The sequence below is a fragment of the Typopeltis vanoorti genome, chromosome 24, assembly GCF_054136105.1.
Source record: "Typopeltis vanoorti isolate ZY-2024b chromosome 24, IOZ_Tvanoo_1.0, whole genome shotgun sequence".
Lineage (NCBI taxonomy): Eukaryota > Metazoa > Arthropoda > Arachnida > Uropygi > Thelyphonidae > Typopeltis > Typopeltis vanoorti.
Genome location: NC_143572.1, coordinates 90,037,447 through 90,104,622, shown reverse-complemented (window position 1 = coordinate 90,104,622; position 67,176 = coordinate 90,037,447). Strand labels below are relative to the sequence as shown.

General features: G+C 39.6%; 2 non-coding genes across 2 annotated transcripts; both read right to left on the bottom strand.

The window, feature by feature from the left end:
- Positions 1-18,156: 18,156 nt before the first annotated feature.
- On the bottom strand, positions 18,157-18,339 carry LOC150093539 (U2 spliceosomal RNA). The gene has a single exon (XR_016550485.1). It is a non-coding gene; the product is annotated as a U2 spliceosomal RNA (small nuclear RNA).
- An 11,571-nt stretch (positions 18,340-29,910) lies between these two features.
- On the bottom strand, positions 29,911-30,111 carry LOC150093538 (U2 spliceosomal RNA). The gene has a single exon (XR_016550462.1). It is a non-coding gene; the product is annotated as a U2 spliceosomal RNA (small nuclear RNA).
- Between the last annotated feature and the right edge of the window lie 37,065 nt (positions 30,112-67,176).

Below are 67,176 nucleotides of genomic sequence, written 5' to 3'. Positions count from 1 at the left end.
GCTGCAAATATATAATTGATTCACTTATATTTTCTCGTTAATAATCAGGTTGCTTTCAGCCAACTGTGGGGGGGTGGGGGGGGGGGGGGGTGGGGGGGGGGGGGGGTGGGGGGGGGGGGGGGTGGGGGGGGGGGGGGGTGGGGGGGGGGGGGGGTGGGGGGGGGGGGGGGTGGGGGGGGGGGGGGGTGGGGGGGGGGGGGGGTGGGGGGGGGGGGGGGTGGGGGGGGGGGGGGGTGGGGGGGGGGGGGGGTGGGGGGGGGGGGGGGTGGGGGGGGGGGGGGGTGGGGGGGGGGGGGGGTGGGGGGGGGGGGGGGTGGGGGGGGGGGGGGGTGGGGGGGGGGGGGGGTGGGGGGGGGGGGGGGTGGGGGGGGGGGGGGGTGGGGGGGGGGGGGGGTGGGGGGGGGGGGGGGTGGGGGGGGGGGGGGGTGGGGGGGGGGGGGGGTGGGGGGGGGGGGGGGTGGGGGGGGGGGGGGGTGGGGGGGGGGGGGGGTGGGGGGGGGGGGGGGTGGGGGGGGGGGGGGGTGGGGGGGGGGGGGGGTGGGGGGGGGGGGGGGTGGGGGGGGGGGAATTGTGATTGGTTGACCACGTCTTGTACTAAGTTTACCCTTGTACTTAGAGCTCTTTAGCTCTATAACAGAAATGATGACTGGGTAACGCCACATTAAAGTGATCGGTACTAGTCTGCTCTGTTCTTTTCACTGCTTAATATCTATCACGGGTCCCATTGGGATCCAAGATATTAAGCTTTTCAGCTAGGTTATGGTGTAGTATTTGTTAATTCAGATCTACTCAGGTCGTGCTAGACCTAAACCCTGGACTGGGGTAACATCAAACACTATTTCTCTTACAGAGGTGATAGCGAGTTTTGCATTGCACTGGTTCATCCTAGAGTGTATATATCTTTTGCTCCTCCTCTGTACGAAAAGTACACGAGGTACATAGAGCCGGCAGGCTCCATCCGGTATGAGAACCAGTGGTAGTTTTTCTTGGTATAATCATTAGGAGAAAAGATAACACCCTGAAACCAAGTAAAATCGCTACACAGTCCCCCCGTTACAGCTACCAGTTCTACTGCCTTTTATTTTATAAAGTAATTCTGCCCAACACAGTTTAATAAATTACATTATGTCTAAGATCTCACGAGACCGCACTGTAAGGTACACATTGAAAAAGGCTGTCAAGCCTATAGACCTGACCTGGCCGAAGCCATAGTTAAAGTAGTAGATCCCAACAAATTATGTGATATAATATATAATATATATAAACTGCTGGGATTACCCAAAAGGTTTATATGAAGTAACCACAAAAGATCTCTATACAAAAGATATTTTATTGTCAAAAGGAGTTCTGATATTCTCATAGAAGGAGACAATTTCCTCCCCATCTCTATAGATGGCAATGTGAAAGTTGTTTACTTTAGAAAACTCCCCGCTGAAATCACAGATGACATGATAAAAGAGTTCTAAAGTATTTGGATCAGTCCTAAAGATTACTAGAGCTCATTTTCAAGAATGCCCAAACATCGAGTAGGGAGAAAAAATCAGCCTGAAATTAGTTATGGAAAAAACAGTTCCAAATTTTCTTTCTATAAAGGGCCATTTCGGTATGGTAAACTGTAACGGAATAACCAGATTATGTAGTAAATGCAAAAAGGAAGGCCACACAGCAAAAGATTGTCCATCTAATCGCTGTGGAAACTGTGACATATACGGCCACTCCCAAATTTCCTCTACTGCAGCATGTAAAATATGTCAGAATTCATCACACAGGCGATATCAATGCGGATCATTAAAACCTCCAGTCAACGTTGAAGACATTGTAAACTCTACTCTTGAAACAAAACCCACTAATCTTCAAGTTAACTCTCTTTCAAATAAAACGAAAATATCTCCAAATCCACCAATAACAGCTGGTGAAGCTACTTCCTTCTCAGCCGAGGAACAAAGTCTCCCATCTTGTGCTAACGCTATAACAGACATATCATCTCCTGACATAAGTGAGAAAGGTGACAACTTACATGAAAATATGGAAGTGGAACCACCCCACACACACACACAAATAGTCCCTGAACAAGTACAATTTGACCAGAAATTTCATCTTTGTGGAGATTTTGTAGAACAAACCATGCATGAACACGAAAAAGACAAAGCTTTAGACCATATAACAAGTATAAATGATCAACTAATGGAAATATCTCAATTGGAAGAGAAAAAAAGTTCGTACAATATTATGAATAATAAGAAAGAAGAAACAGAAGACAAACCTCCTCTCGAGTATGATCTTCCTAAGTTGCTGTTGTAGATTGCAATGCAGCTGGAAATCAAGGCCTTAAAAGGCCAAAACCAAGCTCTGAAAGTCTAGTTTCCTCTGTGTCACCAGAAAGGGAGCGTAAAAACAATAAAAAATCTAAAACCCAAGCTCCAGTAACAGAGCGACCAACTTCTTTAAAAATAGCCACAATCAATATTCAAGGATTCAACAACATTAAAAAACAACATTGGTTAAAAAATAATATGATCGACCATAAGTGGGACATAATCGTCCTACAGGAGACTTACATCAGCCAACTAAAAATCGTTAAAAACTTTGAAAACACATTTAATCTTAAATCCTTCTGGAGTTTTGGAACAAAGAGAAGCAAGGGTGTAACTATCATATTCAATCCTAATTTTAAAGGGAAACTCCTATTCTCAAAACGAGATCAGGAAGGAAGAATTATTGTAGTCAACATCAAAATAAATAATAACAGTCTCAAATTGGTTAATATTTATGCTCCTCCTTTCAAATCTGAAAGAAAAAAACTTCTTAAAAAACCTTCCTCCTTACCTAGATGGTCCTTTTGAAATTATCATAGTTGGCGATTTTAATTTCGTCAGGAATATATCTCAAGACAAAGTAGGAGGTGATCCTAATCAAGGAGTTTTTTGGAAAACTACAATTAGCAGAATTATGTTATGAATACAACCTCATTGACACTTGGAATTTTCTATACCAAGAAAAAACCTGCACCACTTGGAGTTCTAGCAGAGAAGTCAACACAAGACTTAATCGCCTCTATATCTCTAAAAACCTAACAGTTTCCTTAACACAAAACGTAGTAGACAATACAAGTAATACGATGAAGATACCTGACCACTCAGCCGTAGTCATTACCTTATTCTTCCCCTTCGAATCGTTCTTCGGTTCAGGATACTGGCGATGCAATCCTCAACTCCTAGAAGAAGAAGATATAAAGAAAGAAATTAACTATCTAATTTCACAACAAATGGAAAAAAGTACCATTGTAGACAAAGCTGAATGGTGGGAGAACTTAAAAGTATCCTGTAAATGCAAATTAGAAGAAATTTCTAAAAAAATAAAGCCAAATACTAGATCCAAAATAAAACAACTATATAGATTTATATACCTATTTCAACCTGGTAGCAATCACGTTAACATCCCTCAAATTCAACAGCCCATCCACGACTACAGAAAACAGATAATTTCATCGGAAAAAGAAGATATCAAAACCCAACTCCTGAAGTCAAGAATCAAAAAGTATCAGCTGAATATCAATTCACCAAGTCTTTCTGTGCTCAAATCAAAGAGGATAGGAAAAATATAAATATACAGGAAATTAATTATAACATCACTTCAAGTAAAAAAGAACACATTATTGAGGCCTTTAAATCTTACTACACTCAAATATACACTGCCAAAACGGTCGATGAATCCTTATGGCCCAAATTATTACATCAGAACCTTACAGTGTCCAATCAGCAAAAAGAATTCCTGGAAAGACCATTTTCACTACCTGAGCTTACGACTGCTATAAGATCTTTCAAAAACCACTCTGTTCCTGGATCTGACGGTCTCCCTATTGAATTTTACAAAATATTCGGGTAAAATCTTGGTCCAGCTCTCCTACACGTTATTGAATTTTGCATCAACAAATGGAATCTCACTAATTCCCAAAAATCTGCTATAATCACCCTAATCCCCGAAAAAGGAAATTTAAAATATATCCAAAATTGGAGACTAATAACACTACTAAATACTGATTACAAAACTTTAAAAAAATGCCTGTCTCTCCGTCATTCACAAGTACTCCCAACCATCCTAAACAGTAGCCAAGCGTGCGCTGTCCCTGGGAGAGCAAGCACCCATAATGTTTTCTTTCTTCATGATGTCATATCCTATCTAATACACAAAAAAGCTCCAGCTTTATTAATCTCCCTAGACCAAAGCAAAGCCTTCGACAAAGTGTGTCATAATCTGTTGTTTCAAACTCTCACAAAACATGAGGTAGGCACTTCCTTTCTTCATATAGTAAAGAATATTTACAGCGATATCAATAGTAGAATACTCATAAATGAAACCTTTACAGACCCAGTTAAAATCACAAGAAGAGTACGGCAATGGTGTCCGCTATCTCCGGTCCTTTATGTGATTTACATCAAAATTCTGGTAAATCAAATTAGAAGAAATCCAGAAATTAAAGGCGTTGAATTACCACAACCAGCTGTTCCACCTCTAAGGTGTTAATGTACGCCGATGATATTAACATACTTATAAGAAATGAAAAATCCAAAGAAGGTCTCGCACATTCTATCAAAACCTTTGAACAAGCATCAGGATCAATAATGAAAAAACAGCCACACTTCCTATAGGCTACTGGCCCGAAATTAAATCTCCTCTTCCCTCAGTTAAAATTCTAGCAATTTCTTTCAATAATGAAAATACTCTGGACAACCATGAAGAAATCCTTGACAAGCTTACAAAAAGTAAACTCAAATGGGATTCACGTATCTTAGACTTCACAGGAAGAGCACAAATTATAAAACAACTAATGATCCCGATCATCACGTATTATGTCACTCCTTTTTCAACCACAAAGAAATTTATAAATCAATGCGAAAAAATAATTTACAGCTTCCTATGGAAAAACAAGAAAGACAAAATCAAAAGAATAAAAATGACATAGAACTATAGATAAAAGGTGGATTCAACTTACCACTATTAACTGAATACATCACTGCAATTCGTTTAGAAGAACTCTTTAAAACTTTAAAAAATCCACTTCACATTGCCCACGGCCTGATAAAATACTGGCTAGGTACAATATATTGTAATACATTCAACATTATGTATACCGGTCCACAAGCAAATTTTCCACCTAAAGAATACCTGGACATCATCAGTTCCTTCAGCACAATCTCACCTTACCTGCCAGATCCAAACATTATCTCTAATAAAAGATCAACAGTGTACTACATCTTAAGAAATTTAAAGGACACAAATATCATCAAATGAAGGTATAACCACGTGGAAAAACAACACCCTCAACTTCTTGTATGCTACTCGGAAATCGCTCAACTTCAAAATCACTCATAACATCCTGCCTGTGAATTATCTAGTATCCAAATGGAACAGAAGGGTAGTAGACCAGTGTTTCTTCTGCCTAGAAAGCGAAACCCTCTCTGCCATCTATTTTATACCTGTTTCACAGCTCAAGCTGTCTGGTGGAGGACAGATTTAACACCACAATCTCTTATAACCAGGCGCTCAGATTAATTGAAATTACCTCAGAACATGCCCCAAAACCAATGCAAATTACTCCTCTACACCATTATAGAATTTAGATACCATATATGGAAAATCCGTAACATGGAATATTTTAATAGTGTAAAAAGGACTTGCCGACATTCTCAGAAGTTGCAGAACTAGCATTAGGAATGTCTTAACTTTCAGACTTGAAGAGATATGTCCGACGGAATTTTGTAGATAATGGTTTGTGTGCCACCAAGCCTGACCTACCTATGGAATGATCAGGTAAGAATTAAAATTTAATTACTTTCTTTTAACACTACCAAAACCCTTTTACCTTCGCTCTTAGTCATTTAGTTACGAAAATCTTATTTTCGCACTAACATAGCCAAGGAAGTAACACACTGAGGCTAACCGTTTACAACCAAATCTAACAATTAATGCAGAAGTATGCAGATGTATGCAGATGATATAAATACACTGATACGCAGTGAGCAATCAAAGGAAGAACTTTCCCATTCAATCTATATTTTTGAAAAAGCAGCAGGATCAAAAATTAACCAAGCAAAGACAGCTATGCTTCCTATCGGATACTGGACTGAACTTAGGACCTCTGTTTCCCCAGTTAAAATCCTTGGAGTTTATTTTAATAAATGAAAACACTTGCCAACCAAAACGAAATCCTGGACAAAATTAATAAAATAAAATCTAAATGGGATTCCTGTATCATAGACTTCACAGGATGAGTCCAAATTATTAAACAACTCATGATTCCACTCATTGTATACAAGTCACTCTTCTCAATTTTACGAAACAGTTCATTAAACAATGTGAAAAAATAATTTATAGCTTCCTCTGGAAATACCAGAAAGACAAAATAAATAGAATAAAAATGACAAGATCAATTGAAAATGGCCGCTTCATCGTACAACTAATAACAGAAAATATTGAGACAATTCGCATAGTTGAACTCATTAAAGCCTTAAAGAATCCTCTTCATATTGGCCATGGTCTGATAAAATACTGGTTAGTTACAATATATTGCAAAATATTCAAGATTAAGTATGCAGAACCACAAGCGCCCTTTCACTCTAGAGTAACTTGACATCATAAAAACCATCAGCACAATCTCACCATATCTCCAAGAACCAAACATCAGCCTCCATAATAGAACAACAATCTACCCCATCCTAAGGTCAGTAAAGGATACAGTTTTCTTAACACAAGATGAAAAAATCACTTGGAAAAATAACACTCTTAACTTTCTATACGCCACCAGGAAAATGCTCAACCTTAAAATAACCTATAAAATTCTTCCGGTGAACTTCCTAGTTTCCAAATGGAACAAGAGAGCAATAGACCAATGTGTATTCTGCCTAGAGAGCGAGACTATTGCCCACCTCTTCTATGATTGTTTAACTGCACAAGCCGTTTGGCGTCTGCTTGGATCAAGATTCAATACCACAATCTCTTCCAACCTAGCCATTAGTCTATTTGAATTACCTCCAACCATGCCTAAAAACCAGCGTAATCTTCTTCTATATACCATAATTGAGTTTCGAAACCATATTTGGAAAATTCGCAATATGGCATATTTCAACAAATGTAAAAAAGGTTTGCTTGATATTGTTAGAAGTTGTAGAGCTAGTATTAAGAATTATTTGACAAAGAAACTGGAAGAGATGGGTTCAGCTGAATTTAGTGGTCAATGGTGCACTCCCCCCAGCTTAGCCTACCTTTGGAATGATAAATTAAGTATTAAAATTTGACATGTTAACTAAACCTCCCAAATCTTTCTTTATTAAAACTTACTTAACAATTTCTTCTCCCTGTTGGAAACAACCCAGAAAATAACCCCTCCCCCCGACAAGCCAGAGAGAATAATACCTTAATAATACAAATCGTCAATGAGGTAATTAACCGAGACTAACTAACAACTAGTAACCAAACAATAAACTAAACTGACCGCATAAATTAACTATAAATTTCTACGTAGTTTTTAACCACACTGAAGTCGGAATAGTCTCCTCACCTTCCCATTATAGCATAGATTAGTATAAAGTTTGTAACAGAAAGTAGAAATTGTCTGCTTGCCTTCCTTTTTTTAAAGTTTACCCTTGTATGTAGAGCTCTTTCGCTCTTTAACAGAAATGATGACTGGGTAACACCACACCAACGTGATCCGTACTAGTCTGATCTGTTCTTACCAGCTTAATATCTGATACGGCTTCCATCGGAGCCCTAGATATTAACTGGGTAGACTAAGGTTGAAAGTACCATCTGTTGTTTCACAGTGCTAATAAGGTCTCGAATGACCTAAACCCCGGACTGGGGAAAAGTCAAACACTAGTTTTATTTCAGAAGAGCTTGTAGCTCTCACATTGCACTGGTTCATTCCCAATTTGTAACCTTTACGTCCTCTGCACGATACGTGCTAGAGGATATATAGCCGGCAGGCTCCACCCGCAACGAAGACCAGTGGTGACTGTATGATGTATGATACATATATATATATACAGTTAGGGATAAAGGTTAATTAAGCTGAGACCAAGTGAGAACTCTTCACAACCCTCCGTAAGAGTTGCAGTTCTACTGTCTCCTATAAGTTCGAACTGTCCAACATTACTAAGACTGTAGTAACAGAAGATGATAAGAACATATATCATCTTCTTTTACTACTGCCTTACTATATAAAGTAATGACTTCCTTTTCAGTCTAACATAGCCAATAGCAAACTGTCCAGAGACTTGGCTGTCAGATATTCATTCAAAAAATCCTTTCAACCAGAAGAAATCGCAGATGCGCTGGTGGATTTAATTAGTGTAGATAACATTAAAAATATCAACCTTTGGGATTTACAAAAAGGTCTCTTTGAAGTCACCACCAACAATCTCTGTTCAAGAGACAAATTAATGGATACAACACTTGTACTAGGAAAGGAAACCTTTTTCCCCACCACAATTGGTGACGGTGGTGTTAAGTTTGTGTATCTACGAAAGCTACCATCTGAAATTGAAGACCAAACATTGAAGTTGACATTTCTAGAGTATGGTTCGGTCCTAGCAATAGTCCGCATCCATTTTGACAAATATCCCACCATAGAACAAGGAGATAAAATCTATATCAAAATAAATGTCAAGAAAACTATCCCAAACTTCATCACCATCAAAGGACACACAATAATGACAAACTATCAGGGTATGTTTGTCATTATAGTTTGATAGTTTGGCATGACAAGACTTTGCTGAAGATGGACACCCTGCAAAAGACTGTCCCCTAAATAGATGCGTCAACTGTTATATAATAGGCCATTCACAAGCAAGCTGCACTGCACCGTGTAATCAATGTGGAAATTCTTCTCATAAAAAATTCCAACGTCCAAAACATCTATAGTGTCTTTAGAGGAGTTCCCCCTCTATCTTCTGCAAGAAATCATATTTCTAATCACACTAAACAAAAAGGTACTCCCACTACAACAGATATGAAGTCTATTGATGTTGAAGAGGAAGGGAAAGTTTTATTATTTACTATAGAAGAAGATTTTCATTCTACGTCTGTGCCCATTGTTAAAAATTCTGCGGAAACTTCTATAATAAAAAAGCCAAACTGTTACAGATCCAAACCCATTTAAAAATGATTCTGCATTAATGTTGGAAGAAATGTTTAATAACCCCAAGCCTGATGACGATATTGAAGTAACTAACCGTCAGTATGAGATGTTTGATGAAATATTAAAGTCAGATGAATATTTTAACATGTCAACAGACCAAGATATTCCAAAAGTAAATAATAGGACCGTCAACATAATTAAACAGTGTACAGTCATCGCTGACGACATGGCTGTTCAAAATCCTGAAAATGGTGGTCTTAAGAGACCTAGATCAATCAGTGGGGACACTGATATTTCCCAAATCTCTGACCAGGATAAGAAAAACTATAAAAAGAAAACAAATCAATAACCGTTTTTCTTAAAGTAATTTTTCATTTCAAGTTTTTTTTTTCTTTTAAAAGTCGTCAAACTTTAATTATGTAACAATCTAAACGTTAACTTCACTTTATTAAACTCCTTGCTATCTTTCAATTTTAACTTTCTGTCCCTGTTCTCTCGAGTGGCTGCAATGCGTGCTCCTGCAGACAACAGGGTCAAATCTTTGCTTTTTTTTTAGCTAATAGCAGGGACAGCCAATGAAGTGATATACTAAGACTGTTGATTGCTAAAGTAGTTATTGATTCCTTTAAGTATAGCTCATTGTTAATTTAAGGTTAAACTGCAACCTCGTGGATGTGGTTTTCTCACTCTCCACGAAATGCAGGAATAGGCTGAAAGTTAGGTTAATGAATTATCAATGTTTTTTCAAAGTATACCCACATTTCTAGAGCTAATTAGCTCTAAAACAGAAATGATGACTGGGTAAATACATCAAAGTGATCGGTACTAGTCTGATCTGTGCACTAAAATCACACAATGCTTTCTTCTTACGAGATGTCAACTCATATCTAAAATATAAAATCCAGCTACATTAATCACCTTAGATCAAAGCAAAGCTTTTGACAGAGTACGTCACAAGCTTTTATTTCAAACACTCAAAACAAGGTATAGGACCAAACCTTCCGCATCTGTTAAAAGCTATTTACCATGATATCTAAAGTAAAATTTTAATAAATGGAAACATTCTCAGACCCAATGAAGTTCACAAGAGGAGTACGACAAGGATGTCCATTATCCACAGTTCTTTATGTGATATATATCGAAATCTTGGCTAACCACATTACAGAAAACTCAGACATTAAGGGTGTAGAGCTGCCGCAACACGCTGACCCACCTCTCAAAATCCCAATGTATGTAGACGACATAAATATACTGATACGCAGAGAGAATTCAAAAGATGGACCTGCCCATTCAATTAATATTTTGGAACACGCACCAGGATCTAAAATTAACCAAGAAAAGGCAACCACACTTCCTATTGGGTTCTGGCCTGAAATTAAAAAATCAGTTTCCGCAGTTAAAATCCTTAGAGTTTCTTTTAACAACGAAAACATTCTTTCCAACCAAAACGAAATCCTTGACAAACTTAATAAAATCAAATCTAAATATGGTTCATGTATCATAGACTTCACAGGAAGAGCACATATTATTAAACATCTCATGATTCCAGTCATCACATATTATATCACTCCTCTTAATACCACGAAACATTTCATAGACCAATGTGAAAAAATAATCTATTGCTTCCTCTGGAAAAAGCAGAAACACAAAATAAAAAGAATAAAAATGAAAAGAATAATTGACAATGGAGGCTTCAACATCCCACTGATAACAGAAAATATTGTTACAATCCGCCTAGTTGTACTCATTAAAGCCTTTTACTCATTAAATACCTAACCAGTATTTTATCAGACCATGGCCAATGTGAAGAATCCTCTTCACATTGGCCATGGTCTGATAAAATACTGGTTAGGTATAACATTTTGCAAAATTTTCAAGATTATGTATGCAACACCACAAGCGATCTTTCACTCTAAAGAGTACCTAGACATCATATAAACCATCAGCACAATTTCACCACATTTACAAGAACCAAACAACAATCTCATAATACAGCAATAATCTACCCGATCCTCGGGTCCTTAAAGGATACAGAAATTTTGAGAGAAGAGGAAAAAATTACATGGAAAAATAACACTGTTAATTTTCTGTATGTCACCAGGAAAGTGCTGAACTTCAAAATCACTTATAAAATTCTTCCGGTGAACTACCTGGTCTCTAAATGAAACAAGAGAGCAATAGACCAATGTGTTTTCTGCCTAGAGAGCAGAAAACACATTCGTTGTTGGCGATAGAAACTATCGCCCACCTCTTCTATGATTGTTTCATTGCACAAGCCGTTTGGCGTATGGTTGGAATAAGATTTAACACCACAATCTCTTCCAAACTAGCAATTAGTCTATTTGAATTACCTGCAACCATGCCTAAAAAGCAGTGCAATCTACTTCTATACACCACAATTGAATTTTGATAACATATTTGGAAAATTTGCAACATAGCATATTTTAAAATTGTAAAATGTTTGCCTGATATAGTCATAAGCTATAGAGCTAGTATTAAGAATTATTTGACAATGAAATTGGAAGAGGTGGGTTCAGCTGAATTTAGTCGTCAATGGTGCACTCCCCCCAGCTTAGCCTACCTTTGGAATGATAAATTAAGAATTAAAATTTGATATGTTAACTAAAACTCTCCAATCAAATCCTACTGTATTAATCCTTATTTAACAAATACTTCTCCCTGTTGGAATTTGCCCAACAGGTCAGAAAACTAATCTTCTCTCCCTCCACGAGCCGGAGAGAATAATAGCTTAATATTACAAATAGTCAATGAGGTAACAAACCCAGACTAACTAACAACTAGCAACCAACCAACAAACAAAACTGACCGCATAAGTTAACTATAAATTTCTACCTAGTTTTAACCATACTCATGGGGAGTAGTCCCCTCTCCCACCCATTAAAACATTGATATGGTAGAATTTTTGTAACAGACAGTAGAAATTGCCTTTATGTCTTTTTGTTTTTAAAGTTTACCCTTGTAAGTAGAGCTCTTTAGCTCTATAGCAGAAATGATGACTGGGTAACACCACACCAAAGTGATCGGTACTAGTCTAATCTGCGCACTAAAATCTTAGTATCTATTCTTATCAGCTTGATATCTGTTATCTGTTACGGGTCCCATTGGCGCCCAAGATATTAAGCTGATCTGCTAATAATACACAAACCGTAGTAACTGTTAATTACAGTACTATTGAAGTCTCGATTGACCTAAACCCCTGACTGGGGAAAAGACAAACACTAATTTTTTTCAGAGGTGCTAGTTTTTTCTCACGTTGCACTGGTTCCTACCCAGCTTGTAATTTTTCCTCCCCTCTGCACAAAACGTGCAAGAGGAAAAATATAGCCGGCAGGCTCCACCCGCAAATAGGAAAAGTGGTGGTTACATGGTATTATACATGGTATAGAGATAAGGAGGAAGGAAACACAATTCGAGGCCAAGTGAGAACTCCACACATTCGCTCCGTAACAGTTCTCAGTTCTACTGCCCACTATAAAGTGGAACTGAGTTTATATGTGGTGATGATGCATGCCATCTTTTTTAACACAATTTTGAGACTTCTTGCAAGGAATTGCAGAATATTCCATATAATTATTATGTGTTTTTTTAAGATGTCAGATCTTTTCAGTAATTCATTCTCTCCTAAGTCCCGATCCTCCTTGCACGAGGTTTTCAAAAAAAAAAAAAAAAAAAACCATCTCAAATTGCGCAGTCCTGAGTTCTTTATTTCTTGCTCAAATGCACCGTTTTTATTTTTGGTGGTGTCAGCAATTGGACTTTCATTTTTCACTAATTGTATTAAAACCGAGCCCAAAGTAACATCTTTCCAACACAAAATACAATAGCACTTAATTTATGCACTGTACTAATTTACGTTTATCCTAAAAATCTCCCAATCAGTTATGTTTTTAAATTATTATATTCTCTCCATTCTTTCGCATCCTCCAACGAACTCTGCTCGTATTGTTATTTATTTGATCTTCCCTCAGAGTCAACATTCGACACTTTCGAAATCTTTCTGTTCGCTTTAATCGTTAGTTTACATACCGCTTCTTTCGCTACCACCTGTTGTTTCAGAAATTGTTCCCCCCACACCAAGATTGTTTATAAATTCCAAAAAGAAACAAAAATTCCAACTCCTGCACTTCAATGAAATTATAGCATATACTAGATATTGAGAATAAAAAAGCAACTATTTTGTATCTTCAAAATAATTTAAAAAATGATGAATATCTGAAACTGTAGCTATAAGAGTCAAGAATAAGGCGATGAATACTTGACTGTCGCCCCTACGTGTTCTCAGACAATTGGCCGTTATGCAATATTAAAAATAAGCGAAGTCCCAACCAATAGCAAAGCAGCGAGAAGTTCGATTTCGTCTATTTAATGCACTCCCCTGCGTATGTTTTATTTTTCAGTAACAGGTAAGTGGCTGCAAACGACATCACCACCTACGGTTTTCGTAAGTTTTTTTTTTTCAAATGACAACAAAAGAACAAAGATTAATGACATCATATTCTCAATATAGTTCTAAGGTATGCGTTTTTCTTCTAGTTTTTACTTTTACCTTTGGAAAAAAGTAGAAATAAACTCTCGCACATCCATTTCAATGGAAGAAGCTTGATTTGATAATTGCAATGCATAAATCCGATTACAATAAAACTTGCCGAAAACATAGATGAAAACCTTCATAAATAGATTTAGGTGTATGTGTATATATATCCACTTAGCTCTTCCATTAAGGGGAGTGGGACCACATCCGCCATGAAATTATCTTTCTCTTAAGACATCTACTTCTTTGGAAATAGAGTATGCCAACCTACAGTTGCTGACAGTCCCCTTGTTCATGCTCGTAATTCGTTGTTTCTAGTTGTTTTTTTTCTTCAAAAAATAATTTTTAAAGGCATAGGTAGCATTATATTTTACGATTGCCATTCGCATGCACTCGTGTATTGCGAAGCTCTTATTCCTTTGTTTATTTTTGACAGTAATATTCCAAATTCTGTTGTATTTGACTACCCACGATAATATTCTAACGTTTAGTGGATAGAATTACAGTAAAAATAATGATAAATTATTCTGTGAATTGCTTTATGAAATTACTTGGAAAATTATTTCCTTTATGGAATAAAAAAAAAAAAACGTTGGAATGCAGTCTATCATTTGTTTGAAATGCAGGTCGCGATTCATTAATACCCTTTCCCTCTGCCTGAGTTCCCCCACAATTCACGTATAACTTTACAAGATATAGCAACTTCATTTATTTTGTAATTAAATTGACTAATTATTTCGAGAAGAGTTAGTTTACTTCATTATTTGTAATACGTATCGTGTGGTTTCTGCTTAATTTTATCAGTTCCCTGATACCGTTCTTTTCTAATAATTTTTTTTCACGAATATTTACATTGTTGTCGAAACAGACCTTTTCAGAGCACGGAACCCTACGTCCAAATCTTTCTAAGTACTGTTGATGCAGAATTTCTTTTCAAGATAAGGGGGAGAGAATCCAAAGAACCCCTTTGAAATATTGTCCTTATGTGAGTTATTCCTCTCTACTCATGTTAGGCCATGTTGACGAGCCTCTTTAATTAGGTCCACAGTCCTAATCGACCGTCGGGGAAACAGCTTAAGCCAAACCTGCTGGTCAGACTATCTACCAGTATTATTATTCAGCTACACTTAAAGCCAGCGTCCCGCTCATAGTTGGATTAACTGCTAAAGCAACGGCTTTCCCCCCGCCACCGCTGCCAGTCTGATTCAATGGAAGTGACAATTAGATGTCATCTTCCATATGAAGATATACTAAATGTTTGATTAACACGAGGATGAATACTCGTCGAACACCGTCAAAGGGTTAAAGAAAGACAGATAATACGCAATTCTTTTCTGCTGTGTTGCTTTCTCTTCTGCATTCTATAAAACCAATCTCTAACCAAGGATCTATACTTAAGAATTTGAAAGCTAAAAAATTGTTCTTGTTAACTTACGTACATTGTCAAAGCTACTATACACTGGAAAAGTAGCACAAACGTATTAATCGTTATTTTAACTTGCAATATAATCAAATAGTCCATTGATTATTATCTGCTTAACTGTCTTATTTACATCTACTAGTGATTAAAAATTTTTTTTATCATCAGTCCTCATCGTACTCTTTGCGTTGTTGCAGGCTCGGAATGTTCGTTCATATACGATGCTGATCCGATGATTCACGAGTGATCGTGAATTGGAAAACTGTTCAAATGAAGCAGTTTTCACAATTGCAGTAGGACAATTCATGCATAATACTGCATGCAATTTATTGAGAAATATATACGTTATTGATAATGATTTCATCCGTTATAATATAATTTAGCCTCGCATAAATTATGAAAATCACAACAAGCATGCCAAATTGACTGCAAACTAAGCAAAGACTGCCCGACATACAACTACTTATGGATAAGTCAAAATTTAACATATATTATGGAGAACAATAAAGTTAGCTGAAACAGCACTACTTTCCTGCCATGCCTTCAAAATAATCAAGGATCTAAATAACTTTAACGAAACTCTTAATTAGAAAAAAATAAATAAATACATAATACAAGAACCCAACAACGAAATGTGGCTTTCCTTTCCAACGAAGTATGGAATATTTTCCAAAGGATGAGTAAAGAGCTGCAATACTCTTGTTAAACCCTGAAGTCGAGGATATATATTAATTACAGGACAGCAATCAGGACTCGGTAGTTATAGAGTACAAAGGAATTAACCTCCAACCGGCCAGGACGTCTATATATATATATATATATATATATATATATATATATATATATACACACACACACGGCCAGCAAGACCTGCATAAATTTGACCACCTGTTTATAGAAACTATATAGGTGCATTTGACCATCCTGTCCATTAGAAAGTGCGATAAACCCTTCACAGGATTACCTCGTATGTATCAGCTTTCAGTCACTTATCGCAAGAAATGCAGTTGCTTTGCCGTTTTCTGGGTGAGTGCAATCTAAGTTACATTATTAGACTTCCCTACACTTTACATTTATTTTTGCTGCTACTTTTATGGAATAATCAGTGCCGTCCCTATGAATTTGAACCCCCTGTGCAATTGCATATTTTGCCTCCCGTCATCCCCTATTTCTTTTTTTGTAAAGAGGTATTTATTAAAAGCATTGATAAGAGCTACGCTTTAACATGTCTGGTCATGAATTCTAAATAGTACCATTGGCTAACGAAATGATCAACTAAATTTTTTTTACAGAAAGAGGCAATTAACCCTTTAACAGTCCATTCGTCAAACGAAGCTGTTAATTTTAATTCAATTATAACAAAGGCAATTAATAATTTATTTGAAAAATCGATTTTATTGCTGCAAAATTCATTAATATCACAACCAAAAAATAATTTCTATAAATGGAGATAGCCACATGGTGTGTAGCGTTTTCAGATTGCTCCCGAAATCTATGTATTATTTTTAGTGAAAGTTGGAATATTAAATCTTAGCGTAGCATTGTTTATTTTTGGTACCTTGATGTGTATGGATTTGGAGAAACACTGTGCTACTCCATAAAACTTACATTTAAAATACTAAGTTAAATAAAGCGGAATTCACACCAAAGTGTGGTACGCGGCAATTTTCGGCTATGCATAATTAAAGCAATCATTACATTTTTCAACAAACAGTGCAATTACAGACAACCGGGATGTAACGCCACTAACTAATGAATCGCATCCCCTCACCAACAAACTGCCGTATAGACAAAGCAAAACCATACCTCACCGGTGGGGTTTTCGCGTGATACCACCAAATATATAGTGAATGTGTTTCAGATGTTATGGAATTCGGTTAAAGGGAATTAGCATTTCAACTCAATTGCTGAAATGCTAATTTGTCTTTGGTTCGCGCGATCTTTTGTTAGTGCCACACTAATATGCAGTTCTTCGCTGCTCTAAGCATCTCCAGTCTTGTAAATTACTGCTAATTTTGGCTTGTAATGGGAAAGATGACGCTGTTTGGGTAGATGACTCTGACGTTGCACACACTGTTCTTGATGTCAAAGTAGTGATAGCGACTTCTTGGTCAGTCGCACCATTTTGATTTTTTTCCTGAAAATTCGGCACAACTCGATTTTTTAGCTTTAATTTTGGGGAACAGTTAGTTATATTCGAGTAAATACCGTATTCTTTATTTTTTTATTTTAACTTTCCAATTCCTACGTATGGATCGTTGGATTTATAAATAAAATCCCCAAAAGAGAGCAATATAGCAAATACAAGTAGGTGTAAGCAACACCGGATCAAATGGAACACTGATAACAGTGTAGCCTGTGATCTCTAGAGAACCAAGTAAGAGGATGAAAACTCTTCGTGAGTATGAATTACTTGAATTGTGGATTTTCATGGTGGGAAGAGAGGAACGTTTTCCAAATTTTGTTCTTTTAAAATTCATGATTTGTGTTTACATGGAGAAATAAAGTCAAATAAAATCAGATCTGCGTACCCCTCTCTTAAATTTTCCTTATTACCAAGTACCCTCTAATAATTAAAATAAATTAATGTAAAAATAAATCTAAACTTTCAGGAACACTGTTCTAGAGCGATGGGAAAGCAAGTTCAGCCCTGGTGAACGCGCATACTCGGTCGGGTAGCAGGAAATGAGAGAGCTGATCGCCGTTTTACAGAAGCGGCAAGGAACCAGTGACGAAAAGTAGTCAAAATCTACAATGAGGCGTAAATTTGTGGGAAGATTTACCAATGTCAGCTACTCGACTCCATCCGGATGCTGCTAACAAACAAATCGCCTAATGCACTGGAGACAAGTGGCCACTGCCAGAACAGACGTATCCAAAAGTATTACTCAGAATTAATTAAATTTGCCAATAACATCACTTTACATTCATCTTATTGTAAAATGAATTACACAAGCCATTTTAGTCCAGAATAAATTGGGAGAGAAAGGAAAATCTCGAATCCTGGTTTCCTTTCCAAACTATTTTTGGATTAATTATTCTCAACAAAGGGAGTGCACTGACCCTAGAGGCAGTGCAAAAACAGGGCAACTCGTGGCAAAGGTGGAGCAAGGTCCAAGCATTTCGCTGCCTTCCAAAAATCAGTTTAATATTTTGGGCTCTGATCGAACCCGTACTAGATATTAAGCTGATAAGAACAAATTAGACTGGTACTGATCACTTTGAATGTATTTACCCAGTCGTTTCTGTTCAAGAGCTAAAAAGCTCTTGAAATGTGGGTAAACTTTGAAAAAGAAATTGAATTCTGTAATTCATTGACATAACTTTTAGCCTATTCCTGCATTTCGTGGAGTAGTGAGAAAGCCACATCCACGAGGTTGTAGTTAAACCTTAAATTAACAATGACCTAAACTTAAAGGAGACAAATTTAGCAACCAACAACAGTCAATATATCAGTTCATTGGCTGTCTCTGCTATTAGTTAAAAGAAAGTTAACCATGTTTTTTTTAAGGAGCATGCACTGCAGCCACACGAGAGAACAGGGACATGCTAAATTAAAATTTAGCAAGGAAGTTTAAGTGAATTTAACTTTAAGATTGTTATGAATTTAAAGTTTGACTTTGAAATGAAAAGAGACTTAACCGTTTTTTAAGTAATTTTTCATTTTATTGTTTTATTTTCTTTTTATATTTTTTCTCAACTTGGTCAGAGCTTTTGGAAAAATCAGTGTCGCGCCACTGATTGATCTAGTTCTCTTAGGACCAACATTTTCTGATTTTTGAACAGCCATGTCGTCGACAATGACTGTACACTGTTTAAGTTCACTTTTCTATTTACTTTTTTGGATTTCTTTTTCTGTTGAAGTCACAACATTCATCTGACTAACTCCTCAAGCAACTCATTCCGACGGTTAAGAACTTCATTGTTATCAATCTTCCAACATTGATGCACAATCTTGGCTAAATAGGTTTGGATCTAACTTTACTGAACTCTTGTCTTTCTTGTATTATAGTAGCTTTTGGAGAGTCTGAAACAATGGGAATAGAAATAGATCTATAGTATTCAACGTTTTACATTCCTCTTCAACCGCAAAAAACTTCATCACTGTAGCGGGAGTACAGTTTTGTTTGATTGGGAAGTATCTTTTTTTGCGGTAGGTAGAGGGGAATTTATCTAAAGACATTATAGATGTTTTAGACTTTGAACATTGGTATCGTCTGTGGGAAGAATTTCCACATTGGTTACACGGTGCAGTACAACTTGGTAGTGAATGGCTTATGTAACAATTGCCACATTTGTTTAATGGACAATCCTTTGCAGAGTGGCCATCTTTTTGGCACCTTGCAAAGTCTTGTCATTCCTGAATAGTTAACCATTACAGAGAAACCTTTCGATGTTAACAAAATTGCGAATTGTTTTCATAAATTTTATCTCCTTGTTCGATTGTAGGGTACTTATTAAAGTTGCTTCGGACCACTGCTAGGACCGAGCCAAATTCTTCAAATGTTGACAAAGCTTGATCATCAATTTCGGAAGGAAGTTTCCTCAAATAAACGAATTTGACACCACCACTATCTATCATGATAGGAAAAAACTTCTTTATCTAGGACAGTTGAGTTTTCCATTAACTTTTCTTTTGCATTATGATTACTGGTAACTTCGTAAAGACCCTTCTGGTAATCCCAGCAATTTATATTTTTTAGATTATCAACACTGACAATATCAACTAGAGCTTCAGCTATGACTTCTGGCTGAAAAGCTTTCTTTAAGGTATATCTAACTGTTAAAATTCTGGAAACTTTATTGTTCGTCATTTTTGTGACTACAAATGATCAACAGAACTGGTGGTAGAAGTAGATACTAAACAGTCATGTCTTTATAATAGACAGCAATACTGAAAAGATTGACACTCTAAATATAAATCTACAGCTCTGATGGTAGGAGCAGATACTATACTCTTGCTTTATAATAGGCAGCAGTACTGAAAGATAGAATTAACAGATACTACCTAAAGTCTTAGCAGTGTTGGACAGTTCACTTTGAGGCAGTGAACTGAGACTGTTTCGGGGGACTGTGCTGTGTTTCCACTTAGTCTCAACTTTTCTCCCTATAACTAAAACCATACAAACCACCTCTGGTCTTCGTAGCGGGTGGAGCATGCTGGCGGTATGTACCTCTGAACGTTTCGTACAGAGGGGAAGAATAGGTTTCAGTTGGGCTGGTACCAGTGCTATGTAGAAACTACAAGACACTTCTGTAAAAATATAAGTGTTTAACTTTACCCCAGTCCGGGGTTTAGGTCATAAAACACCTTGTTAATACTTTAGATTTAACAGATACTACTTTAACTATTAGCTCATCAAGTTAATATCCTGGGACCCGTATCAGACAAAACTTAACAGATTTTGTTTGAGTACCTTGACTGTTCAAACCTAACTTTCATTAGACGTCCTCCGTGACCAGGGCATGACTTCGCCAAGGCCGTTGGAGGACATTCTCACTGAAGTACAGTTCTCGATGTTGTTAGCCTCCGTTTCCACTTCACAAACTATAATTTATACCTTTTGTAACTTACCACTTTGAATCTATGAAATTCTTTTTCGTCGTTGCCCGCTCTGGCCACTGAGTAAGAGGGGTTTTTACTTTGCAGGCCTGGGAATCCTGGTGAAACTTATGGTCTTGGAGGCAGATAGGAAAGATAATAAACTGGTCTTGAACAGGGTGGGAGAGGAGTGTTTCAATGAAAACACTTCTTTCCGGGATCTAACTAGTAAAGGTGCCAGTCCTTTGTCTAGTTTCTGTTCACCGTGCAATCTACCCCACTTGTGTGGGTTCGCCCGTAGAGGGCACGTTGAGCAGAAGTTAATAAAACTATTACTTTTCAAATACTATTAAGCTCGATTTTATTATAACTAGGTTACTAAATTAATGTATATACATATACTTACATATTAGCTATAAATTCGTCATGGTTAGTATTCTTTTCCACTGTTACTTCTGGTTAAGGGTAGTAGAATACTTACACTAATGCACAAATTTTTTTAGTAATTTTATATTAATTTTTATTTATTTATTAATTTATAAGCTAATAACTACGGTTAGTAAAGGATCAAATCATACCTTCAGAGCACTTGGTGGATTCGTAGTTCATCCATACCAGAGGCCATTTTCATGGCCGCCTGAAGTTGGTCTTTCCTGCTGCGATGTAGGGTCCTGAAGTCTCACATATTCTAAATTGCCTGTAACGAGAGACTTTTGACATTCCATTAGTTCCTTAGTCTATTGTATTATGTGCTTTTGTATCAAAAGTGACATGAGTTATCCTTTGTATTTGCGCTAAAATGGGAGGGTTCACCATTTTTTGGTGAAATTTTACTCTCCCATTAGTGTCAGGTTCGTGTGCATGTAGTTTCTGATTGAACACCTCGCCGAAGCCAGGATGTCTAGCAGACCGACGTGGTGGATCGAGTGTGCGCTGGATTTTCTGATTTTCCATGTGGAAACGGAGTTCTTTATTGGTTTTGTGCCTATGTTTAAGTAAACTATCCCCTCTTTTGAGGGGAGAGGGATGTTAAACTTATTTCCCACAAGTCCGTACTCCTTGCGCAACTGGGCAATCGTACAATACGTGTTCGACTGTCTCATGTGGGATTTCACTCTTTTATATAGTTCGTGCCAAGTTGGGAAGAAGGCATGAGCCATTCTCCAAGCGAGCCCACTTCTGGATGGGTATATGACGTCGTGTTTATGTATGTTTTCCCAAGTTTTTTCCGTGGTCCGTCGCGGATGTTTTTGTAGGCTGTATGGTGTTATTTTGCTGGATAGCTGACAGAGGCTATCAGATGAGAGATTGATTTTCCCTCTTGATTTTAGGTTTTGTAGCTCCGTTATTATATTTGAGTAATATTTTGTTGAATTTAATGTTATGGGTCCCGGAATTCTAGTTTCGCCAAATAGTGGTATTTTTATTTCGAGCTAATGAAGGGCCAACCATTTAGGTTGGTGTTGTTCGTGTTGTAGCGCTTTTCTGTTTTCATTGACGCCGCCGTGATTTTTTATTTAAAATGTGGGAAGTCAAACCCTCCCTGTGCTGTTGGTCCATACATTTCGTCTCTGGCTGTCTCTTCTCCTTTAGGATTTCTTCCTGTTCTGTGTCTTTCATGCCATTGTTTTGTATTCGGTTTTTATATCCAAGTTCTAGAGGAGGCTGGTGTTAATTTTCCAGTAACCTGATCCTGTTTCCATTCCCCCTACCAAAGGTATTTTGGCTTCGACCATCTTGTGGTCAGATACGTGTTCAGTGATGTTGATGTGTTGTATGTTTCCGTCTCTCGTTGCTAGGGCTGTAGTTATGTCAATTCGGTCTATTCTCGTGTTTTTGCAGGTATTACTCCAGGTTGCAGAGAAAGTGTTACTTTTTTGCCACCCAGTGGTCTATTATGTTTGTTTCCCGACATGTTCTGACGATTTCGGCAGCTCCCTGTTTCCTCCCCATTTACTAGACAGGGACCTTGTCGCAGTTCCAGTCTCCTCCGATGAGAGGAAGTCGTGGCCTGCGAGGTAATTGTGTAGTCGCGATAAGGTGTCGTTCTGCTTCCCTGTTTGGTGCGTATATATTTACAACTTTGTATGTAATGTTTTCAATTGTGATGTGTATCTGCGTATGTTTCTGATGTGTCCTGTTATAGGAGTTTTGACCATAATACCAACCCCTCTTCCTCTATCCGTGCCGAAGCTCCAGAAGCTTTACAGGTGGTATGTATGTTCAATTTTCTGTACTTACGGTGTTTATGTGGATTTCCCGTATGAGCAGAGCAGGAATTGTATGTTTCTTTGCATTGTTATTATGAATTGCTGCTTGTTAGTGTTTTTGTAACCCTGAACGTTCAGGGTTGCTATGTTGATTGTTGCTGCCATGTTGGTTTAGTGAAATCGTACATGTCTACTGAATTTTCCCAAGCCTTGAGGACTGCTGTTGCCATGTTTGGGTGTAAGTTTACTCCTAAAGTTTGGCATGCCTTGTAGATGTCATCTTTTAAGGAATGGCTTTCCACTGGGAAGTTTAGTTTGCCCCATTCAAGAAAGGGTCGAGTTGGAACCTCATTTTCGATCGGGTATACTAAGTGTGGTACACCAACTTTTGCTTTTGCACCATTAAAGGTCTCATCACTAATTGCAAACATAAGTTGTTTTTCTGGTGTATTTTGTTTTCGTGAGCGTGTAGTTCGTGCATCTGTGTCCAATTGTATGGCAATTGGGATTTTAGTCCTCTTTTGTTGTGGTTTTTGTGTTTTCCTTTGCTACTTCCGGAGTTTCCTTTTCAGGTGGATTTTCCTCCGTTTCTACAGCTTCTATGGTTACTAGTAGTTTGTCATTAATCTTTTTTGCCATTTTCCTTCGTGGATATGCTGCACTAAGATGGTCTCTTGAACTACACCGTGTGCACTGCAATGCTACCCCAGCATAGCTCAAGGCCAGTTTCCAGCCAGCCACTATTAATATATTAGGGACTGGTTTTTCCATGGTCATGGAGATAATCTTATTCCCAGTTAATGTTTCGGAAGACTTTGACTGTTTGTCTACTTATGCTGATCTCTTTTACATAAAAAATAAGTGCTTAATCCACAGTATTCTTTGGACACGGATGATTTTCCGTGGAAGTCCCACTGTGTTGGGTTGAGTTTTTGCCCATTGAAATCAAATCCTTCGAGAAGGGTATCTCTTGATTTGGGACTTTGTGTTATTCGGATCTTATTTCTTGGAAGTAGTTTATCCAAATCACTTCTTCATCCCATAATATTTTTGAGTTCTCTTAGAATTTATTTCATCAACTGATTCGTCCTGAAGAATTGGATTGTTAGGGCAGGTAAACGATGGTGGGGGCCATATTTCGTTATGGGTGTCCTACACTTAAAATAGTGGGTGTTCCTGTGCTGTGTTGGGGAGGAATGTAGTGTTCCCCACCAAAAAATTACCAATAAGTCTCGCCATAGGTTCCTCTTTTTACTGGAACAGGGTCAGGAAATATCCTCAAGCAGGGCCGATGCTACCCTCTAACTAGGATCAGGCAGTCTGGACTGGTGCCCTGGAGCTGGAACACGGCAACTGCCAAACTCTTCAAAAACAGATTTTGTTTGAGTACTTTGAGTTGTTCAAAACCTAACTCCTCGTTAGACGTCCTCCATGACCAGGGCACTGCTTAGCCAAGGCCGTTTGGAGGACATACTCATTGATAAAGCACAGTTAGTCGAAGTTTTTGGCCTCCGCCTCAACTTCTCAAACTATACTTTATACATTTTGTAACTTAACATCTTGGATCTATAAAACTCCCATTGGCCCGCTTTCTTCCCTGCCCGCTCTGCTCACTGTATGAGCCAGAGGGGTTTTTAGACTTGGCAGTCCTGGTGAAACTTATGGTCTTGAAGATAAGAGACAAAGGAAAGAGAAGGAAAACTGGTCTTGAAGAGGATGGAGTGGTGGGTTACAATTAAAACAGTTGGGTGGGAATCTAACTAGCGAAGGTGCCAGTCCCTTTTCTAGTTTCTATTCACCGTGCAATCGCCCCCACTTACGTGGGTTGCCTGCAAACTGCCCAGTGAACAGGAGTTGGATCAAATCAAACTTTTAAATCTTAATTCTAATGTTAATAAATTTAAAATCAATATATATCCTCACTTATTAGCTTCAGATTACACACTAAATCAATATAAATTTTTCGTTTCACGTTATTCCGCAGTTACTTCTGGGTAAGGTACGCATACAATTTATTGGTATTTCTTATATTTTTTCTATTTTTAATTTTAAACTTTTTTGGTAGTTTTTACACTCTATCATATACATATATACACGCATATAAACATACATATACATAACAGTGTTTTTTTATTAATATATATATATATATATATATATATATATTCTATAGAAGGCTAATAAGTAAGGTTAGTAATAGTCCAAAATCATACCTTCAGACCACTTGGCCTTACCGTTCTTTCATCTCAGGTGGGCCATTTTCATGGCCGCCAAAAGGTGGTACCTTCCGCCGCGATGTAGGGTCCCAAGGTCCTCCATACTCTAAAGTCGCTGCAAGAGAAGCTTTTCGGGAACTGTTAGTTCGAGTGTATGTGAAATGTTTTTTCATTAAATATGACATCGAATTTGTCCCTCGTGTACGTTTGCTAAAATGGGAGGTGTACACCATTTTTTGGTGAAGTTGTACTCTCCCATTAGCGTGAAGTTTGTGTGCAAGTAATTTCTGATCGAGCTTTCCTTACTTTCCATATGTGGTAGCGTAATTCTTTGGTTGTGAAGAGGAGTGAGTTTTTTATTGGTTTAGTGTCTATGTTCAAGTATACTATGTCCTCCTTTGAGGGAAGAGGAATATTGAACTTGTTTCCCACATAATTCCACACTCCTTGCGCAACTGGGCAATCGTACAGTACATGTTAGACTGTTTCTTCCCCAAGGCAAAAGACACATGGTTCTTGTGGGGCTTTTCCTCTTCTGTGTAGGTAGTGCCGCGTTGGGAAGGCATGGGCCATTCTCCACGCAAGAGCACACTTTGATGGGTAAGTGTCGCCGTGTTTGTGTATGTTTTCCCAGGTTTTTCCGTGGTTTCTCGCGGGTGTTGTAGTTTGTACGGTGTTATTTTGTTTGTGATTTGGAGAAGGCTATCTGATGATAGATTAATGTCTTTTCCTTTGTTCTTTTTGTTTTCTAGTATTTCTTTATAGAATCGTGTGGTGTTTAGTGTTATCGGTCCCGGTGTTTTGGTTTCGCCGAATAGTGGGATTTTTATCCCCAACCAATATCTGGCGAACCATTTTGCTTGGTGTTCGTGTTGCAGTACTTTTTTTATTGTTTTCATTGTTTCCCCTAGTATTTTTGATTTGAAATGTGGGAAGTCGTACCCTCCCTGTGATTTTGGGCTGTACATCTCATCTCTGGCTACCTCTTCCGCTTGGTAGTTCCAAAAATAGCGGAACGCCATCGACTACCATTTTCTAATTGTTTTCGTTGTGATTTGTTGTATTTTTACAGTGCATACTGTCGGTAGGAATATCGTATTGATTATCCGAGCTCGCGCTTGTAGCGAAAACATGCCCTGACGCCAATTGTGCATTTTTGTTTGCGTTGTCGTTTGCCAGTATTTTTCTTTCTTCCTGTGTGAATGGGACTCCTAGAATTTTAAGAGGTCCCGTAATAATGTTCCATCCCTGTGGTGGCATTTCGTTCGTGTTTGTGTTCCAACGCGGTTTTCCTTTGATTTAATTTTAATCCCGATATGTTACTAAATTGTTCTGTGGTTTTAATGAGTGCATGTAATGATTCCTTTTGTGTTGTGATGTCTGCGTGGCAGATCGCTTTGCATTCTTCATACGCTCTGCCAGGTAAACCCATCCCGGCAATGCTTTTGTTTGTTTGTACGACTTGCAATAACGGTTCCATGCTTAACGTGAAGATGGTTGGGCTACTGGGGCAGCCCTGTCTCACCCCTCTCTATATTGTAATAGGATCCGCGATTTGGCCATTTATCTGTAATTGTGTGGTGCTGTCTTTGAAGATTTCCCTTATACATTGTATTAATTTCGGGCTAATCCCGAATTTTGTGTCGAACATATATTCGTGTTTGACGGAATCGAAGGCTTTAGCCAGATCGAGGTTTACCAGATAAAGATTCGATTCTTTCTTGTTTGCCTAATTGATCACGTCACGGATTAAATTTAAGTTTAAATGTATACTTCTATTGGGTATGTCGCTTGTTTGATTGGACTTTATTAAATATGTCATTGTCGTTTTGATTCTGTTTTCTATTATTTTAGTGAATAATTTGTAGTCCGTACTCGTTAATGTAATAGGTCGCCAATTAGTGATTTCGTTTGTGTTTGTTTTTGGGATAAAAATTGTCAATCCTCTTTTAAAATCCGCGCATATTTCATTGGTGTTTAGGAATGTGTTGTATAAATCTGTTAATTCAGGTCCTACTAAGTGAATAAATGTCTTGTAATATTAGATTGGTATGCCATCTATGCCTGGTGTTTTTTGTTGCTGAAGGATTTAATTCCTTCAGTAACTTCGTGTAGTTTTAATTCTTTCTCTTGGTAGGCTCGATGGTGTTCTAGTGTTTGAGGTAGTTAGTGTTTTTCCATTGGGTTGTTCCCTGCGTTTCTGTTTGTGTATATAGTGTCGGTGAAAAGCCTGGGCTATTTCAGGGGTAGCGTTAGCGATCTTGTCGCTTTCGTGTTTTATGTTTCTAATTAAGTTTGTGGAGCGGCTTTTGGTTAATCATTCATAAAAGGCCACATTGTCTGTCTCTTGGAGGAGCCACTGGGCTCTAATTCTCCACTTAAATTTGTGTTTCTTGAATATAAAGTGCTCTAATGTCTTGTATTTTCTTGATTACGTGGTGGTTCAGTGAACCCAGTGGTTTGTGACGCGAGAATACGGTTAATTCTCGGTATAATTGTTTGCCTTTTTCTTTTTGTTCTGCCCTTTGACGTTTTGCTGTGTTTTGGAAGAAATCGCAGTTTGGTTTTTCATTTTGATCCACCAATTTTGGATTTCTTCCTGTTCTGTGTTTTCATGCCACAGTAGTTCGTATTCTGTTTTTGTATCCAAATCCTGGAGAAGGCTGGTGTTCAGTATCCTGGACCTGTTTCCATACCCACTACCAAAGGTATTCTGGCTACTACCATCTTGTGGTCTGACAAGTGTTCGGCGACGTTCATGTTAACATGTTTAATGTTGCCTTCCCCTGTCGCTAAAGCTGTTGTGTATATTCTATCTATTCTTGTGTGGATGTTTTTGCTGGCATTGCTCCAGGTTGCAGAGGAAAGATATCCCTTTTTTGCTACCCAGTAGTCAGTTATGTCTGTTTCTCGGCATGTTCGTACTATTTCGGCCGCGCCAGAGTTCCCTGTAAGATTGTTTCCTCCCTGTTTGTCTCTATCAGGTACCTCTACGCAGTTCCAGTCGCCTCCGTTTATGAGGTAATCGTGTCCTGCGAGGTAATTATGAATTCCTGATAGGAAAGTGTCTTTCAGCTTCCCGATTCGTTGCGTATATATTCACTATCTTGTATGTTATGTTATCGAGGGTCCAGTCGATAGTGATGACTCTCCCTTCGATGTCCCTGCGTATGTTTGTGATGTTTCCTGTCATGGGGGTTTTAACTATGATGCCTACTCTTCTAGCCCTATCTGTGCCAAAGCTCCAGAAGCTTTGGACGTGGTATCTTTGTTCTATATTTAGGGTTTCTTTTAGGGTGTTAATGTGTTTCTTGTATGAGTAGGACTTGTATGTTCTTTTGTTGCATTTTTGTTAGAATATTTTCTTGTTTTCTGGGGTTTCTAAACCCCTGTGATGGACGCGATGTTATTGTGTGCCCTCATTTTTTGATGGGTTTCCAGTCAGCCCATGCTAGTTTTTCACCCATAAGAATGGCTTTTGCCATATCTGGGTGTTTTTTAATGCCCCCTTGCGGCATGATGATTCCAAATTGGTGTCGAAGTCGCGGTCGATATCAATTTTGTGAGTGTCCCATTCAAATTGGGCTCTTGCTCCTCCTTTATAACGACCCTCCTTTAAGGTTATGAAGGTGGGATAAAGAAAGGTTATAAAGAAAGGATATCAGAGCTCTGATATCCTTTCTTTTACTTCATTGAAGCATTTGAATTTTCAATGTGTATATTTTGTTAGTGGTTTTACCCCTCGTGTTTATTGGGGTTTTGGTCTTATGTATATATGGGGGTTATTGATTCTTCTGACTTTTTCCTGGGTCTCTGGTGGGTTGTGGGGAGTCGGATGTTTCGGGATTTGTTTTCTCTTCTGTCAGGACGATGATGTCGTCAGAACTGACATAATTTTCCTGAGGTTCTTCTGCAGGACTTGCAGAGGTCTCAGTTGTTTCCTGATTTTTAGGTGTACTGAGGGTGGGGAACTCTGTCCTTGTTTTTTTTCCGTGTTAGTTTCCGTTTTTTGTGGTGGGGTTTTCTGTAGGTGTTTTGTTTTTTGGGCACTCCCAACTTTTATGGTGCATGGCATAGCATCTGGTGCACTGTTGTTCTACGCCGGGGTAGTTCATCAACTTCCAACCGGCTATTATGATTATGTTTGGGACTGCAGAATCCATTATCATGGAAATGGTCATGTTTCCGGATTGTACGGCCGGGAAGTCTTTATAGAAATGACATGTGATTTGCACCTCTTTTCCATAATAGAACAGCCTTGCTAGGATCCATTCATCCTTGAGTTCAATGGGTAATCTTTGAACCCTGATAGTTTTCCTTTGGATACCTACTGTTTCTGGTTTAATAAGGTGGCCATGAATATAAAACCCTTCAAGCAGGGCATCCCGAGAACTTTCCGACCTCAGAGTAATTTGGAATCGGTTCCCAGGGAACGAAGTAATCCAAATTACTTCACTGTTGTTATTGAAAATGCCTGAAATTCCTTTCAGAACATCTCTTGGGTTAATCTGATCTACGGAGGAGATATGGAATTGTACTGTGTTCGGTCGTTCAACGTTACAGGGAATGTTTGGTATATTTTCGGGATCTCTGTGAAGTGTAGGTTTCCTGTGATCAGAATTGCTGTGTTTTCCTTTCGTTATTTGCGCGTAGGAAAGCATTGCAAAGATGGGTGTACATGAGATCTTGGGCGGGTGGTGTTCCTGTAAGGTGTTGTGGGGGGTGTTCCCACCAAAATCTATAACGAAATAGACTACTTACAATGCAGCTACTTCGTTAACTTGTTTTGTGGCCTGGCCACGCCAATAATATCTTCTGGGCTGTTGCCCCTCCAATAGGGATACCTGGCACCAGAACACTGCGACTAGTACTGGTACTGGAACGCTGGATCAGGAACTGGCGAAAAAATCGGGAACAGATACTACAAAATGGTTTTAGCCTAGGAGCTCTCACTCGGGTCCGCGTATTCGAAAAAGCGTAATCCGCTAAACACAGATACTACACTTTGATCTTGGCCAAAAGGCCGAGAAGCAAAAACAGATGCTATAATCTGGATTAGCCTTGGAGCTCTCCCTGGCGACTGCGACGTCGAAAAGCGTCATCCGAAAAATCGGATTTTGTTTTGAGTACTGTTAATGTTCAAACCTAACTTTCGCTAGCCGTCCTCCGTGACCAAGGCATGACTTCGCCAAGGCCGTTGGAGAATATACTCACTGGTAAAGTAGTTAGCGAAGTTTTCAACCTCTGCTTCCATTTCTCAAACTATACTTTATCTCTTTGTAAATTACCACTTTGAATCTATTAAATTCCCATTAGTCTGTTTTCATCCTTGCCCGCTCTGGCCAATGTATGAGTCAGAGGGGTTTTTAGACTTTGCAGACCTGGGAATCCTGGAGAAACTCGCGGTCTTGAAGATACTGATAGGAAAACTGAAAAAACTGGTCTTGATGTGGGTGGGAGGGGTGGAATTTTATTAGAACCCTTGGGTAGGGGATGTAACTAGCAAAGGTGCCAGTCCCTTGTCTAGTTTGTGTTCATCGTGCAGTCCACCCAACCTATGTGGGTTTGCCCGTAGAGTGCATGGTGATCAGGGTTTAATGAGCTAGTAAAATACTAATTATAATTACTTAAATATACTAATACGATATTAACACATCGGATTTAAGTAAAATTAATTTATTTAAATCTAATTAATAATCAGTTATATGCATGTGTATGTATATATCTTATAATTATTATATCCAAATTAAAACTCAAATTTAAATGTTCTAATCTTAATTCCACAATTCGTATTGCTAGAATAATTTGGATGGCTTAATGAAATTACCAAAGGAAGATCAGAGGGGGCAGTGTCCCCAGTGATGCGGCCACGAAGGGGCTGCACTACTTTGTTTGCCTTCGCTGCTCGGGTTCCAACGTGCCAACCCCCTCTTCTGTAAACTACATGAGGACAAGGTTTAGTTCTTTTAAATTCTTTCGTCATGGTTCTGCCAAATCTCTGATATTAAATCCAATGCTTTGTTTTCTATTAACTTGGGAATGGTATTACAAAGCGCTTTTTCTTCATCTTCAGAAAATTGTTTAAAGGGATACAGGTCGCCTGGAATTAGTGCAGATGATGTCGTACTTAATGCGGTCTGACAATATCATGCCTACTCTCGAAGAGTTGATTCTTTGATGGACGTAAAGATAAGGTTCTTACCCAGTTTCTATCAATTTCTTAATTTTCTGGGAGGTTTTGTTTCCCAGTAAAATTTTCTTTTACTAAATCTCCCATTTCCATGATAGTGGTTTCAAATTTAATTCCATTATTTTGCTGTTACACTGAAGTTCCCGAACCTTGGCATGGAGGAAGTGGTGGGTATTGAAATGTTTTCTTCTCCTTTCTCTACTTCTCTTTGTATTCTTTTTCTTTGTCTGATTCATTTTTTGTTCCTTTTGTAGGTAAAGGAGGGAATTCTTCTGCTGAAATTACTGACCGTTGGACAATGGTATTTCCTGTGCTCTAGGTCTCCATAGTGGCTACATAGTTTTTACATGTTAACTGGGATTGCCCGATGATGGCGCAGTTTCCGCACCTATTCATCAGACAGTCCTTTGCAAGGTACTCATTCTTTTGTCATCTGCCACACAATTTGACTCCTTGGCATCTGGTCATTACCAGATGCAATTTTATATTCACGAAGTTAAGTACTGGCTTCGTCATTTTTAGTTTCAGAGATTCCATCTCCCCGCTCAATTTCCGGGTATTTCTCAAAATGTGGCCTGACAATTTCTAATACCTTTCCATATTCTTTGAAAGTATCTTCGAGGGTTTTGTTTATCTCCGCTGGCAATTTTCGGAGATATACGAACTTAACCCTGCTTCCACCAACTGGTGTCGCGAGGTGACGTTCATCTCCTGTAACAATCCCATTCTCTATTACTATATCCTTCGTCTGCTGGTTACCTCGTACAGGCCTCTTTGATAATCCCAACAATTAATGTTGCGGATGTTTACAATTCCAATCTCGTTCACCGTGGCATCCGCTACTTCCTCGGATTTGACGGGCTTTTGCAAAGAAAACCTGACGGTCAAATCTCTGTCGCTCCATCTACTGGCCATTCCCAGATGGGGTTTGGTCAGGGAACAGGAGGGGAGGGATATAAATCAAATATAAATTTAAAGTTCGTACCGTAGATGTCCTGTCTGGAGCAGGAACAGGTAGTACACTCTGGGCTGGCAATGGAGGCAGAAACAAGTACACTTCAGATTAGTCTTGGAACTCGCTATGGAACAGATACTACAAACTCGGATTAGCATGGAGCTCTTTTCTGGTCGCGTTGATCTTAGCCAAAAGGCCGAGAAGCGATACAATTGACATTCATGACTTTACGGGTGAAGCAGATGATTTTCATATTCCCCGCTATCTGTTGTGGTTAGAGTGGAGGTAAAATTTATGAGCAGATTGCTCGCCCTGAAAGGGCATGGAGATTATGCATCACTAAAGGAGGCTAATATAGCTTTTGGTCTTCAATATTTGAATATGTCCGTTGGATCATATGCTGCAGCTTGCTGAACCAAATCGTTGGGATGTGTGGACGACTTTAGGAGAAACTTGGATGCTAAGGATTGCAGAAAAGAAAATATAGGCAATATTTGTTTCTGTGTAGTTGATTGTTTCTAACATACCAGGGGGCGTTCAGAATCTTTCTCATTCACTTGTTTTGCACTCGCTGTATTTTGATAGTGTTAGCATTAGAGATGTAGCTTCTGGCCGGAGAGGCATAGGTGATTATAGGACGAATCGTCATCTGCTATAGTGCAATTTGATTCTGTTGCTGGGCTTGCTATTTCTATGAATTAGCGGATAGATCTGAGCTATGGTTTTAGATGCCTTTTGTGCACGCAGACTTAGCGTGCTGATTGAAAGATAGCTTTTTGTCGAGCATCACACCCAGGTAATTTGTTTCTGTCTGCCAGGGAATTTTAGTATTGAATAGTAACATCTCCTACAGGAGACATAGCCCTTCTTGAGAAAAGAATGGCTGAGCTTTTCTGGGGGTTGACTTCCAATTTTTAAAATAAAATTTTTACCTTTGTAAATAACATTATGTTCCTTAACTGTGTTTTTTAATATTAGAAATATTAAATTCTAAATATTAATATTAAAAATATTTAATATTAGAAAGCTTTTGGGAATTTCAAGAATTGAATAATTTATAAATATATCACTTACGGGTTGCAGTGTATTTAAACACAAAGTTAACGTTCTATTTGAATTTTTCTAAAATATTTAATTTAACATATTTTAATACCGGAACTGAAAGCAGTTACAGGAAGTTTTATTTTGCTAGTATTCTAAAACATGCATTATTTGGAACAATGCCATTGGTTCAGCAGATAACTGGGGTCTAACTACAAAAAACATAAGTAACATTTATGTATGTTCCTTTAAGGTGGTTTATATTTTTTAAATATGTTGTATCAGAAAATATGCTGACTCACATTTGTAAGCCAGCTTGTTTCCGACCCAACACACAGTAACGAGTAGATCTAAAGAAAATAACATGCTTATGCCTCCAGAGAGGGCAAAGAGTTTTTTGTACATATGTTCACTCAGAAATATATCAAACCGACTGAGATTGTTAAAATTAAGTAAACTTAAGGAATCTGTATTTAGAATTGATAATGTCTGTGTAAAATTAGCAAGGGAAAATTGTTTCAGTACTGAAATCTTCTTATTAGATGTGTATAAGATAATCTATGTATTAGAGCCATGTCAAAACAGTTCGGAGTTGCGGTGACCAATTGGCTGCAGCTATCAGCATGACGTATTTACCGAGACGGTATTTTGCAATATAAGGTCCGGCGTGAGATTCAAATCTGTCTCCCATCTTTCGCTACAAATATTTCCCTTCCTACTCGAAATTGGCGTATATAATACCAATTCATAAACCTGGAAAAGATCCTACTTTGCCTCAATTACAGACCAATCAGTGTCATCTCTAATATCGGAATATTTGCAAGAAGGTAATTCTTACTAGGCTTCAAGATTCAGTACTCAGATTAAATATCCTGCCTGAGGAGCAGTTGGGCTTGCTACAATTGCATAGCACCACGCAACAAATGTAGATTGTGTAGAACATATCATCACAGGTTGTAATTGGCGTCAATGCACTGTGGCTGTTTTCCTAGACTTTGCTAGTGCATTGGCAAGGTTTGGCATTATTAGTTTGCTATACAAACTAATATCATCTGGTGTACCAATCGGAATCATTCAACACATCAAGGCATCTCTGCGATAGATGCAAGTGAGATTGAGTAGAGTAGTCTCTACACAAACACATCTTGGCTGGAGTTCCACAAAGTCCTTATTAGCACAAATCCTATTCTCTTTATTCTTGATATACCACAACCAATTATCTTCATTTCTAGCTCATTATGCTGATGACACAGCAATATTGCCCAGATCATTAAAGCCTCGCCTAGCCATCAAGAAACTGCAAGAAAAACCTACTGCAAATTGAACAATATTTTGCCAAATGGAGACTCCTGGTGAATCCTCTGAAGAGCGTAGCCGTTCTATTCTCTACAAGATCAATGTTTCCTAAAGAAGGTTCTATTTTTAACACAATTCAGTGGAAAACAGATCAAATATCTTGGTGTAGTACTGAACAGAAAACTGACTTTCAACTCTCATATCAAGACTCTGTGCAAATACATCAAAAACCACAGCCCAGCTCTACCCTTTAATTAACAGAAACAGTAAGCTGAGCACCAGAATCAAACTTCTCATATACAAATTGATGGTTCGTACAATACTCACTTATGCCTCATCGGCCTGGAGTCATACTTCAAACTCGAATATTATCAAATTACAAAGCATTCAGAACAAGTGTCTTAGAATGATCCTGGGTGCCCCACGGCTCATCCGAACTGTCCAACTGCACCGGGACGGAAGTCCCCAATAGTTATACTTTCATGCAGACTATAACGAAATTCTTCTCAAAAGAAAACTGTGCACATTAACAGACTGATTCAACTGGCTACTGACTATGATGCGATAGACTATTCTAAGCATAAAGACATCCGCAAACATCTCAACCACCTCATCCCCAACACTGAGGATTAATCTCCTAGCGCACTCAGGCTAAGCAATTAGCTCATCAACTTTCTCAACTCTATCTCTAAGACAGCCGGAGTATGAAAAGCTTTTGCTTCACCCGTTACTTCAGTAATGTGAATAGTCAAATCTGTCTTGTTTTCTGCCTGCATTCCCATCCAAGTCCTGGATAGCTATGGAAGCTTGCCGCCGGTGCCCAGCAACAATCTCCAGGTTGCTATTGTACTATGTCGACTAAATTTACCAAAAGAATGAAGTCAGAATTCCAGTAGAGAGCCGTTGGTAAGTTAAGGTAAGTCAAGCCAACATAAAGTCAGCGAAGGAAAACCTTAAAAGATAGTGGAAATAAGTCGCAGATGCCATGAAAACACGTGGTGAGAAAATACGTAAGTGAAGTCATCGAAGGGAAACCTTCGAAGATAGCGGAAGTAATTAGCTGATGCCATAAAATACGTGGTGAGAAAATACGGAAGTGAAAGCGTGGAGGGAAGTCACGGAAACTCCATGAAAAGAAAAGGCGGTAATGTACGATTTTTCATACTCATTATGGAGTTGTAATCGTAGAAGGAATAGGAACAAAGGAATTAAGGAGCCCCACACATTCACCTTCCATATATTACCTGAAGGAATGTTTTTGGACTAAGCTGTCTGTCAAATAAGCTGGTGCCACTCTAAGCTGATGCTGAGAAAGGAACCAACCCTTCGAACTGTTTATTTGGAAGAAACTTTAAGATTATGTTAGATATTAGCTTGAATATTAACCAAGTTGGGGAGGATAAAGCTTGAGCATAAATAAAAATATTATCCCATCTTAAAATATAAGACGGAATGCGTCTGGTATGCTCTGCACAAGGATTGTATATAACTATGTGCATGTGTTTTTATAAGTGAGCACTGAGTAACTCTGGAATAATCGAGTCTGAATATAATAATATAAAAGAGTGTGGGACTGTTAGATTAAAATTAGGAGTAGAAATTTTGGATATCTTAACTAAAAGGGGAGTTCAGACTCCCTAGTATTGAAATTACTAATGCGAGTGTATATATGCAAGTGTTTGACATAAATGTATTTCTTGAACTCAAAGTTCATGAGTGTTTTCTGAGATTTGAATTAGCACTTATTGAACTTTCGCGCCTGTATAAGTAAAGGGGAATAAATTGCCATAAAAAAGGGAAGCCACGACTGCAAATCACGTGATCCCTTTATTTTTTAGAGTTGTTTTAATCGTGTATCAGAAATTGCCAGCTGGCGCAATCGTTTTAAACAATTAAATTTGTCGGCAACTGAATATCTCATGTCCTAAAGTGACAGATAATAGTAACTTAGAATATTAATTTATGAGAGTAAGACGATGTGACAATGGCATAGTCGACAGGATGTATTCGAAAAACAAAAAATCAAAGTGCATGATAAGTTAATCTGAATCTCAGAAACAGAACTCATTTAAGATTGAAAATATAATAGGGAATTGTTGATTTAATAATAGTGTATTAATCTGAAAGGGTGAGTATGTCCTTACAAACATCAACTGTGATGTTTGGACACAGTTTTCCAAACCATGAACCCCAAACAAATTCTCCAGAGAAAGGGGAGGATGTTAACAAATTATTGTAATTGCGTTATGAAAATTTTAATTAAAGGGGCTTTGTGTCAGAAAATATGCTGAATCACTATTTGTAAGCCATCTTGTTTCCGACACAATACACAGTAACGATTAGACCTAAGGATAAGGACATGCTTATGCTTCCAGAGAGGGGTAAGAGTTTTGTACATGTTCACTCAGAAATATATCAAACCGACTGAGATTGTTAAAATTAAGTAAACTTAGGGAATCTGTATTTAGAATTGATGTCTGTAAAATTAGCAAGGGAAAATTGTCTCAGTACTGAAATGATCTTATTAGATGTGTATAAGATCTTTGTATTAGAACCATGTCAAAACAGTTCAGAGTTGCAGTGACCAATTGGCTGCAGCTATCAGCATGACGTAGTCATCGAGAGAGGGCGTCCTTATTTCGCAATATAAGGTCCAGAGTGAGATTCAAATCTGTCTCCCATCCTTCACTACAAATATTTCCCTTCCTACTGGAAATTGGCATACATAATACCATTCATAAACCTGGAAAAAATCCCACTTGGTCTCAAAATTACAGACCAATCAGTCATCTCGGAAAAATTGCTGAGAAGGTAATTTTTACCACTCTTCAAGATTCAGTACTGCGATTAAATATCCTGCTTGAGGAGCAGTTTGGCTTCCGACAGTTGCATAGCACCATGCAACAAATACAGATTGGTAGAACATATCATCACAGCTTTAATTGGTGTCAATGCAATGGGGCTGTTTTCCTAGACTTAGCCAGTGCATTTTACAAGAATTGGCATTATAGTTTGCTATACAAACTAATATCATTTGGTGTACCAATCAAAATCATTGAATTCGTCAAGGCAATCCTCAACGATAGTCGCATGCAACAGATTGGGTGCAGTAGTCTCTGCACAAACATCTTGGCTGGAGTTCCACAAGGTTCCTTACTAGCACCACTTCTATACTCCTTATATTTGCAGAATATAACACAACCCATTATCTTCAATTAAAGAAGCATCTTTTTGCTGATGACACAGCAATATTGGCCAGATCGTTAAAGCCTCATCTAGCCATCAAGAAACTGCAATAAACCTACTGCAAATTGAAAATATTTTGCCAAATGGACTCTTGGTGAATCCTCTGAGTGCAGCTATCCTCTTCTGTAGATTAGTGCTTCCTAAAGAAGGTTCTCCTATTTATCACAAAATTCAGTGGAAATAGATCAAATATCTTGTAGTACTGGACAGAAACCTGACTTTCAACTTCCATATCAAGACTCTCTGTGCAAATACATCAAAAACCATAGCCCAGCTTTACCCTTTAATTAACAGAAACAGTAAGCTGAGCACCAGAATCAAACTTCTCATACAAACTGATGGTTCGTCCAATACGCACTTAGGCCTCATTGGCCTGGAGTCATACTTCAAACTCGAATATTATCAAATTACAACGCATTCAGAGCAAGTCTTAGAATAATCCTGGGTACCCCATGGTTCATCCGAACTGTCCACTGCACCGGGACACGGATGTCCCCTATAGTAATATTTTCATTCACACTATAGCAACCAAATTCTTCTGAAAAGCAACTCTGCACATTAACAGACTGATCCTGACTATGATGCAATTGACTATTCTAAGCACAAGTCCTAAAGCCATCCTCAGCCTTAACACTGAAGATGAATCTCTTAGTGCACTTAGGGCAAGCAATTAGCTCATGAACTTTCTCAACTCACTATCTCTATTAAGATAGCTGGGAGTATGAAAAGCTTTTGCTTCACCCGTTACGACAGTAATGTGAATAGTAAAATCTGTCACTTGTTTTCTGCCTGCATTCCAATCCAAGTCCTGGATTGCTATGGAAGCTTGCCACCAGTGCCCAGCAACAATCTCCCGGTTGCTGTTGTACCGTGTCGAGTAAAGTCACCAAAAGAATTAAGTCAGAATTCAAGTAGAGAGCCGTTGGGAAGTTAAGCCAACAAAGTTAGCGAAGGAAAACCTTAGAAGATAGTGGAAGTCGCAGATGCCATGAAAACACGTGAGAAAATAGGAAGTGAGAGCGTGGAGGGAAGTCACGGAAACTCCATTGAAAGAAATGAAGATGGTAATGTACAATTTTTCATACCCATTATAGAATTGAAATCGTAGAAGGAATAGGAATTAAGGAGCTCTACACATTGGCCTTTCATATAATGCCTAAAGTAATGTTTTTGGACGAATCTCAGTCAAATAAGCTGTTTTTCTTCGATTTAATTTTAGTCCCGATATGTGGCTGAATTGTTCTGTGATTTTAATAAGGGGATGTTATGATTGCCGTGGTGTCGTCTGCGTGGCAGATCGCTTTATATTCCTCATGCGCTCTGCCAGGCAAACTCATCCTGGCAATACTTTTGTTTGTCTGTATGGCTTGCAATAACGGCTCCATACATAACGTGAAGAGGGTTTGGCTAAGTAGGCAGCCCTGTCTCACCCCTCTGTATTGTAATAGGATCCGTAATTTGGCCATTTATTTGTAATTGTGTTGTGCTGTCTTGGTAGATTTTCTGTATACATTGTATTAGTTTCGGGCTAATCCCGAATTTTGTTAGTGTGTCAAACATATTCGTGTTTGACGGAATCGAAAGCTTTCACTAAATCTAGGTTTACCAGATAAAGATTTGATTGTTTCTGGTTTGCATAATTGATAACGTCGCGTATTAGGTTTAAGTTTAAATGTATACTTCGATTGGGTATGCCGCTTGTTTGATTTTATTAAGTATGTCATTTTAATTCTATTGTCTATTTTTGTGAATATTTTGTAGTCGGTGTTCGTTAGTGTAATTGGTCGCAAATTTTTTTATCTCGTTTGTGTTATCGCATTTTTGGAATAAAGATGGTCAGGCCTCTTAAAATCGGCGTATATTTGGGTCGTATTTATGAAGGTGTTGATTCACTCTTTTAATTTAGGCCCCACTAAGTGAATAAGTCTCGTAATATTCGATTGGTATGCCATCAATGCCTGGTGTTTTTTGTTACTGGAGGATTTAATAGCTTCAGTCACTTCGTGTAGTGTTATTTCTTTCTCTTGGTAGGCTTGATGGTGTTCTAGTGTTTGCAAGTTAGTGTTTTCCCATTTTATTGTTCCCTGCGTTTCTGCTGTTTGTGAAAATAAGTCTGTAGTGTTGGTGAAAAGCCTGGGCTATTTGCGGAGTAGTGTCTGCGATCTTTTCGTTTTCGTATTTTATGTTTCCGATTAAGTTTGGGGAGCGGTTTTTGTTAGTCCAGGAGCCACTGGTCAAATTTTCCATTTGAATTTAGGTGTTTCTTGAATGTTTAGTACCCGAATATATTGTATTTTCCTAACTACGTGGTGTTTCAGTGCACCCGGTGGTTTGTGACGCGAGAATAAAGTTGGTTCTCGGTATAGTTTGCGTTTTTCTTTTTGTTTTGCCCTTTTTCGTTTAGCTGTTTTTTGGAAAAAAAATCGGGGTGAGGTTTTTCATTTTGGGCCACCAATTTCGGATTTCTTCCTGTTCTGTGTGGTTTTCGTTCCAGAGTAGTTCATATTGTTTTTGTATCCAAATCCTGGAGAAGGCTGGTGTTCAGTTTCCAGTAACCTGGTCCTGTTTCCATACCCACTACCAAAGGTATTTTGGCTTCTAGCATCTTGTGATCTGGCACGTGCTCGGCGACGTTCATGTTAATGTTTTATGCTGCCGTCACGTGTTGCTAAGGATGTTGTAGTGTAGATTCTGTCTATTCTTGTGTATATCTTTGCTGGTATTGCTCCAGGTTGCAGAGAAAGTATTACCTTTTTTGCGACCCAGTAGTCAGTTATGTCTGTTTCGCGGCATATTCTAACTATTTCAGTCGCCCCGAGTTCCCTGTAAGATTGTTTCCTCCCTGTTTGTCCCTATCAAGTACCTATACGCAGTTCCAATCTCCTCCGATTATGAGGTAATCGTGTCCTGCGAGGTAGGTATGAAGTGTTGATAAGAAATTGTCGTTCGGCTTCTCGATTCTGTGCGTATGTTGACTATATTGTATGTTATGTTGTCGAGGGTCCAGTCAATTGTGATGATTCTTTCTTCGATGTCGCTGCGTATGTTATGTTTCCTGTGATGGGGGTTTTAACTATGATGCCTACTCCTCTTGCCCTATCTGTGCCAAAGCTCCAGAAGCTTTGGACGTGGTATCTTTTGTTAAATATTTTTGATTTCTTTTAAGGTGTTAATGTGTTTCTTGTATGAGCAGGACTTGTATGTTCCTCTGCATTATGGTTAGTACGTTTTCCTGTTTTCTTGGGTTTCTAAACCCATGTGAGGGTAGCGATGTTAATGTGCCTTCATTTTTTGATGAGTTGCCAATCTGCTCGTGCCAATTTCTCACCCATAAGAATGGCTTTTGCCATTTCTAGGTGTTTTTTGATGCCCCACTTACGGCATGCTGATTCGAGATTGGTGTCGAAGTCGGTCTATCTATTTTGTGTGTCCCATTCAAATTGGGCCTTTGCTCCTCCTTTATAATGCCCTTGGGTTAAAGTTATAAAGGTGGGTTCTGTGATCCTCTTTTGCTTCATTGAAGCATTTGTTCCAGTGTGTACATAATTTTGTTTGTTTTGCCCCTCGTATTTATTGGGGTTTTGACCTTATGTATTTTTTGGGGGTTATTTCTTCTATAAATGTTATTTTCTGGGTCTCGATAACTTCTGTCCCGGTTGTTTCTTCGATGTATGTCAGAACGATATCGTCAGAGCGGACTACCTCTTTTGGTTCCTGAGGTTCTTCTGCAGTTTCGTTTGGACTTGCAGTGGTCCTGTTCCTGATTTTCATTGTACTCAGGGTGGGGAACTTATGATCTCAAAATAGTCTGCAACTTGGTCATAAAGACCGAGCCACTGAGAAGAAAGGCATCGGCTGGTCAATGCCATCGCTGCCAAAAATTTGGGCATGCACAAATGTTATGCAGAGCAGACTAAAAGTGTGTGAAGTGCGGTGGCAACCATCCCTCGCACACTTGCGTCAAGCCAAAGACCACACCTGCTAAATGTGCGAACTGCAGTGGTCCACATCCTGCAAATTACAAGGGTTCTCTCCACCCATCCAACCTTCAAAAGCCTAGACAGGAGTTATCCCAGCCCACTCAGAAAAATATTGTGAGATCTGACTGAAATCAAAACGCGAAAAGTTACACCAGATAAATCTTATGCTTCCGTGGTTTCCTCGAGAAACACTGAGGTACTCCCTGCAACTAGCAGTCAAAATTCTTCAGCAATTCTCGCTGCCTCACTAGGGAAGATACTAATGGTCTTCAGCAAAACAAATCCAACCCAGGCCGACACAAAATTCCTTAGGAATACTCAAGTCATCTTCTCCATGATTCATGAATAATCCGGTTTCAAAATCAAATTCTATGCAGATAATATTTTGGAATGCAAACGATCTCAACAGCAAAATTTTGGAATTACAGGAACTTACAGATAATTTACAAATTGATATTCTCCTCATTAACGAGACTCACCTACGTCCCTGAGATAATCCCAAACTCAGAAACTACTCGATACTTAGAAATGACAGACCTAATGCCAGAGGTGGAGGCACTGCCATCTTTTTCAGCAGAAACATTCGCTTTAATGAGATTAAGAAGATTAATACATCTAACCTCGAGGAGACAGGCATAGAAATTCATACCAACAATGCAGGCAGCTTAAGGATGTATTCTGTATACAACCCCCCCGGCAAACCTCTACTCCCCTCTGATCTCTCTCAGCTACTAGATACAAATGAAGCAACAATTGTAGCAGGAGATCTTAATTCCAAGCATCCTTTATGGAACAGCAAGAGTTTTAACAACGGAATGATCCTCTACAACTTTGCCTTGAAGAGAAATATTGTTATTTCAGGGCCGATTGAGCCAACACATTACGGAGCGATTGGCAGACCTGATGTTTTGGATATTGCTATTTTTAACAATATTTCTCATCAATTCCGACTTCAAGTAGTTGACGAGCTAAGCTCAGATCACAATCCAGTACTATTAAGTTTAGGGGAGGAGCCTGAGCTCATTCCCAGCCAATCCCACACTAACTTTGCAAAATTCAAGGCTAAAATGAACACTATTATAGACTCAGTACCTACTATTTCCACCCGTGAAGAAATTGATGCAGCAGTCAACAATCTTGAATGTAAAATACACGCTGGCTTATCCGCAGCTTGCTCTATTTCCAACTTAGCTCAATTTAACTAACTTCCGGCAGAAATCCTTGCTCTGATCAGGAACAAAAATAGGCTCAGACGCCGCGATCACAACACGCTATCTCCGCAAGACCGTCGAGAACTAAATAGAGCGTCCAACCTAGTGCGTTACGCTTTAAAAGATCACAGAAACCAGCAGTGGGAAAAACTCATCTCTCAAAACTGAAGATAATTCTCTGTGAAAGTTGACTAAAGCTCTCTGTACAGATCGCTCTAACATCCAGCCCATTCACGGAGAAAGGTCTTGTTTACAGAAAACGAAAAAGCAGAAGCTCTCCAACTTCAGTGCCGTTCTAATTATGCAAAAGCGGATCTAGTCTTCATAGAAAAAATACCTCGTAAGTACGCTTTGTGCTTCGGCAACCTTGTAGCTGTGAAAATATCTGTCCCACCTCACCTAAAGAGGTCTATTCAATAATTAAGAAGCTTAAAAACAAAAGCCCCTGGTCCAGACGAAATTACCAACAAAATAATTAAAGCCCTCCCACACAAAGCTGTCATGCATTTAGTAGTTATTATTAATGCAGTTTTGAGAATTAATTATTTCCCCTCCAGATGGAAACAAGCCGATATATTTCTTCTCAAGCCTGGTAAGGCACCTCCGATGCCACAAAGCTATAGACCTATCAGTCTTCTATCATGCCTAGGAAAAATAGCAGAAAGTCATTCTCAACCGGCTTAATGAGGAGGTGAATAAAAATAACATAATTCCGAAAGAACAATTCAGTTTCCGTACTGGACATAGCACTACACAGCAAATTCACAGACTGAGAGAATCATCAGTACAGGCTTTAACTGGAAACAGCACACAGGAGCTATCTTTCTAGATGTTGCAAAAGCTTTCGATGGGGTGTGGCACAAAGGTCTCATCTATATATTAATTGCAGCTAACATCCCTCTTTATCTTACTAAAATTAACTTCTTTCTACAGGACCGTAAAATTCAGGTCAAGTTGCGTGGAATGAGATCCTCACTGAAAAAATCGCTGCTGGTGTCCCTCAAGGCTCGTTGCTCTCACCGCTGCTTTTTAACATCTTTGTTTCTGATGTTCCTAGCACATCACTAACCACTATAGCTAGTTATGCGGATGATATGGCTAATCTTAGCAGATCACTCAGGCCTAATATAGCTACTCAGCGATTGCAAACTGCAGCAACAAATCTAGAGGACTGGTTCAAAACATTCAGAATATCTGTAAATGCCGATAAGAGCACTGCCATTCTATTCACAAGAAAACGAGCATCTCCCTTTTGAGAGGTTAAACTTTTTAACACAGCCATCCCATGGAGATCTAGCACCAAATATCTAGGCATTCAACTTGATAACCGCTTAAACTTCAACTCCCACATAGTTGTTTATGCATGTAAAAAAGCAAACTCTGCAATTGTACAACTCTATTCTCTCCTCAATAGAAGTCAAGTCAGCACTGAAAACAAACTAGGGATCTTCAAAACAATTATCAGACCATCGTTAACTTACGGTTCGCCAGCCTGGGGTCACACTTCCCCCACTTACAGCAAAAAGCTACAAGTTATACAAAACAAGTGCCTCCGTATGATCTTCAAAGCTCCGTTTTTTGTCAGAAATGCTGTTACATCGTGATACAGATATTCCCACTTTCCTCCATGACAGTGCTGCTGCTTATTTTGCCAAAGCAGCTGTTCGTCCAAATCAACTCATTCAGGAGTCATCTAATTATGACGAACACGATAGATGGAAACATAAGCGCCCGAAAGCTGCTTTGCTCATCGATTCTGGTGCCTCCGTACAACCCTAAATAGGGTGAGCCAGGTGCTCGCTAACATTTAATATACGACTATTTTATACCGATTAAGGGATCGAAGTCCATGGGACTGTTATCCATCAAGCCATATCAGGTTATCTGTACCTTGTTGTTCAAAATCTAACTCCTCCTTAGACGTCCCCCATGACCAGGGCACTGCTTAGCCAAGGCCGTTTGGAGGACATAGTCATTGATAAAGCACAGTTAGTCGAAGTTTTTGGTTCCGCCTCAACTTCTCAAACTATACTTTATACGTTTTGTAACTTCCCATCTTGGATCTATAAAACTCCCATTGGCCTGCTTTCGTCTCTGGCCACTGTATGAGTCAGGGTTTTTAGACTTGGCAGTACTGGGGAAACTTATGGTCTTGAATGTAGGAGACAAAGGAAAGGGAAGAAACTGGTCTTGAAGAGGGTGGGAGTGGTGGGTTACAAGTAAAACAGTTGGGTTGAGGATCTAACTAGCGAAGGTGCCAGTCCCTTAACTAGTTTCCGTTCACCGTGCAATCTACCCCACTTACGTGGGTTTGCCCACAGAGTGCCCGGTGAACAGGGGTTAGAAAAATTCAAACTTTAAATCCTCAACTCTAATGTTAGTAAATTAACACAATATATATACTCACTGTTTAGCTTTTACCTAAACACTAGATTAAAATATAAATTACACATTAAACGTAATTCCGCAGTTACTTCTGGGTAAGGTACGAATACAAATTTTTTGGTCATTTCTTATTTTATACTTTTTTGTATTTTCACGTTTTAAACTTTTTTTGGTAATTTTTTCACTCTATCATATACATGCACACATATATATACATACATAACAGTGTTTTTTCCTATATTCTATAGTAGGGTTAGTAAGATAATCCAAGATCATACCTTTAGAGCACTTGGCGGTCTCATCGTTCTTCCATCTCAGATAGGCCATTTTCATGGCCCCCGCGATGTAGGGTGCCAAGGTCCAATCTCTAAAGTCCCTGCAAGAGAAGCTTTTCAAAAATCGGTTAGTTCCAGTGTTCCAATTTGTGTTTTGTTATGTTAAAAGTAACATCGCAGTTGTCCTTCGTGTATGTTTTGCTAAAATGGGATTAGTGCACCATTTTTTGGTGAACTTATACTCCCATTAGCGTGAAATTTGTGTGAAAGTAATTTCTTATCGAGCATCGCGCCGTAGCCAGGATGTCTGCCAGACCAAGTTGGTGAATCGAGTGTGCTCGAGCTTTCCTTACTTTCCATATGTGATAGCGTAATACTTTGATTGTGAAGAGGAGTGAGTTCTTTATTGGTTTAGTGTCTGTGTTCAAGTATACTATGTCCTCCTTTGAGGGAAGAGGAATATGGAATTTGTTTCCCACATAATTCCACACTCCTTGCGCAACTGGGCAATCGTACATTACGTCTCCGACTGTCTCTTGCCCAGGGCAAAAGACGCATGGTTCATGTGGGGCTTTTCCTCTTCTGTGTAGTTCGTGCCGCGTTGGGAAGAAGGCATGGGCCATGCTCCACACGAGCACTTGATGGGTAAGTGTCGCAGTGTTTGTATGTTTTCCCATTTTTTTCCGTGGTTTGTTGGGGGTGTTTTTGTAGTTTATACGGTGTTATTTTCTTTGCGATTTGGAGAAGGCTATCTGATAAAGAAATATTAGACATACTACAAAACCAAAAAAACAAAGAGAACATTAATATTATCGGTCCCGCTGTTTTTTCGCCGAATAGTGGGATTTTTATCCCGAGCCAATATCTGGCGAACCATTTTGCTTGGTGCTGTTCGTGTTGAAGTACTTATTGTTTTAATTGATGCCGCTAGTATTTTTGATTTAAAATGTGGGAAGTCGTACCCTCCCTGTGATTTTGGGCTGTACATCTCGTCTCTGGCTACCTCTTCCACTCGGTAATTCCAAAAATAGCGGAATGCCATCGACTGCCATTTTCTAATTGTTTTTATGATTGGTTGTATTTGTGCAGTGTATAATATTGTCGGTAAGAATATCGTGTTGATTATTCGCGCTTGTAGCGAAAACATGCTCGGACGCCAATCGTGCATTTTTGTTTGTATTGTTTACGTTATGTCGTTAGCTGATAGTTGTCTTTCTTCGTGTGTGAATGGGACTAAGGGGTTCCGTAACAATGTTCGATCCCTGTGGTGGCGTTTCGTTCGTGTTGTTGATGTTTCAAAGCTGTTTTTCTTTGATTTAATTTTAGTTCCGATATGTGACTGAATTGTTCTGTAGTTTTAATGAGTGCATGTAGTGATTCCTTTTGTGTTATGATTGCGGTGATGTCGTCTGCATGGGAGATCGCTTTGCATTCTTAATGCGCTCTGCAAGGAAAACTCATCCCGGCAATGCTTTTGTTTATTTGTATGGCTTGTAATAACGTTCCATGCAAAACGTGAAGAGGGTTGGGCTAAGTGGGCAGCCCTGTCTCACCCCTCTGTATTGTAATAGGATCCGTGATTTAGCCATTTATCTGTAATTGTGTGGTGCTGTCTTGGTAGATTTTCTTTATACATTGTATTAGTTTCTAGCTAATCCCGAATTTTCCTAGTGTGTCAAACATGTATTCGTGTTTGACGGAATCGAAGGTGTTATAATTGCGGTGATGTCGTCTGCGTAGCAGATCGCTTTGCATTCTTCATGCGCTCTGCCAGGAAAACTCCTAGTGTGTCAAACATGTATTCGTGTTTGACGGATTCGAAGGCTTTTGCGAAATCTAGATTTACCAAATAAAGATTGGTTTCTTTTTTGTTTGCGTAGTTAATGACGTCGCGTATTAAGTTTAAGTGTATGCTTCGATTCGGTATGCCGATGGTTTGGTTGGACTTTATTAAATATGTCATTGTTTTGATTCTGTTATCTATTATTTTGAAGATTTTGTAATCCGTGTTCGTTAGTGTAATTGGTCGCCAGTTTGATAGTTAGTTGTCGCTTGTTTTTGGGATAAAAATTGTGAGGCCTCTTTTTAAAATCCGCGTGTATTTGGTTAGTGTTTAGGAATGTGTTGTATAAATCAATTAATTTAGGCCCTACTAATTGAATAAAATTCTTGTAATATTCAATTGGTATGCCATCAATGCCTGGTGTTTCTTTGTTACTGAAGGCTTTAATAGCTTTAGTCACTTCGTTTAGTGTTCTTTTTCTTGGTATGCTCGATGGTGTTCTAATGTTTGAGGTAGGTTAGTGTTTTCCCATTGAATTATTCCTTGCGTTTCTGTTTTGTGTAAATAAGTCTGTGGTGTCGGTGAAAAGCCTGGGTTATTTCAGGGGTAGTGTTTGCGCTCTTGTCGCTTTCGTATTTTATGTTTCTGATTAAGTTTGTGCAGCGGCTTTTGGTTAATCATTCATAATGGCCACATTATCTGTCTTGGAGGAGCCCCTGGGCTCTAATCTTCCATTTAAATTTACGTGTTTCTTGAATGTCTAATGCCCGAATGTCTTCTTGTATTTTCTTGATTACTTGGTGGTTTAGTGAATCCGGTGGTTTGTGGCGCGAGAATACTGTCAGTTCTCGGTATAGTTTGCGTTTTTCTTTTTGTTCTGCCCTTTTACGCTTTGCTTTGTTCTGGAAGAAAATCGCGGTGAGGTTTTTCAATTTGATCCACCAATTTTGGATTTCTTCCTGTTCTGTGTTGTTTTCGTGCCATAGTAGTTCGTATTCAGTTTTTATATCCAAATCCTGGAGATGGCTGGTGTCCAGTATCCTGGACATGTTTCCATACCGACTACCAAAGGTATTTTGGCTACGATCACCTTGTGGACTGATACGTTTTCGGCGACGTTCATGTTAACCTGTTTAATGTTGCTGTCGCTAGTGATGTTGTGTATATTCCATCTATTCTTGTGTGAATGTTTTTGCTGGCATTGCTCCAGGTTGCGGAGAAAGTATTTCCTTTTTTCGCGACCCAGTAGTCAGTTATGTCTGTTTCTCGGCACGTTCTTACAATTTCTGCCTCGCCCGAGTTCCCTGTTTGTCTCTATCAGGTACCTCTACGCAGTTCCAGTCGCCTCAGATTATGAGGTAATCGTGTTCTGCGAGGTATGAATTCCTGATAGGAAAGTGTCGTTCAGCTTCTCGGTTTGGTGCATATATGTTCACTATCTTGTGTTATGTTGTCGAGGGTCCAGTCGATAGTGATGACTTTCCCTTCGATGTCTCGTATGTTATGTTCCCTGTAATGGGGATTTTTAACTATGGTGCCTATTCCTCTAGCCCTATCTGTGCCAAAGCTCCAGAAGCTTTGGACGTGGTATCTTTGTTCAATGTTTTTGATTTCTTTTAAGGTGTTAATGTGTTTCTTGTATGAGTAGGACTTGTATGTTCTTTTGTTGCATTGTTAGTATGTTTTCTTGTTTTCTCGGGTGTCTAAACCCCTGCTTGTTGAGGGACGCGATGTTAATGTGTGCCCTCATTTTTTGATGGGTTTTTAATCTGCTCGTGCTAATTTTTCACCCATAAGAATGGCTTTTGCCATTTCTGGGTGTTTTTTGATGCCCCACTTACGACATGTTGAGTCTAGATGTCAAAATCGGGGTAGATATCTACTTTGTTGGTGTCCCACTCGAATGGGGCCTTGGCCCCTCCTTTATAATGCCCTGGGGTTAATGTTATAAAGGTAGTTTCTGTAATACTATCTTTTGCTTCATTGAAGCATTTGTGTTCTAAGGTGTACATGATTTTGTTAGTTGTTTTGCCCCTCGTGTATATGCTGAGGTTGTGTTTTTAACCTTATGTATTTTTGGGATTATTGCTTCTTTTTCCCTTGTCTCTGGTGGGTTTTGGGGAATCGATAGCTTCAGTATCGATTGTTGCTTCGGGATTAGTTTCCTCTGTTCCGGTTGTTTCCTCGTTTGTCAGGACGATGTCGTCAGAACTGACTTCTTTTTCTTGAGGTTCTTCTGCAGGAATTGCAGAGGTCTCATTTGTTTCCTGATTTTCAGGTGTACTCAGGGTGGGGAACTCTGTTTCCTTGTTTTGTTCGGTGTTGGTTTCCACATTTTCTGCGGTGGGGTTTTCTGTAGCGGTTCTGTTATTTTTTTGCACTCCCAACTTTTGTGGTGGATGGAGTAGCATCTGGTACACTGCACGCCAGGGTAGTTTATTATCAACTTCCTACCGGATATTGTGAGTATGTTTGGGACTGGTGATTCCATTATCATATTAATGGAAATGTTTCCGGATTGAACGGACGGGAAGTCTTTATAAACATGTCTCGTTATCTGGATGTCCTTTCCGTAGTGGAATAACCTTGTTATTATCCACTCGTCCTTTAATTCAAAGGATACTCTTTGTAATTTGATCGTTTTTCTTTGTAACCCTACTGATTGTAGTTTAATCTCTATACCATTAATGAAAAACCCATCAAGAATGTTGTCACGAGATCTTTCTGATCTCAGTGTGATCTGGAATCGGTTCCCAGGTAACGAAGTGATCCAGGTTACTTCACTGTTGTTAAAAAATACCTGTGATTCCTTTAAAAACATCTCGTGGATTGATTTGATCTACAGAGGGAATCTAAAATTGGATTGTGGTCGGTCGTTCCAAATTGTTGGGAATACCCGGATTTTTACCGGTTCTGTAGGAGGTGAGGGTGTCCGGTGTTCAGCTGGGTTGGGTTTCCCTTTGGTTAATTGCACGTATGAGATATTTTTTAATCAGGGGTGTAATTTAAACTCTGGGTGGGTGCTGTGGGGTGTAGTGTTCCCACCAAAATTGAATAGAGATAAAAAAAACTTACCCTGCTGCTACGTCGTTATCTAGCTTTGTGGCCTGGCCACTGCAAAAAAGTATCTTCTGGGCTTTTGCCCCTCCAAACCGGATTCCTGGCGCCAAACATTGGATCTGGGACTGAAAGGCTGGAACACTCGTAATGGCAAAGACAGGTACTACACTCCGGATTAGTCTGGAAGCTCTCCTGCAGGTCCGCGACGGCGAATTCACGTAGTCTGATAAGAACAGATCATGTTTGAGTACCATTTTCTGTTCTGTTAGACATCTTCCATGCCCAGGGCAAATCTTCAAGGAACATGGAAGACATACTCATTTATAAAATACCGTTATCGAATCTTCAGCCTCTGCTTCCACTTTAACCGTACCCTATTACCCTTTGTGAATTACCATTTTGGATCTATTAAATTCCCATTTGCCTGTTTCGTCCTTGCCCTCTCTGGCCACTGTTTGAGTTGAGAGGGTCTATAGACTTTGCACGCTTGGGAATCCTGTTGAAACTTATGGTCTGAAGAGAAAAGACTGATAGGTCAGATGAAAACATAAACATCTGGGCTTGAAGTGGATGGGCTGGGTGGGTTTATACTATTTAAATATACTTTCGTTGGGGTTCTTCCCAGCGAAGGTGACAGTCCCTTCCCTGGGTTCTGTTCACCTCTTCGTCCCAAGTGATCTTAGTTAGTCTTTGGACGGCTTGGTGAGACAGGAGGTTAGTATCTATATATAGAGGGAACTTAAATTTAACTTTGAGTTATTTATACCTCCTAGTTGGCAGTTACTTCTGCATAAGGTTAGTGGAAAGGAAAATTAAGTATAAATATAAAGTTGGTTAAGTATATAATTTTTTTATATAAAGGGATAGTTAAAGATTGGAGGGATTTTTTAACAAATTAAGAGGCATTTTAGAGCACTTGGCAACTTTTCGCAGTTCTTGCATCCCAGAGACCACTTTTGGTGGCCACCTGAAGTTGGTCTTTCCTGCTGTGATGTAGGATCCTGCTCTAAGTTTTCCATACTCTAACTTGCCTGGAAAGTAAAGTTGGCTATTATTTTGTCTCCCCTTTTATAAGTGACTACACTTGATCCGTTGGGATCAACTTTACAGTGTAGTCCCTTATAAAGGAGTAGATGGCATAAGCTGCCATCGCATCCTCAGGAAGCATGTTCATAAAGCCTCCGAAATCCCTGGGCTCTATTTTATGTCTCGGAAGATGTTCCTGCCCATGACAAACCGACAGTTCTGTTGCTTTTCCTTTCGTTATAGAAGAAAGGCTCCTTCTTGGTTCCAAAGGTTTTCCTAATTTTTGGGGCAGCTTTTTTCTTCCCATGGAACCGTTTGAGCATTTCCTCTCCTATTTCGACAGTGGTGGTTTTGTCATCGTCACAGATACGTTTTAGTTCTTTGGTTAGAGTTTTCTCTTGCTTTTGAATTAGTTGATTTTTCCTTTTTTCGCTTTCACTTTTGAGCTCTATGGTTGGTTGGTCTATAATTGTTTCCGTTTGTGCTTCTATTTTTAAATCTGGGGTTTCATTAGGGGTTGCAGAGCATCCTGCCTCCTTGTCCTTATCGCTGTCTGGTATCAGGGTTTCCACCAAAGGTGTAGTGCCTTCTGCATTTTCTGCTTCCTCTATGTTGCATGTAATGGTTATCTCTACTGGTTTGTCCTTCTTTCTTGATGGGCAGTCTGCACTCAGATGGTCTGTAGAATTACACCTAGTGCACTGTCGCACTACCCCAGCATAATTCATCAGGAGCTTCCACCCTGCCACTACCATGATGTTAGGTAATATTTTCTCCATAAGCATGGAGATTGTCATATCTCCGGTCAGTATGGAGGGGGAAATGTTCATGAGCTTTCGTCTAATCGAAATTTCCCGTCCATACTTGGCCAAACTTTTTTTATCCAGCTGTCTTCTAACTCGATCGGAACTCTCTGTATACGAATGATTTTTCGAGGGATTTCGACCGTGTTTGGTACAATGGTTTTTTCTTTATGGAAAGCCCTCAAGAAGTTGGTTTCTGGCCTTTTGGCTAACTGTAATCTGGAATCTTTTGCTTGGAAAACAGGTTATCCAAGTGATTTCTTTTTCATTTCCTACTAGATTTATGATAGATTTTAGCAAATCTCTCTCGTCAACTTCATCCTCTCCTGGCACCTGAAATTGCAGGGTGTTCGGCCGGCTAAAAGTAGGAGGCGTCATCCGGGGGACCGAAAAACCTGATCCGGGTACTGGGGGAAAAACCCCAAGAGTTGGGAGAGGGGAGTGCAGTGTCCTCACTCGGCATTAGATTAGAGCTGGGATGGAGCAGGTGCATTTATTTTTGCCCCAGTCCGGGGTTTCTCGGTCCTGTATGACTAAAGTAGTACCAGTTTTAAGAAAAACTGGTACTCCTCTGTATCTATCGTATCAGCTTAATATCCAGTGCCTTATTGACTAATTTAGATATTAAACCGATAGGAACAGATACTACCTGGTTTAGCCGGGCAGCCGAAGTTCAATCTATTCGTAAAAGAACAGATACTACGTTTTCCCTGTAGTCAGCTCTCTATTAGGTCTTAGCCAAAAGGCCGAGAAGCGATACCAAGCAATAAAATTTTTACCTTTTTAATAACATTTATGTTCCTTTTCGGTGGCTTTTTAAATATTAGAAAGCTTTTGGGAACTTTTTGATAGTGTTTGTGCGTATGAGAGCATGTTTTATTCTGTTTAGAATAAACCTGGGGTGGAGGGGTGTTCTTTGTGGGGTGTGGTGTTCCCGCCAAAATCTATAAATAGAGCACTTACACTGCAGCTACTTCGTTAACTCGCTTTGTGGCCTGGCTACGCCAAAAAAAAATATCTTCTGGGCTGATAACTTCTTTGGCTTGATGGATTTCAATCCCGTAGATTCTGATCCCTTCATCGGTATGAAAAAGATATTAAAGGTTAGCGAGCACTCGGCTCACCCTGATTAGGGCAATGCGGAAGCGCCTGAGCCGAAAGGTAGTGCAGATTTCGGGCGCTTAGAAAACTCCTGAATCAGTTGCTTGGAATGAAAAGCTGCTTAGGTGAAAAAGTAGCGGTAGTGTTACGAAGCAGTGTGGAATTCTATGAGATATCAGCATCGAGATGCAGGGGAGCATGTCATTGGGTGATCATGGAGAAGATGACTTGAGTATTCTTGAAGAATTTCTTAGTGTCGGCTTGGCTGGGGTTCATGCTGCTAAAGGCTATTAGCATCTCCCCTAGTGAGGCAGCAAGAATCTGCAGAATTTTCACTGTAAGCTGTCGAGGCTACTGGTAAAATCAGAGGAGAGAACGCAGAAGCGTTTGTTTTCTCGGCGGGAACACTCCGCACTGTGACTTCCGGCGAAGGTTTCGTGGCTTGAATCTGAGTGGGCGGAGCCAACTCCGCTCTTGTCTTCCGTAGGTTAGATGGATGAATTGAGCAGCCTTTAAAATTTGCTGGATGGGGGCCGCCACAATTCGCACATTTAGCAGGTGTAGACGATGATTGTGTGCGAGGGATGGTTGTCACCACACTTTACACACTTGTAATCTGCTTTACATAACTTTTGTGCATGCCCAAATTTTGGCAGCGGTGGCATTGACCGGCGGATGCCTTTCTTCTGAGTGTTCGGTCTTGATGACTAAGTTGCAGATTATAGTTAGGTCGTAAATTGCTCTGTGGTCTTTACTGATCTCCACTAAGACCAGAGCCATGGAGCGCTTGTCTGCGCGGTACATGCGCGAAATCTTAATTGGTTCAAGACCTTGTGATCTGAGGTCAGTAGCTATTTCATCAGTTATGGTTTCTGCAGACCTAATGACTACCTTAAGGTTTTTTCAGTTGGTATGTGTGATATGGGACTTTCTGTTCATCCATAAGTCTGGTAAGCTGGCGGTAGTCCGTTGCTCCTTCGGGCTGTATGCGGACTCCATCGGTGTTTTTAGCTGATGAGAACCTGATGTTATTGTTCTTCATCGTCTCTGCAAGTGACGACCAGTTCTTTAGATGTCGAGATTACTGGCGGAATCCTCTTTGGGCTGTGTCAATGTCCCTGTTCTTTCATCAGCTAGCGCTGATGTATCCATTGGAGCTGTAGTTTCCGACGTCTGAGGTATTTCAGGATCTGTTGCAGGGGATTTTTTCTTTCTCTTCCGTTTAACTTCCTGAAAGCCACTGTAGTTTGAAAGAGATGTCTTCAGTTGTTATTGGTGGCTCGAAGGCGTTGTCATGTGAAGGGTGAGGAAGTTCAGAGGGATGGGGATCCCCTGTCTCCACTTCGAGGATCTGGTGTGCTCAGATTTTATCTAGCCATTTTTTATGTATTAAGTTGCCTAAATTCCTGAATAGCGTCAAAAGTTCCTGAAAATTTGGATCGTCCAAAGACTTGTCCATGGCTAGGTTTACGAAAACGAAATAGAAACTAAAAAGTCTTACCTGCTCTGCTTATCGAGCACGAACCTACGGTACAGTAGTAAACTCCGAATTTTAACTCATTTTAAAATAAACTACACTGAAAAACTTTACGACACACTCAATCACTGGGAATTCAAGATCTCCTTCCTCGGACCGCTATCTCAGGACCTCCTAATCCGTCCTTAGTAAGTAAATTTTCATCTTCTGGGCTGTTGCCCCTTCCAAACCGGATTCCTTGCGCCTGGAACACTGGATCTGGGACTGGAACACTCGCACTCGTCCTGGCGAACAACAGGTACTACTATCCGGATTAGTCTGGAAGCTCTCCCTCGGGTACGCGACGGCGAAAACACAAGCTGATAAAAACAGATTATGTTTGAGTACAATTTTCTGTTCTAACTGTTGTTAGACGTCCTCCATGCCCAGTGCAAATCTTCACCAAGGAACATGGAAGACATACTCATTTATAAAGTACAGTTATCGAAGCTTCGGCCTCCGCTTCCACTTCTTTAACCATACCCTATTACCCTTTGTGAGTTACCATTTTGGATCTATTAAATTCCCACTTGCCTGTTTCGTCTTTGCCCTCTCTGGCCACTGTTTGAGTCGAGAGGGTCTATAGACTTTGCAGGCTTGGGAATCCTTTTGAAACTTATGGTCTGAAGGAAAAGACTGATAGGACAGATGAAAACATAAACATCTGGGCTTGAAGTGGGTGGGCTGGGTGGGTTTCTACTTTATGTTGTTTTATACTGTTTGAGTATACTTTCGTTGGGGATCTTCCCAGCGAAGGTGCTAGTCCCTTCCCTGGGTTCTGTTCACTTCGTCGTCCGAAGTGAGGTTAAGGTTAGTCTTGGGACGGCTTGGTGAGACAGGAGGTTCTTAACTATAAGAACTTAAATTAAACTTAGTTTGTATATACCTCCTAGTTGTGAGTAGCAGTTACTTCTGCGTAAGGTTAGTGGAAAGGAAATTTAAGTATAAAAATAAAATTGGGTTAGATTAATTATATAAATTTTCTCTCTATAAAAAAAAAATTTAGCCATCTAAAGAGAGCTAAAGCATGGAGGTATTTTGAATAACTTCGAAGGATAGAAGAGGAATTTTTAGAGCACTTGGCAACTTTTCGCAGTTCTTGCATTCCAGAGACCACTTTTGGTGGCCACCTGAAGTTGGTCTTTCCTGCTGTGATGTAGGGTCCTGCTCTAAGTTTTCCATACTCTAACTTGCCTGAAAAATAAAGTTATCTACATGACTTTCCCCTTTATAATAGACTCCACTTAATCCGTTGGGATCGCTTTTACAGTGTCGTCTATTATAAAGGAGTAGACTGCATCATAAGCTGACATTGCATCTTCTGGAAGCATATTCATGAAGCCGTCAGTCACTGGGCTGCATTTTAGACGTCACGAAAGATGCTCCTGGCCCATGACAGTCCCACAGTTCTGTTGATTGGTCTCTCATTGTAAAAGAAAGCTTCATCTTTAGTCCCAAAAGTTTTCCTAATTTTTTGGGCGGCTTTCTTCTTTACATTGAACCTTTTTAGCATTTCTTCTATTTCTACAATGGAGGTCTTTTCATCTTCGCAGATATGCCTCAGTTCCTCTTTAGTTAAAGTGTTATTCCTTGGAACAGGTTTCTCCATTTTTATCTTTGTCCTCGCTTCTCAGTTCCCAAGTGTTGGCTATTTCTTCAGTAGGTGTTTCTTACTACGTTTACTGTTTCTTTTCCTATTTCTGGATATTCTTCCTGGTATACATTGCTTCCTACATCCCATTCCTTGTCTGGTTGCAAGGTATCAACAGGAGATGTAGTGCTTACTGTATCTTCAGTAGTTTCTGTTTGACATTTTTCTTTTTTTCTTGTTGGGCAGTCCGCACTAAGGTGTTCTTTAGAGTTGCACTTCGTGCACTGGCGGACGACCCCTGCGTAATGCATTAGCAGTTTCCAACCTGCTACTACCAGAATGTTGGGAACAGGTTTCTCCATGAGCATGGATATGGTCATGTCTCCAGATTTTATGGAGGGCAATCTTGATGACATTTTCTTCTTATGGAAATTTCCCGCCCGTACTTTGCTAGGCTTTCTGTGATCCATTCAACCAAAAGCTTGATTGGCACTCTCTGCAGACGAATTATTTTTCGAGGGAGCCCGATAGTATTAAGAATGATAATTTCATTCTTGAAGGGGAACCTTCCAGCAACTTGTCTCTGGCAATTTGGCTAACAGTTATCTGGTATGTTACCCAGCAAGTGGGTAATCCAGGTGACGACATCTTTTTCCGTCGCCTAGGTGACTGATTTGCTTTAAAGCTCTGTCACTCACTTCTTCGTCTCCTGCCACCTGGAATAGCAGGGTATTTGGCCAGCTAAAAGTAGAGGGAGCCATCCAGGGGACGGAAAAACCTAACCAAGGACTTGGGGGGAAAACGCGTAGTGTTGGGAGAGGGAGTGCAGTGTCCTCAGTCTTGCTCACCTATCTCCCAGATAAGTGGGATCATGTAGGGTTAAGACGGATGGAGCCGGTACAATGTGAGTTCAGTGTACACCTCTGAAAAAAACAGTTTGTTTTTGCCCCAGTCCGGGGTTTTTCGGTCCTGTAGGACTGTAGTAGCAGCCAGTTTTTAAAAAAAACTGGTACTGCTCTGTATCTATCGTATCAGCTTAATATCCAGTGCCTCATTGAGACTCATTTAGATATTAAACCGATAGGAACAGATACTATTATCTAGTTCAGCCGGGCTGCCAAAGCTGGATCTATTTGTAAAAGAACAGATTTTGTTTGAGTACCTTGGGTTCAAAATCTAATTCCTCGTTAGACGTCACCCCATGACCAGGGAACTGCTTAGCCAAGGCTGTTTGGAGGACATACTCATTGATAAAGCACAGTTAGTCGAAGATTTTGGCCTCCGCCTCCACTTCTCAAACTGTACTTTATACCTTTTGTAACTTACCATCTTGAATCTATAAAACTCCCATTGGCCCGCTTTCGTCCCTTCCCGCTCTGGCAACTGTATGAGCCAGAGGGGTTTTTAGACTTGGCAGGCGTGGGAGTCCTGGTGAAACTTATGGTCTTGAAGATAAGAGACAAAGGAAAGGGAAGAAAAAAACTGGTTTTGAAGAGGGTGGGAGTGGTGGGTTACAAGTAAAACAGTTCGGTTGAGGATCTAACTAGCGAAGGTGCCAGGACCTTCTCTAGTTTCTATTCACCGTGCAATCTACCCCACTTACGTGGGTTTGCCCGCAGACTGCCCAGTGAACAAGAGTTGAAACAATTCAAACTTTTAAATCTTAATTCTAATATTAGTAAATTAAAACAACATATATACTTACTAGTTTTTACCTAAACACTAGATTAAAATAAAAATTACTTAATAAAGGTTATTCCGCAGTTACTTCTGGGTAAGGTACGAATACAAATTTTTTGGGGCATTTCTTATTTCATACTTTTTTTGTATTTTTCCACTCTGTCATATACATACACGCATGCACATATGTATAAACATATACAGTATATACACACACATATGCATACATAACAAATTTTTTTTATAAAATATATTCTATAGAAAGCTAATAAGTAAGGTTAGTAAGGTAATTAGAAATCATACCTTTAGAGCAAGATGAAAGAACGGTAAGGCCGGAAGTGGAGGCCTTACTGTTCTTTCATCAGTGGCCATTTTCATGGCCGCCCGAAGGTGGTTCCTTCCGTCGCAATGTAGAGTCCCAAGGTCGTCCATACTCTAAAGTCCCTGCAAGAGAAGCTTTTCGAAAACGGTTAGTTCGAGTGTATGTGAAATGTTTTTTCATTAAATATGACATCGAATTTGTCCCTCGTGTATGTTTGCTAAAATGGGAGGTGTACACCATTTTTGGTGAAGGTGTACTCTCCCATTAGCGTGAGGTTTGTGTGAAAGTAATTTCTGATCGAGCATCGTGCCGAAGCCAGGATGTCTACCAGACCAAGTTGGTGGATCGAGTGTGCTCGAGCTTTCCTTACTTTCCATATGTGGTAGCGTAATTCTTTGTGAAGAGGGGTGAGTTCTTTATTGGTTTAGTGTCTATGTTCAAGTATACTATGTCCTCCTTTGAGGGAAGAGGAATGTCGAATTTGTTTCCCACATAATTCCACTCCTTGCGCAACTGGGCAATCGTACAGTACGTGTTCGACCGTCTTTTCACCAGGGCAAAAGACGCATGGTTCATGTGGGGCTTTTCCTCTTCTGTATAGTGCGTGCCGCATTGGGAAGAAGGCATGGGCCATTCTCCACGGAAGAGCACTTCTTGATGGGTAAGTGTCGCAGTGTGTGTGTGTTTTCCCATGTTTTTTCCGTAGTTTCTCGCGGGTATTGTTGTAGTTTGTACGGTGTTATTTTGTTTGTGATTTGGAGAAGGCTATCTGATGTCTTCTCCTTTATTTTTTTGGTTTTGTAGTGTTTCTAGTATTTCTTTATAGAATCGTGTGGTGTTTAATGTTATCGGTCCCGGTGTTTTGGTTTCGCCGAATAGTGGAATTTTTATCCCTGGCCAGCATATGGCGAACCGCTGAGCTTGGTGTTGTTCGTGTTGAAGTACTTTTTTTAGTTTTAATTGATGCCGCTAGTATTTTTGATTTAAAATGTGGGAAGTCGTACCCTCCCTGTGATTTTGAGCTGTACATCTCGTCTCTGGCTACGGCTTCCGCTTGGTAATTCCAAAAGTAGCGGAAAGTCATCGACTGCCATTTTCTAATTGTTTTTGTTGTATTTGTGCAGTGTATAATATTGTCGGTAGGAATATCGTATCGATTATCCGAGCTCGCGCTTGTAGCGAAAACATGCTCGGACGCCAATTTTGCATTTTTGTTTGCGTTGTCGTTTGGCGATATTTTTCTTTCTCCCTGTGTGAATGGGACTCCTAGAATTTTAAGGGGTACTGTAATAATGTTCCATCCCTGTGGTGGTGTTTGTGTTTCACCGCAGTTTTCCTTTGATTTAATTTTAATCCCGATATGTTACTAAATTGTTCTGTGGTTTTAATCAGTGCATGTAGCGATTCCTTTTGTGTTATGATTGCCGTGATGTCGTCTGCGTGGCAGATCGCTTTGCATTCTTCATGCGCTCTGCCAGGCAAACTCATCCTGGCAATGCTTTTGTTTGTTTGTATGGCTTGCAATAACGGTTCCATGCATAACGTGAAGAGGGTCGGGCTAAGTGGGCAGCCCTGCCTCATCCCTCTCCCTATTGTAATAGGATCCGTGATTTGTCCATTTATCTGTAATTGTGTGGTGCTGTCTTGGTAGATTTCCATTATACATTGTATTGATTTCGGGCTAATCCCGAATTTTGTTAGTGGGTCGAACATATATTTGTGTTTGACGGAATCGAAGGCTTTAGCCAGATCTAGGTTTACCAGATAAAGATTAGATTCTTTCTTGTTTACGTAATTGATCAAGTCACGAATTAAATTCAAGTTTAAATGTATACTTCTATTGGGTATACCGCTTGTTTGATTGGACTTTATTAAATATATCATTGTCAATTTGATTCTGTTGTCTATTATTTTAGTGAATATTTTGTATTCCGTATTCGTTAATGTAATAGGTCGCCAATTTGTGATTTCGTTGGTGTTGTCGCTTGTTTTGCATAAAAATTGTAATATTTTTATGCCATAATGTCTTGTATTTTCTTGATTAGGTGGTGGTTCAGTGAACCCGGTGGTTTGTGACGCGAGAATACGGTTAATTCTCGGTATAATTGTTTGCGTTTTTCTTTTTGTTCTGCCCTTTAACGTTTTGCTGTGGTTTGAAAAAAAATCGCGGTGAGGTTTCTCATTTTGATCCACCAATTTTGGATTTCTTCCTGTTGTGCGTTGTTTTCATGCCACAGTAGTTCGTATTCTGTTTTTGTATCCAGATCCTGGAGAAGGCTGGTGTTCAGTATCCTGGACCTGTTTCCATACCCACTACCAAAAGTATTTTGGCTACGACCATTTTGTGGTCTGACGTGTTCAGCGACATTCATGTTCACATGTTTAATGTTGCCGTCACCTGTCGCTAAAGCTGCTGTTGTGTGTATTCTATCTATTCTTGTGTGGATGTCTTTGCTGGCATTGCTTCAGGTTGCGGAGAAAATGTTTCCTTTTTTCGCTACCCAGTAGTCAGTTATGTCTGTTTCTCGGCACGTTCTTGCTATTTCGTCCGCGCCCGAGTTCCCTGTAAAATTGTTTTCTCCCTGTTTGTCTCTATCAGGTACCTCTACGCAGTTCCAGTCACCTCCGATTATGAAGTAATCGTGTCCTGCGAGGTATGAATTCCTGATAGGAAAGTCTTTCAGCTTCCCGAATCGGTGCATGTATGTTAACTATCTTGTATGTTAGGTTGTCGAGGGTCCAGTCGATAGTAATGACTCTCCCTTCTATGTCCCTGCGTATGTTTGTGATGTTTCCTGTCATGGGGGTTTTAACTTTGATGCCTACTCCTCTAGCCCTATCTGTGCCAAAGCTCCAGAAGTTTTGGACTTTTTATATTTGTTCAATGTTTTTGATTTCCTTTAAGGTGTTAATGTGTGTTTCTTGTATGAGTAGGACTTGTATGTTCTTTTGTTGCATTGTTAGAATATTTTCTTGTTTTCTGGGATTTCTAAACCCCTGTGTGTTGAGAGACGCGATGTTAATGTGTGCCCTCATTTTTAATGGGTTTCCAGTCAGCTCGTGCTAATTTCTCACCCATGAGGATGGCTTTTGCCATATCTGGGTGTCTTTTGATGCCCCACTTACCGCATGCTGAGTCTAGGTTTGTATCAAAATCGGGGTCAATATCTATTTTGTGGGTGTCCTACTCGAATTGGGCCTTTGCCCCTCCTTTATAACGCCCTTCGGTTAAAGTGATAAAGGTGGGCTCTATCCTTTCTTTTGCTTCATTGAAGCATTTGTTCTAAGGTGCATATGATTTTGTTAGTTGTTTTGCCCCTTGTGTTTATTGGGGTTTTGGTCTTATGTATTTTTGGGGGTTATCGCTTCTTCGACTACTTGTTTTTCCTGGGTCTCTGTGGTGGGTTTTGGCGAATCGGTAGCTTCTGTATCGGTTTTTTCTTCTGTCCCGGTTGTTTTCTCGTTTGTCAGGACGATGTCATCAGAACTGACTTCTGTTTACTGAGGTTCTTCTGCAGGTCTTGCAGAGGTGTCAGTTGTTTCCTGATTTTCAGGTGGACTGAGGGTGGGGAACTGTTTCCTTGATGATTTCCACATTTTCTGTGGTGGGATATTCTGGGGTTGTCTTGTTGCCCTTTGTGCACTCCCAACTCTTGTGGTGAAAGGAGTAACACTGTGCATTGTTGTTTCACGCCGGGGTAATTCATTGCTAACTTCCAACCGGCTATGGTAAGGATGTTTGGTACTGGTTTTTCCATTATCATTGTAATGGTGATATTTCCGGACTGTACGGCCGGGAAGTCTTTATAACAGACCTGTAATTTGCACGTCTTTTCCATAAAAAAACAAAATTGAAAGGATCCATTCATCCATAAGTTCAAAGGGTACTCTGTGAACCCTGATTGTTTTTCTTTGGATGCCTACTGGCTGTGGTTTGAGTTTGCCATTGATGCAAAAACCATAATGAAGTTTGTCTCTAGAACTTTCCAATCTTAGAGTAATTTGGAATCGGTTCCCGGGGAACGAAGTGATCCAAATTATCTCTTTGTTGAAGATGCTTGAAATTCCTTTCAGAACATCTCGTGGGTTAATCTGATCTTCGGAGGGTATTTCGAATTGTATGGCGTTCGGGCCTTCAAAGTTATAAGGTACGTTTGGTTTATTTACCGGATCTGTAGGTGTAGGTCTCCTGTGATCAGACATGTTTCTCTTCGCTATTTGGGTGTAGGAATGCATTGTAATTAGGGGGTGTACTTTAAACCCTGGACAGGGTGGTGTTCCTGTAAGGTGTTGTGGGGAGGTTGTGTTCCCACCAAAATGAAACGAACTAGAGCACTTACCCTGCAGCTACTTCGTTAACTCGCTTTGTGGCCTGGCCACGCCAATATCCTCTGGGCTGTTGCCCCTCCAATAGGGATTCCTGGCACGAACGCTGAATCAGGAACTGGCGAAAATCTCAGGAACAGATACTACAAAATGGTCTTAGCCTAGGAGCTCTCACTCAGGTCCGCGTCGTCGAAAAAGCGTAATCCGCTAAACACAGGTTTTTGTTTGAGTACCATGAGTTGTTGAAAACCTAACCCATCGTTAGATGTCGTCCTTCACCAGAGCATGACTTGGCCAAGGCCAGTGGAAGACATACTCATTTTTAGAGTAGTTATCAAAGCTTCAGCCTCTGCTTCCACTTCTTTAACCGTACCCTGAACCTTTTGTGGTTCACCATTCTGGGTCTATTAAATTCCCATTGGCCTGTTTCGTCCTTGCCTTCTCTGACCACTGTTTGAGACGAGAGGGTTTATAGACTGCAGGCCTGGGAATCCTGTTGAATCTTATGGTCTCGAAGATTCAAGACTGAAAGGAAAGTTGAAGAAAACTGGACTTGAAGAGGGTGGGATGGGTGGGTTTCTAATCATTACTTTGGTTGGGGATCTAACCAGTCAAAGGTGCCAGTCCCCTGGCTGGTTTCTGCTCACCATGCAGTCCAATCCAGTTTATTTGGGTTTGCCCGTAGAGTGCACGGTGAGCAGGAGTTAATTATATTATGAAAATATACTGAAATTGTAGTTCTAAGAGCTTGGAAGATGAATTAAATCAGTTACTAATTTTATACACATTTGTTCACGCACACACACATGCATACACACCTATTTACACAAATATATCTACCTGAATATACAAAACACATACATGCACAACAATATTTCTTTCTATTATTATAGATTAAACTAAAATTTTACATGCACACACACTTACACACCTATCTACATATACACATTGATATATTAATCTTCCAACCTATATACTTACTTGCTCATCACTTTCTTTGCAATAAAAGTTCTAGACAGGGAAAATGGGAGGGGGGACCGCGGCCTGAGTGATGCGGCCTACAGGAGGCCGCACCGCTTCGATGTTTGCCTTCGCTGCTCGGGCACCATCGGGCCGACCCCCCACCGATTTCCTCAAAGCCCCACCTTTTCTCTGAAATTAAATGAAAATCAGAGGGGAGGGCAGTTTTCCTACTGATGCCGTACTGTTTTCGGTGACATCAGCTTCCGTTGGCGAATTCGTTCACTGTCTTTCCACCATATCCGAGATTATGCTTCCCTTCCAGTAATTTGAGCATTGTGTTGCATAGTTCTTTTCCTTTCGTAAATTCTAGGAGTGGATAGAAGTCGTTTGGAGTTACTGCTGTGATATCCAAAATGAGTTTCCCCATATTATTCCTATCGTCTTAGTGACAGACCTTTTTTCTGTTCAGAAAAAGGTATGGCATGTCTTTTTCAATCATTTTTTAATTTTTAGGGAGGTCTGCCGTTTTCCCACAATTTTCCTATATGATTGTTCCCATTACCTAGAGGGAGGTTTCATCGTACTTAATTTCCATGATGTCTTATTTCTTCAATTTTAAACTGTTTTTTCTCCTGACTTCCGTTATGGGAGGGGATCCATTTTCTTCTTCCGCTTCTACTTCAATTTCCTCTTCGTATTCATCGTTTTGACTTTCTTTTTCTTTTGGTTCATCAATTTCTCCTTCCTCTCCTGCTTCTATTTTGTTGTCTCTCGATTCTTCCTTTTCTGTTTTTCCCTTCTTTGGTAAAGGTGGAAATTCTTCATCGGACATTACGTTGCTCTTTGGACATTGGTATTTTCTGTGTTCCAGGTCACCAGAGGTTGCAGGGTTTCTGACACATTGGTTGTGAATATCCGATGATGTCGCAGTTTCCGCATCTATTCATCGGACAGTCCTTTGCAAGATGGTTATTTTTCTGGCATCTAGTGCACGATTCCACCACTCCTAGGTAGTAAGTCATGACGAGATGCCCATTAATTTTGACGAAGTTTGGAACTGGCTTTGTCATTTTCAGCTTCACATATATTCTGTCCCCTTGCTCAATTTCCGGATATTTGTGCTCGGAAAATTCCTAACATTTTTTCCATATTCTATGAAGGCATCTTTCATGGTTTTGTTGTCGATCTCTGCAGGCAGTTTACGTAGGTATATGTATTTTATCCCACTGCCGCCAACTGTTGTTGCATGGTGAAGCTCATTTCCTATGAGAATCCCTCTATCAATTAGGGTCTTTCGTCCAGAGGTTCTGAGAGGTTACCTCATAGAGGCCTTTTAGAAAATCCCAACAATTGATGTTGCGGATGTTCGATACTCCCACTGCGTTCACCACGGCGTCCGCGACTTCTTCGGGTTGGACGGGTTTACGAAGGGTAAACCGTACATTCAACTCCCTATCAATCTGTTGGTTAGTCATTTCGTGGTTTTATTTAGTCAGGGGTAGTAGGGGAAAAATCAGGGAAATAAAAGGCAGTTCTTACCATAAGGTCCTTTCCTTCTGTCGGGGATTGGAACACGATCGAATGCGACACACTGGATAGGCAATGGATCCTCAGGAAGAACAGGTACTACAACCTTGGCTGGCTCTGGAGGCAGGAACAGGTACTACTTTGGCTTTAGTCCTCGATCTGAACAGATGCTACCTTCTGGGATTAGCATGGAGCTCTCTTTTACGGCCGAGAACCGATACCAAGCAATAAAATTTTTACCTTTTTAATAACATTCATTTATGTTCCTTTACGGTGCTTTTTTAATATTAGAAAGCTTTTGGGAATTTCAAAAATTGAATAAATTATGAAAATATCATCTTCAGTTGCAGTGTATATTTAAACAAAGGTAACGTTCTATTTGAATTTTTCTCAAATATTAAAACCGGTGCTGAAAGCAGGTACTGGAAGTCTTATTTTTCCAGTCTTCTGAAACGTGCTTATTTGGAACAATGCCATTGGTTCAGCAGATAGATCACGGGTGGGGTCGATTATGTGCGGCTCTTTGAACATCTAAGTGCTCTTCTGATTTTCTGCTTACATGGACAAGGTCAACATTGTCAGTTTCGTTTGTGTGCGCTTCGCGATAGCATAGACGTAAGGCGCGAAAGTTATGGCGATTATAAAATTAACAAACTAATACCACAGTCATCCGCGGTCACAACCCGAGCGAAAATTCCAGACATAAACAATTTGTAATTACATTGGCAATTATTTCAAGGCCGATTGTTTGTACAAAGTATGAAAGTTTACTAACACGACATGAGAACACAATCCTCAGCATCCCCGAAATGTCTTCATTATTGCAGTAGCATCCGCTTATTGTGATCGCGGATAATATTAGCGAGCGATCGGCTCTTGTCGAATTCAGTCGGTCCCGAAACTGACCATTCAAATTGAATTAAAAATAATACGCCTATCATCACAAGTTCCGGTTATTGTTATGGAAATCCTCGAATGTTTGGCCTTTGCCTTTTGAGTCTGAGAAATGTTGATCAGGAGAAAATTTGACAAACAACATTTGTAGAAATCTCATTTTGTTAATCTTGCTTTAACGTTAATCTTCCGTTCAAATGCAGGTGGGTAATCTTAATCTTTTCATCTTAATCTTTCATGCAAATGCAGATTCAACTTGAGTATCCTTTGGCTTTAAGTGCTTGCCAAAACAAGCCTTATGGCACAAGCAAGTAAAAAAATAAAAAAAAAAAAAACCGTAAAGATTTCTTTTCAAGAAAAGCAAAGAATTTTGGACTGCTATGTATGATAAGTTGCCCAAAACGAGTCAGCATAGTGCGTTGTACATTTCGAAATTTCACAACCATTCTGTTGCAAGATCTTTAAAAATTAAAAAGAAATCAAACATTGAAATTTCAGCTCTTACTAACGAGAACATGGATCGGAAGAGATCTGGTAAGGATATTCAAGTTGAATCAGCATTAAAAAATTGGTTTTGTAATGTTTGTGAAAAGAATGGTGCGGTTAATGAGCTTTTGATGCGTACAAAAGAAGAACTTTAAAAAAAAAACAACGGGCAAAGAAAATTTCGCTTGCAACTGATGCATGATTTTAAAGGAGGAAATTGCGATAAAATATTGTGTGCAAGCATTTTCATAGTGAAGAAAAGTGGTTTTTTTATCCGTCGATGTGTCGATTAAGACCGATCGGCCAAAAATTATGGCTGATTATTTTTCCGAGGATTTTCACAACGAATGCAGTTGAAACGGGACTCTATACACCTGCAATGCCTGAGAATGCTTATCTGTTTATAAATTAAAGTACTGAAGTATTTAAATCTTCAAAAGAAC